This window comes from Cheilinus undulatus, linkage group 17, assembly GCF_018320785.1.
Source record: "Cheilinus undulatus linkage group 17, ASM1832078v1, whole genome shotgun sequence".
Classification (NCBI taxonomy): domain Eukaryota; kingdom Metazoa; phylum Chordata; class Actinopteri; order Labriformes; family Labridae; genus Cheilinus; species Cheilinus undulatus.
The window spans coordinates 9,971,521-10,028,219 of NC_054881.1; the positions used below are offsets into that span (position 1 = coordinate 9,971,521).

General features: G+C 39.0%; 2 protein-coding genes across 6 annotated transcripts in view; one reads left to right on the plus strand and one right to left on the minus strand.

Moving 5' to 3' along the window:
• The first annotated feature begins 7,186 nt into the window (after window positions 1-7,186).
• On the plus strand, window positions 7,187-45,787 carry LOC121525460 (ceramide transfer protein-like). Of its 5 annotated transcripts, XM_041811473.1 has the most exons (20): window positions 7,187-7,597; window positions 7,714-7,848; window positions 12,765-12,899; window positions 26,743-26,859; window positions 26,976-27,041; window positions 34,429-34,536; window positions 34,702-34,840; window positions 37,038-37,121; window positions 38,944-39,101; window positions 39,218-39,310; window positions 39,406-39,492; window positions 39,713-39,805; window positions 39,983-40,054; window positions 40,298-40,393; window positions 41,941-42,073; window positions 42,292-42,362; window positions 42,445-42,573; window positions 42,658-42,787; window positions 43,030-43,166; window positions 43,265-45,787. In XM_041811473.1, the coding sequence occupies exons 2-19, from the start codon at window positions 7,738-7,740 to the stop codon at window positions 43,155-43,157; spliced, it is 1,950 nt and encodes a 649-aa protein (XP_041667407.1). In that variant the 5' UTR covers window positions 7,187-7,597; window positions 7,714-7,737; the 3' UTR covers window positions 43,158-43,166; window positions 43,265-45,787. The 5 variants fall into 5 exon arrangements, with proteins under 5 accessions (XP_041667407.1, XP_041667406.1, XP_041667408.1 ...); XM_041811472.1 differs by having other exon boundaries at window positions 7,187-7,848; XM_041811474.1 differs by lacking the exon at window positions 26,976-27,041 and having other exon boundaries at window positions 7,187-7,848.
• Window positions 45,788-47,390: 1,603 nt separating this feature from the next.
• The window catches only part of LOC121525459 (3-hydroxy-3-methylglutaryl-coenzyme A reductase-like), a 10,212-nt gene continuing 903 nt past the window's right edge, over window positions 47,391-56,699 (minus strand). Inside the window, exons 2-19 of the mRNA XM_041811471.1 lie at window positions 56,660-56,699; window positions 56,436-56,547; window positions 56,243-56,330; window positions 56,061-56,145; window positions 55,729-55,941; window positions 55,499-55,618; window positions 55,230-55,363; window positions 54,847-55,127; window positions 53,678-53,847; window positions 53,402-53,596; window positions 52,906-53,064; window positions 52,661-52,818; window positions 50,233-50,338; window positions 49,977-50,147; window positions 49,728-49,868; window positions 49,369-49,527; window positions 48,806-48,960; window positions 47,391-48,718 (exon numbers count right to left, since the gene is read on the minus strand). The exon at window positions 56,660-56,699 is cut by the window's right edge and continues 151 nt beyond it. Of these exons, the coding sequence (XP_041667405.1) occupies window positions 48,667-48,718; window positions 48,806-48,960; window positions 49,369-49,527; window positions 49,728-49,868; window positions 49,977-50,147; window positions 50,233-50,338; window positions 52,661-52,818; window positions 52,906-53,064; window positions 53,402-53,596; window positions 53,678-53,847; window positions 54,847-55,127; window positions 55,230-55,363; window positions 55,499-55,618; window positions 55,729-55,941; window positions 56,061-56,145; window positions 56,243-56,330; window positions 56,436-56,547; window positions 56,660-56,699 (2,539 nt within the window). The 3' untranslated portion in view covers window positions 47,391-48,666. The remainder of the gene's footprint in view (window positions 48,719-48,805; window positions 48,961-49,368; window positions 49,528-49,727; window positions 49,869-49,976; window positions 50,148-50,232; window positions 50,339-52,660; window positions 52,819-52,905; window positions 53,065-53,401; window positions 53,597-53,677; window positions 53,848-54,846; window positions 55,128-55,229; window positions 55,364-55,498; window positions 55,619-55,728; window positions 55,942-56,060; window positions 56,146-56,242; window positions 56,331-56,435; window positions 56,548-56,659) is intronic.

The window sequence follows — 56,699 nt, forward strand, 5'->3', positions numbered from 1 at the left end:
TATTCTTTTCCATCAGCTGCAGGTCCCACACTTCCCCTGTGAAGTTCTATCAGAGTTTGTTTTCATCACATGGTGGGTGGGGAAGTAGCAGGAAATCACACCCATAATTCCCGCCACCCTTGACATCATGCATTGCTGTTGTTTGGAGAACACCCCTGGCAGCAGAATTGATGTGGGCCTACTGTGCATTTAGGAGCCTGAAACTGTAGCTGAGGCACCATAGGTGTCAGGCGTGGTGATTAACAGCAAGCTGCAGAAACAGCCTCTTCTTTTAACGTATCAGGTCTCCACAACAAAGATCCTGAACGAGAGATTGCCCTATATGTGACTAGTTTATGAAAGAATAAAGAAACAAATATACTTCATACAAATGTATAAGATCAGAGAAATGCTATCCTTCTTGGTTCACAGAGGACATCGGTTTATATGCATGGAACGCCATAACTAAGTGGCAGAAACACCTGCCGAGTATGGACCGGAGGTCCTGAGATCAAGATTGGAGACACCTCTTAAGATGGTTAAATACCCAAGCTTAGGTAATGTGGGTGTTTTGGATCCAACCAACAAACATTGTGGTGGTCGATAAACAGGAGAAGAAGACTCCTTGACCTCTGACAGAGGATTCCAGGTTGTAAGGGACACAAGGCCATCTTAAAAGAGTGAAAAACTCAGGTTTAAACCACCAGAAGTACCCTTTAAAGAAGTAACAGTGTGGGCCCCTATTACAGCCCCGCCCAAATGGCAAAAACTCAAGTTTCTGAAAATAGCCTGTCCATCTGAAAAAAATCTAGCTGTCTGTAGTGCATTCATGTACATTTGATAACCAAAATTTACTGTGTACTGTAAGAGACTGGCCTTGATCACACATGTAAAGTTTTAACTAAATGAGATGCTTCAGATCAGAATTAGGCTAACTTCCTGTCAAACTGGCGAGATTTCAAAATGCTCACCATTGGCAGCAGGGTGACCTTTAATAAGATGTCGATATTGTGGACAACTATTGAGGTTTTTCTATCAAAATCTGAGCTTTAAATATTCAACTCAGTAACAGAATTGAAAAAAATTGTCCAATTGTGTAACTTCCTGTTGCCAGCAGGGGAGTGCCAAAATTATGAAGTCAATCAGATAATTTGTTAAAATGTAATGTATCCATTGGCATTTCCTGTACATTTTATAAGGATGGTCCCAAGAGATTTTTTTGTGTCCAGACCTGATGCACATGTTTCATGCCTGTAGCTCTTACTCAGTCCCCTGTCTCAGGTATGAGGCCGCCATGGGGCCCCTGTGCGATGGATTTGCACAGTTCCACCAAAACACAAAAATTTCCATTAGTGGACAAATTTTTGGGAAAGTTTGGTGAGTTTCTGAGCATGCTAAAGCCCTAAAACTAGCAATTCTTTGGAAAGTAATATAATGACTACAACTTCAATAGGATCCTTTCCGACTGAGGCCAATGCTCGGGCCCTGAAAATAGACCATGCAGGGGTTTTTCAAAGTGTATTTTCAGCCTTTTGAGCTACTCAGCACTCGTGAGTATGACATAAAGAGACACATGAAGCCTTTTAACTCTGTAATACTTCCTCCGCCTGGTTTCCTGGCAACATTTCCAAGTTGTTCAGTAAGTGTTGTCACAGTATCAGGATTAGTGTCGCAGCTGTTGAAGTTGATGAGATAAACCTCAAGCACACCCACATTGTTATTGTGTACAAAGCGGCCACCAGCAGAGGGCACAGCGGGCTTGTCAGGCAGGTCACTCTGCCCCAGCCTCTCCTGGTGTTTCTTATGCAATACTTTTCCTTAGACTAAAGGACCCTTCTCTGACTATACTCCTCAGCGGTCACGTCCACATGCAGCTGGTGTAAAATACTAATAAATATCCCTTAAAAAGGATGCCTTTGACATTAGTATGAAGTTAAATAACCTGGCCTGGTTGGCCCAGCTGCTCCTTTCCCTTTTACCCACTTGTAGCAGCTGACCCGTGAGGAACATGCAGCTGGAAAGAGGATGTCATTTAATCACATTACAGTCTGATCAGGCCGGCCTGAGTCATGGTCGTCCTCTCCTGGCCCCTAAATGAATCACACAAGTCAGGGACAATTTGTATGTCATTGTGATTAAATCAGCTGCTTCAGTCAAACAAAAGGTTATAGAGAGGCCTGTTGAAGCTGCCTATTTCCTTATTGAATTTATTGATTTAGGACTGAGCACATTAATCTTTATATCAGCAGTGTGGTTGGAGTAAAAACGGGAATTAGCAAAATAGTTTCATTCATAATCCTAAGGAAGGTATTTACAAATAACAGAATTTGTAATTACAATACACCTCATACAGTCCAAAATACAGAGCAGAAAAACCTGTAGCACTCTTCTAGTACAAAGCCGTGTGGTTGTGATGGATGTGGTTTAGGGTTTAGCATTGTCTTGCTGAAATATGCACGGCCTACCATGCAAGAGACGAAAAACCTCTATTGACTATTCAGCACTTATAGTGCCTTTCCAGTGCAAGCTACCCATGCCAAAGGCACTAATGCAACCTCATACCATCAGAGATGCAGGCTTTTGAACGGTGCCCTAATATCAAGCTGGATGGTCCCTCTTCTTCCAAAAAGAATTTCACATTTTGACTCATCTGACCACAGAACAGTTTTCCATTTTGCCTCAACCCATTTTAAATAAGCTTTGGCCCAGAGAAGACGTCAGGGTTACTCGTGTTTACACATGGCTTCCTCTTCGCATGAGCCAGCTTTAACTTGCAAGTTTGGATGACATGAAGAACTGTGTCGACAGAAATTTCTGGAAGTGTTGAAGAAGATCACAGGCATCCAGTACTGACCTTCAGCCTTGTCCCTTGTGCACAGAGGTTTCTCCAGATTCTCTGAATCTTGATAGTATTGTGGACTGTAGATGATGGGATATTGAAATTAGTTGCAATTTAACAATGAGGACCATTTTTCTGAACCATTGTCCATCTTTACTTCTGGGAGACTCTGCCTCTCTTCAGTTCTCCTTTTATACCCAGTCATGTTCTTGGCGTGTTGCCAATCAACCTTATTGGTTGCAAAATACTCCAAAATGTCCCCTCTGAGGATCAATGAAGTATTGTCTTGTCTTATCCTATCTCCAGCTGTTCATCTGTCATCCCTTATTTTTCAGCCTTTTGTTGCCCAGTCCCTATGTTTCTTTAGATTGTATTATTGCATCAAATTCAAAATGGATGGAAATGGATAGAAAATTCCTCCAAACATCTTCAGACATTCCCTGAAATTTCCTTGAATTTTTTTTGACTATTTCAAGCAAACTTTTACCCAAGTTCATATGAAATTTCCCAAAAATACCAATACATTTTCTAAATTTCAATGACAATGCCAAAAATGTACCCAAAAATTGAAAACAATTCCCAAAAAACACAAGTACTTTTTTTCCAACTTCCTGTGAAAATTTCTTACAATTACAAGCAAGTTCCCCTTAAATTTTCTTTATCAAATTTGAGAAATGTACAAATACATTGCCCCAAAATTCCATGGTAATGATGGCGAATTTCCTCAAAACATCTGGACAAATTCTTTGAATTTTCCGTAAAATTCTTGGCATACTCCAAGAGATTTTTCTCCCCCCAAAAAATCATATCAAATTCCCAAAAATATAAATACATTTGCCCAAGAGTCCATAAAAATGAGTGACCCTGTCCAAGCAAATTTTTCCAAGAAATTCAATGAAATTCCCAAAATTTATAAGTGCATTTCACAAATTTCTATGAAAATGACTTAAAATTTCCCAGCAAAACTTACTAAAAAAAATGAATTAAATTCTCCCACATTACAACTATATTTCCCAAACTTCTGTTAAAGTTTTAGAAAATATTCAAGTGACCTCCCCTTATAATTTCTTAGCAATTTACAAATACATTTCATTAAAATTCCATTATAATGATGGAAAATTCCCTAAAACATCCCAAAAAATTCCCTGAATTCTCCTTAAAAATTCTTGTCATATTCCAAGTGAATTATCTCCAAAAATTCAAATCCACTTCCTAAATATTAGGAATACATTTTCCAGAATTCCATTGAAAGTGCCTGAAAATTTCCCCCCAAAATTCCCTCAAATATCCAAACAAAATTGACAAATTCTCTCGAAAATGCTGCACAATTTCAAAGCAAATTTACTCCTGAAAACCTCAAATGAAACTTCAAAAAGTGCAAACATATCCCTAGAATTGCCACAAAAATACTTGAAAATTTACAGGCTAATTCCTTAATATCCAAAAAAAATTCCTTTAAGTTTCTGAAACTATTTGTGACAGATTTTCCCAGAACTTCAGGCAAATTACTTGAACTTCAATGGACATGTTGGACCATTATCTCAAACATCCTAGCCGTATAAATTATCTCTGTGTTGTAGGAAAGTCAAAGTGTTATGTCTTCATATGTGCATGTGGAGTCTGGGGAGGTTAAAGGAGGAAATAATTGGTCAAAAAATCAATAATTCATGAAATGACTGATAAAATAGTCTAGCTAATGAGATAGTGGTTCTACTATGTTGTGGTCTCCATTGTTTCAAACTTCGACCACTTCCAGCCTCTCTCACTCGTCCTTTTACTAGAGAAGAGCCGGATTGTTGCGGCTAATAGAAGTCTTGTGGTTTCTCCCTTTCGTTCAGGTCTCATGACTCCGTGAAGCTGCATCCGACTCACTAACCCCATGACATGGCTGAGAGCTCTCATCTCCAGTGCCTCCACTTTAATGCTGCTGTTTGACTTATGGGAGGTGTGTATGTGTTGGTGTTAGAGGTGTGCGCTAAATTGCTAAAGGATTATCACCTGACTCATGGTTAACATAAGCACAGGCTTAAGTCAAGCAGGAGGAGAAGACAGAATGTGTTGAGTCACTGAGTATAATGGTGTTAAATATTTGGAGTGTTTAATTGGAGAATAATGCTCTCTCTAGGTTGTCCTTATATAAACCATCTCATTTGTTTTAGTGTGTGTGTCTTAAGCATTAAGGAGCAGCAGAAACATGAGGCTGATAAAAGCTCAGTTATGAAGCCATCAAGGAAAACATGAAATCATTCTCTGATAATAGCATGTTGGTTTCTCCTGCTGATAGAAGCTTATAATAATCTGACCACAGTATCTCTGACTGTTCCTGTGAACAGGCCTCATATACACTAAATGTCTGCTTGCGGTAGATGCAGGTCACTCTGGGTGATTGTTAAAGTGATGCTGGAGAACACAATTGGTGTTGCCGGGACAATAAAGGCCTTTATCTTCAAGAGGAGGTGTTTAACTTCACCATGGATAAAGTCAAGGACTATAAAAGCACAACAGGTGATGTTTTAAGCAGAAACAGTCAGAGCTGGAATAATCTGGCATTCTGGGCATGTGGGTGATGCAGACTAGGATCAATGTAAATTTAGGCAGCTATCTTAGATTTAATCTTAGTAGTAGGATTAAAAATGGTCAGTAGTTTTATTCTAACTCTATAGTTTTATTCTAGATTTAAACATTTCAAAAAAAATTGGGACAGGCCAAAAATGCTGAAAGAGTAAGTGGTACTAGGGCAAAAAGATGCAGAAACATTGTGCTAATAATCAGGTTAATTGTAAACAGGTCAAAAACATGACTGTGTATAAAAAGAGCATTTTAGAGAGGCAGAGTCTCTCATAAGTAAAGATGGGCAAAGTTTCACCAATATGTGAAAAACTGCACCTAAAAATTGTGGAACAATTTCAGAAAAATGTTTCTCAATGTCAGATTGCAAAGGCCTTAAATATCCCATCATCTATGGTCCATAATATCATCAAAATATTCAGAGAATCAGCAGAAATCTCAGTGTGCAAGGGACAAGGCAGAAGGCCAACATTGGATGGTCATGATTTTCAAGCCCGTAGTGACACTGCATTAAAACAGGCATGATTCTCTACTGGAAATCACTGCATGAGCTCAGGAACACCTCAAGAAATCACTGTCTGTAAACGCAGATGGCAGTGCTATCCTTAAAAGCAAGTTAAAGCTGGATCATGGTCTTCTCTGGGCCAAAGCTCATTTAAAATTGACTGAGGCTAAATGGAAAACTGTTCTGTGGTCACATGAATCCAAATTTTAAATTCTTTCTGGAAACCATGGACGCAGACTAAGGAGGAAAGGGACCATCCAGGTTGTTAACAGCCCACAGTTCAAATGCCTGCAAATCTGATGGTATGGATTGCACTATTGCCTATGGTGTGGGCAGCTTACAAATCTAGGAAGGCACTTACAATGCTAGTATGTGGATACAGAGGTTTCAGAGCAACATATGCCCCCATCTAAATGTTGTGTCTTTTTTGATAATCTGAAAAAGTTCCTTAAAAAGACCCTTGACCCCAACAGCAAGATCCAAACCCTTCAGAAAGCTTCAAAGTCTTCATGTCAAGCAAATTATGAAGGCAGGCCCTTCTTGGCATATCCTATCCAGGCAATGTATTTCAGGGAAAACATTTCATTTATTTTAGCAAGATAATGAACTGGCCTGCCTGCATCCTACATCAAACAAGAATGGGACAACATTTATGGTTTATATGTTGGGTTGAGTTCTCAAATCACTGCATACTGTTTTAATTTACATTTTACATAGCGCCCCAACTTTTTGGGAATTAATATTGTATTTAGATGTGGTGAGTTATGATGCTTTTCTAAGAGGTAATGAGAAAGTGCTGATGGATATTAACACATTCATAAAGCAGGTTTCAGTATACTGTAGTTCTGTGGCTGTTGTACTTGAGATGTTTTTAAATGTTTAAATGTTAAATCAAGAAGGCATCCCATATTGGTCCTTGCCTGAAGAATCTAAATTACCAAACCACCCCCCCCAAAAAAACTATAGTTGTAATATCCATATGTTGATAAATATATTGATAGCTTCATAGTAAGTGAAAAGTAACCTAAGTATAAATAAAGTAATGTTTGTTTTATTGGTGGTATATTACTATGACGATGTCTTATCCTGTTTCAGGGAATTCCCCCCAATGTTTTCAGTCTAAATTTGTCTAAAAGCCTCACCTGCAGCAGCCTAAAGCCTGACTCTTGTGATGTACTCCCCCGTCTATTTTCAGAGCTCTATAAACAGGAGGCGGAGCCTGCTTTCCTGTTTAGGAGTGGATTTGGTGACGTCAGCGGAGCCAGCGCCCCTGCGCACCACACAAGTTTGAGCACGCGCTCACCCAGCGAGAAGGAGAAGAAGCCCGAGACGTCAGTTGAACATGGCGTTAATCTGGAGAGCTGTCACCAGTCTGCAGAGGAAAACAACCGCCGACACGACCACTGCCTTTAACTGAACTCAGTGACGGATTAAGCCTCTGACTGGAGAAGCTTTCTTCGAGCCATTTTGTCTTCCTTTTACCCTTTTTTTCGCCACTTTTGGGACTAACGGCGAGGAAAGGGGGCTTGAAAGCACAGCTGACAGCTCCACAGTACAGGAGGTGCAGCTAACGTTTAATTACCTGGACAGCTTGACCACAAAATGTGTGCCAGCCTTTTAAGCTAACTGACGCTAACTGGAGTTAGCTGGTTATCGATCCTGTCAAAGCCCTCGGCTATTCGGGTTAACTCCTCTCGCACTCAGAGGTATTAGTCAGTCAATAATAACACAACATGACTGAGTGAACTGTTGCTCCTCTATTTATACAGCTCATCTTACAAATACGGTTTCCTTCGTTTTGTTTTAAATCCAACTTGTACAGTGTTAGCTAAACAGCGTTCAGAAAATGTCAGACAACCAGAGCTGGAACTCCTCCGGTTCCGAGGAAGATATTGAGCCCAGAGAGGAGTCTGGACATCTGGTGGGTGTCGGCGACTTAAGCGGAGTCCTCAGCAAGGTAAGCAACACTTTGGCTGACCTGTATATTCCTCCAAGTTTACTTACTTAGCTTGGCAAATGTCACCGCCAGGTGCCGAAGGCATAACTGCCAGGTGGGCGTCTGTCTACATGCCAGTGATGATTTAGTGTTTTAGAGTTTCATGCGGATTCATGTTGTGTTTAGGAGAGGGATCTTCAACGTCTGTCAACATTTCCACGTTGAAGATCAGGAAGTATACACTAGAAATCCCTACAATAGAAAAGGGGAAAATGAGGAAATAGAAAGGTTGTCAGCTTTTTCAAGACATGGATCTTTCTAAAATAGTTTATGGTATCTTATGGTTATATTTGGGAAAGACAAAGACATAATAGGCTATTCATTCCAGGTCAGTAACATCAGGATTAAAGGTAGATATGTTTTGCTGTCGACAAAATAATGACATTCATTATGACACAACATGAAACATTACAACAGTAAGAAATAAAACTATTTAAAACCAACTAAAACGTGATTAGAATATCCCAAACAAGGGATAAACCGGCTCAAAATGCTATCAACCAGTGCATATCAGTAAAAGACAAACAACCATTTAGATAATTAAGGAATCACAAATAAACTTCTGCATAAAGCTAAGGTAAAAATGAGTTTAGGACGTCAGAGGTTTCTCAGCTTTCTCCTCAGTAGCACTTCTATTTCTGGTTTTATAAGAGATCTCAAGCAAGCGCTGCATAAAACAATCTTTAAAATGCATTATGTTACCATAAAAAGGGACTTTTTAGCCTGTAAACTGTATTATCTTCCTACTTTTAGACTTTATTTGACTATGTTAATTTTCCTGTATAGCCTACTGTGACAGACCTCAAATGTTTTAATGTGTTGGGTGGGATCCTCTTATAAACCCTTCGGGGTTTCTTTTTTCCCACCTGTGCATTTCATATGCACATGCATACCTTTGACTTAATTTAATCTTCTTTCTTTTGCACAAATAAAGGAACTAAAGGACTCAGACTAAGTTTAAGATGTAAATAAATGGGTATGAGCAAGCTACAGCTTGTTCAGTACAGTGACAGCAGCAGGAACAAAGCCATTTGTTCTGCACCAACTAGGACCAAAACCCTCCATCCACACAGGGAAGAAGCAAAATCAGAGTGCAAAGGGTGGGAGTCATCAGTGCATTTACATGCAGTTAGAACCTGCCAAATTAAGGCTTTTCCCTTTATATACAAAAACAGATCCATGCATTTTTAACAATGCAGTCATTACTGCCCACATAGCACTCGAAGCATCTGTGATTTTGTGGTGGACATAAAAAAATGATTCATCTAGAGGTTGCTGTGTTTATTTTGTTAACTTTAACTATGACTATGTTCCGCAATCTCTTTTTCACGGGAAAGACTGGCTAAAAATATATCTTTGATGACTAAATCTATGACTTAAAGTTAGTTTAGTTTTCAATAAGGAGACTAAAATGAGACTAAAATGTTATTTAGTTTTTATTGGACATTAATGAATCCTTGATATTTCTCCACTGTGGGTAAATCTGTCAAAAACACAATGGGTCAGTGGCTCTTCTGCCTCTCAGCTGAAAGTAGAGATCCCTGATTTTGCAGGGTGTACACTAGCACGCTAGTATGATTTGGCATGAGATTCAGGTAAAGAGAATACATGATTTACCTAAAAGTAAAAACTAAAATGTAATCACTTTCTATGGACTAAAACAGGACTAAAATGTTTTTGGGCTTTTGTCAACTAGAGTGAAACTATAAAGAGTACAAATGACTAAAATGTGACTAAAGATAAATAACATATTTAATATTAAGACAAAAACCAAGACTGAAATTAAAATAGTCACCAAAATTAACATTGGCTGTCTCACATGGAGCTCCAAAACTCTCACTGCTTTATCCGTCCGTCCATTGCCCAGCTCTTTTCTTGTAGTTCTCCGCCCCTTTACCCAGATGAGCTAACATCATACTAATAAATGTTTGGTGTTTCTAACAACACACACAATATTCTGCACAATATTCAGAGTAAAGTTCCCCAATTTTTCAAGTTAATCATCTTTGTCGTGTTTTGCTGATCCAGCTTGAACTGTTGGCTACTGCTCAGCACTGCACCCAAGATTATTAGGGGTATTGCAATGCTTGGTCCGTATTTGCAAGCTTTGAAAGAGCGGGCAGAAATACGGAAAAGAATGGATTGTACGGACCTAAAGCTCTGTGTGTATGCTTTTCAACGTAGAGCATTATCTGACTAAAACTGGACTTTTAGCATGCATGTAAACATGCAAGTCCCACTGAAATCATGCTAAATCAAATTTCTCAAAGTCGAACTAGAAAGTGCATTTTTACACCTCAGTCAGATAAGACTGGTTAGGATGTTGTGCACATCCTCTAGTTTTCCACACCAGGCATTGACTTAAGATGCATAAACGTATAGCATAGTCAAAGTTTTGTTGTTGTCTGCCCTTAAATATTGCCCTAAGTTAGAGCAACAGCATGCATTATATTTGTCAGTAATTAGGTGTATTTTTGATTAGCACCTTTCACAGACAAGGTCAAAAAGCGCTTCACAATAACTAAATTAAAATGACAACAAATCAACAACAACAGGTTATCAAAAACAGCAACAAGAAGACCAAAAACAAAGCCAAAATGTAGGGAGCTGTAAAATTTGTCCATGCTTTAGCTGTTCAACATACAAGCAGTTTATTTCTTGATAACTGGTTGCAACTTGTTGTTAACTTGTTTGCAAAGTCAGCAGAAGGAGGCCCTTAATAACTACCAGAGTAGAAGTAGACATGCTCCTGTCAATAAATCTGTTCTCCTGCCGTGCATGTATACTGGGGCAGCAGTAAAGCCTAGCAGAGCAATACCCACAGCCTGGCTTGAATATGCATGTACTGTACTGGGAGTTTGCAATAGAGGTAATGATTTGCTGTAACTCTCCTGTAGAGAAAGATGCCTAGCAGAGCTGTTACTGCCAGTCAGACCATAAAACAGTCTCATTAAAGGAATTCCTATCCTTCAAAGATGTGACCAAACCTTGACACCAGAGAAAAGAACAAAATCGAATCAATTAGAGCATGAGAAAACACGGTCATTATGGTTCGTTTAATGTGAGTGCACGAGAGTTTTCCTGATAACACAAATGCTGGTCAGCCTTTTCACACATTGACTTAGTTAGCTTCAAAGTCCAGTTTGAATCCATGATGGTCCCAGTGTATTTATAAGATATCACATACTCCGTGGTCTGACCTTCGGTCAAAGTGGCTTCACTCACAAGTTTTCTTCCTTACACCAATGTTCTAATTGATTGCGAAGCAGGCTGTGGTTACTCAAGAAATCCCCTAAGAAGCAAAAGAAAAAGTTTATGTAATTCACAGGTACTTTTTGTAGGACGTGAATCTGCCTTTAAAGGGTTTTTAATTTGTTATTGAAATGTTTGGTAAAACCAAAGAGTATTATTAATTTCAGGATGCTACTTTTAATTAGCCATATCAGTGGCAATGTGTACGCAATGCTGTAACCAGTACATGCACAAATAATAGAGGAAATTGGCAGCAAATGTAGGGTAAATGTTGGCTTTCCCAGGTTAGAATTCAGATCACCTTCCACCATGACTTTAGGATTTTTCTTAACTGAGTAAAGTTAGTTGTTAGCTGAGTTAGTTTAAAAGAATCTTTGAGAAAAGTTTATTCCCATGATGTACAGCACTGTGAAGAAGTATCTGCCACCTTCTTGGTTTCCTGTTTATTTCACATATGTAACACCTCAATATTTCAGATCATCAGACATATTTGATATTGTACAAATATACGATGATGATTTAATTTTGTAAGGGAAAAAAATTCAGCCAAATCTACCCAACCCTATGTGAAAATGTAATGTTGGTAGACTGGACACTCCTGGGAAGATTTACCACTGTTCAGCGTTTTCTCCATTTGTGGATTATGGCTCTAGCCATGGTTCACTAGAGTCGCAAAGCCTTAGAAATTGCTTTGTAACCTATTCAAGACTGATATAAAAAATAAAAGAAAACAGCAAGGGGGAAATTCTTTTCACAGCACTGGTTATGATATTGTGCTTCAGGCTGCTGTCAGGTATTTATGAATAAACAGTAGACAAAACAGTAACGTGATAAGATATGTTTGCTGATAACCAGAAAACTTAATTAAAACTCTGTTATAGTGGTGGTTTATTATAAGTCATAAAGATATTATGTCACAGTGCTGTTATAGTTTCATATTTCTCTGCTATTTTACTCTAATAGAGATGGTATAGTGGTACACCCAACAACAGTATGTGAGGTGTGGGGACAATATTGCCAGTAAAGTGAGTGCACTATATAAATAACACTACAGGCCATTATTTACATGTTCTATTTTTCCTTTGTAAACAGACAGTTAAGCCTACAGCTATACTAACTCTGGATAACCTATTTGGCCATACACTTCCATGTACTTGGGAAAGACTTTGTTTGGGACAAATTGCCCACAGTTTAAATGAGTTAAGCTGCTGGCGAGCTAATGTGGTATTAATCTCACTGTACACTGGCAGCCTGTAAACAGATTGCACGCTGACCCGCTAACCAAGCATATTGCAAGATTAAGCAGATCTGTAACCAGAAAAGCTCACCTGTTCAATCATACTGAGCCCAATACACGTCATAGGTCTTGTGAGGATTAATGAGTCTACAACTTATGTAAAATCCCGCATGTGTCAGCCAGCTTTCCTAAAGAGCAGGGACATTAGGTTTGGCAGTGTACTTTGTTTATTTTGCTGCAGCTCTTCAGTACAACACAACAGTCCTTGAATAATTATGTTGTAAAGGAGGTTACTGCAAAGGCGTCATGCTCCATTCCATTGTTGACACATTTCCTGATCCTTCAGCATACAAATGTATTAATAACAGGTGCTTTATTTATTTTTCAGTGGACAAACTACATTCATGGATGGCAAGACCGTTGGGTGGTCTTAAAAAACAACACACTGAGCTACTACAAGTCCCAAGACGAGACCGAGTATGGCTGCAGGGGTTCCCTCTGCCTTAGCAAAGCTGTCATTACTGTGAGTACTATTGTTATTCTTCACTTCAAAGCAGGGCTCTTCCTTTCTGTTCACGCTGCCACAATCTTTAAGACTGTAAACATCAGAACTTTTTTGTTGTACGCTCTCCAATGGAAGCCTTTGTCTCTCTAGAATAAACACTTTTGTTTATGTTGGCTCAAATGGAGGAACCGTCACTCAGAAAACACTAAACAGTCAAACTTACTTCAGCACACACCCAAACACTACTCAGGATCTGGGAGGATACTATAGTGTTTGTTTTATTTAAATACTTATTTAAATAACAAATGGAGGTTACAAACTACCACTATGCCTTCAAATCATCTGCTACTTCAGGTGACTTTCTGTAAAGGATCGAGTTCCTTTTCTTATGTTCTCTTCGGACAGCTGCCATTTTAGTTGCTTGACCATGGCATCCAGAGTGAGTATATTTCTGCCACAACAATCAATGCTGCTCTGCTATAAATATAACACAATTGACTGAAAAGTATGAGTTTGTTTGAAAATATTAGACTCCTGACCTTGTCCTCATACTGGTCCTTGATTCACTCTTTGGTGCTGTTTAGTTCCTTGCATTTTAGCATTGACAAAACTTTGGAAACTTTAAAATCATCACTGAAGAAATTTTGGGATTTAGCAATACTTTTAAAAAGAAAAAAATTATATAGCTCCTAAAAATGTTTGAAAATAGCTTAGACATAATTATCCATTGGGTGGATTTGTGGAACAGTTGAAAAATGAACAAGCAATTTTATGATGAGATGGATGATAACAGATTTTTGCCAAAATCCAATATGCCTGTATTTTCAAATTTATTTTGGCCTCTACAACTGTTGATACCGATACATAAATGTAGTTCTGACCTAAAAAATAAAACACACTGCACATTGTGTGTCTTTTTATAATAGTTAGAATTATTATTTTTGATCAGTATATAGAAGAAAAGAGATTGATGTAACTTGTTTATTTTGTTTCTGGTATTGATTCAGTGTAAGGCTGAACGATTTGGGAAAATAATCTAATTGCATTTTTTTTACACAATATTGCAATTGCAGTTTGATACATGATTATTTCTTAAGTTCCTCATTTAATGTATTTTCAACAAAAACAAGCAGTAATTCATTCTAAACTATAACCAACGCAATAGTAGACTAAAACTAGAACTGAACAATTTTGAAAAAATATCTAAGTTTGATGATTTTTGACCAATTTAGTAAATTGGATATGAACTGTTGTAATAAAGGAAATGGTAATTTTTTTTAAGTCTCATATTTAACAAGAAAAAAATACAAACATGAACAAAATAGGACTTTTTTTGTACACTATTCTAAAAATATGCCACTAGAATGATTGCATGATATGCAATGCATAATGCCTCTGCTGCAAAAAAGTTTCAATCTGGTATTTTGACACAAATTTCACGTGAAAGAAATATTGCACTCTCTGTGTTTTGAAAATTGCAGCAGGCCATATTGCGATTTCATCTTATATGCAATTAATTTCCCAGCCATAATTCAGTGTAGATCTGTAGTTCTCAACTGGTCAAGTGTCAGGATCAATTGCAGCCCAAGTTTTGTCTATTTTTCACTCATAAACAAATGTTTTTGATAAAAATGTGGCAGAGATGGACCAAAAGTTTTGATGGGACAAAGAGATGGAGACATCTTTAAAATAAAAGCACATCATCAACTATTTACTACATTTGCTTTTCCAGGCACACATCCCAGACTTGACTAAGACTGGCTTTGCAACCTACTTTTGGGTCCTGAGAACCCAGATAACTGTATTTAATATGTGCTGTTAAAATGGTAAATAAGGGGGGAGTTAAAATAAGTGTAAAATTAATCCTACTCCTTTTTTTAAACCTGCACTATTTGTTTAATGCTGAATCTGTTAGCAGATACTGCTTTTAGGTTTGCTGTATCATTGTTTGTTGCATTTCTCTTTCTTCTATTTATCCTTTGTGTCTGTTTACATGCTTGAAATTAAAAATATCAATTGATTAGTCAAACAAACAGCAAAAGCAGAATAGGCCAAGTGAAGAAGGTAAAATTAAATCAGATAAAATCAAAGCATCCTGAAAAAAGAGGCAAAACACAGTAGACATAAAAAAAATGGTTAAATTACGGAACAGTATTTAAAGAGATGAATCAAATTGCATCGCAGCAATTCAAAAGGCTCATCTGTTACAAATCCTTTAAGTGCCCTCAGTTGTAAATTCACTGAAAATGTGTGTTATTAGTCTGTAATTCTTAACCATCTGCCAAAATAATGCTTAAGCAGTTTTTAAGATGAAGACTGGAAGAATTGTGCACAATCAGCTTTGTTTTGAAAAGAAATTTGTGTGCTTGCATTACTGGTTTCACCTTTTGTCTAATTATCCAGCATTGCATGATTTTTCTCTAATCTCATGAAATCACATCACAAGCAGCAGGACAATCATTAGCTTCTCATAGTAAATGATTTCTAGCAATATGCTGCATCAGTCCATCTATATCCATGTCATGTAGATGTACTTGCTATCAAAGAAAACTCAAGACTTGTGTGATTAGTGCTTTATCACACTATAAAGTTGCCCAGGCACTTACTAAACTCATTGAATACTGGTCTAGTTGTACCTGAACAAAGTTTATCTTTTCTCCATCTTTTCCTAACACTAAACCATGACTTTCTAGTCAGTTGGATATTTCCTGATTTTTCTGTTCCTGCTTACATTCTACCTTCTCACATCCTCCCTCTTTTCCTCCCCAGTAACCTTTCACACAGTTTCGAGAAGTTTCACATATGTTAAATTTGATGTGATTCAGATGTCAGGCATCTATCCACCATATGTTTCTCTTAAATTCGTAAGGAAAGGCTCTGCTCCATCCTGGATCCATTTGTAGGCCTGAGGCTTGTTGACAGTTATAATCAGATGAGGAACTGGAGTTTCTCTAACTTGTTCATCCACTTAAAGATATAACCTTCCTTTTTGTGCGACCTTCTCTAGATTATGTCCTAAGTTTTGCTTGAGGGTAACTGGCCTGTCAGGTGACTGTTGTGTTTCAACACAACAGTGTGTGGCAACACTTGCTGGAAATATCATCATGAGACTTGCAATACTGTGTCACTGTAAATGATATGAGGAAAAAACAAGTAGTGCCAGATAGTACTGAAACAGTTCTATGCCTATCCAACCTGAACTAAAAATCCTCTCTTTGACTCAAAAGAGCTTCAACACTTCGCTGAGCACACATGAAATAAATCTAGATGTGTCAACAGAGTTGAACCCTGCATGTTCCTTCTTTCACCATGTTTTTTTTCGAACCCAGGTTATAGACTGAAGCACCGTCTGCCTGTCTCTCTAAACAGTTACAAGGGAAATGAATAAGTTACTGTTCCCAGGCAGCCTAAAACAGGCTTTTCTATTAGCCCTATTTGTTCAGCTTCATCCATTCCCAGCCTATGTAAATATTAACCTCCATGTGGAGATCTGCTGTAGCCGTTTCTCATTCCAATGGAAATGTGCGTCACAAGTCATGGGCGTAAATAATTTAGAGCTAAAGTTAGTGATGGTCATGCACAGACAGTTATTGCCTTTTTTGATCATTTATTTATTTTTATTGCTCAGTAATTCTGTCTTTGAGTTGTCCATTTTCATGGCTTTAACATGAACTCTCTGACATGGATGTGTCACGTTACAGTACTTTCTCAGACCAGGGTTTCTGCAGATCCTTAAAAAAAAAAGTAAGAATAGTCTTAAATTTGATTGTTAAAAGTTTGTAGGAACCTTTTAAGACACAAGATGTGATGTTTCTTGTTGCACTGATTAATTTGCTAAAAAACAAGCAAGAAAAATACATTATCAACTGTTGTTGGAACTACTGACATAGGGAGAAAAAGATCATGGAGATATTTGCTAAACCCGCGGTGTAAAAAAAAGTCCCAGTTTAAGACTAACTTGCTGTTCTACTTTACGCTTTAGTGCTGCAACTTAAGGTATCAAATATATACTTTAAGTTGAATGTATTAAATGGTAAAAAAATAAAATCTTACATTTATCAGGACATATGCAATGCCCATTTGAAGCAGCACTGTTCCAAGAAGATGCAGCTTGAGAACTGGTGGGTTGCCTTGCTTCCACCATTCCTGGTTGCAGTGTTGGTGAGAAGCTTGCCTGTTGGAGTTGCATTGTCATTTCAAGAAGGGTAGCTATTCCATACTATTTTTACATTTTTCAAGACAGGCAAAGGGCAGCCAAACAGACAAATATGCTTCCTGTGTAGTTGGCTTCAACTCACAAATGTTTGACATTTTTGCTGCATTTTTTAGAAATCAGTTATCTAAATAGTTGCCTATAAATTTTGCCTCAAAAAATCAACCTTCTACTTTGCAAATGGTTGCAGCTTTGTTGTGTGCATATAAAAGTGCAGTTCATAGGAAAGTATGTGGTAAATGTTCACCAAAAGACTTTCACATATTTTAATTAGGACACTGACGGTGTGAAACTTTGGTTAACTTGTAAATTAAAGAGCAAGTTGTCTATTGCAAACAAATCAAGCAATCATAATTACTCCTTGAAAGGTAAAATTTGAACTGTATTATGTTTGTTATTTGTTAAATGCTCAGCTCATCTCATCTTGCAAACCACAAAAACAGCTTACATTTCTCATAACAAAGTCAGATGATCTCACATGATAAAATGTGTCCTCAACTGACTAGAAGCAGCATCTGTTTGACACCTTCTCAGCTAAAAGGGGGTATTCATTGCAGAGCTGCTGGATTGGATTGCATCCCCAATTTATCAACACAATAGAAAAGATCATTGAGAAGCATGCTCTTTATGTTCAGTTCATTAAAAGGGAACATGATGACATGATTGGATTGCACATTTAGTGAAACAAACAACCCATCTTTGAGTTAACACAGGGTAGAGAGCACTTATGCTTACATTTGTAACAAACATCAGGAAATCAACATTATCCTTGACTGGATGAAATGAAACTAAAACCGTCTTGCTTGGAAAAGCAGCTGAAACAGTCAATCTTTCGTTTTCTTTGGTTCTCCAATGCTTTGCCGTTATGTAAAAAGTTTCTACTGCTGATCATATGATTATGTAACAGAGCTTCCTATATAACCGTATTCTTCCTGTGTTTTGGTGTTTTTAAGTACCAGTTGTTGCTATGAAACGGTTCATAGGGTGCTGTTTTATTCAGATTGAGACAACTTTATATATCTCAGAAGGGCAATTCCATTTCTTTTCTCATTTCTCCCTCATTTATGACTCAACCCATGATAGAGCACAACAGAAAATCCAATACAAGTAACAGCCACGTCTGTTTAACAATTGGGTATAAGTAAATAGGCGAGACTATAGATGTAAGATGACTTGTAATGGGTCTATCTTTAATGTTACATGATAATCCACTGGCCGAAATATTTGCCATTGCACCCAGATGCTTGAAGAAAGCTCTCTGTTGTATGCAAAATATATTTGCAATATAAAAGGATGCATGACTCACCAACTTTCTTTGTTCATTGTAAAATGACAAACTGTGAACCCCTCAGTCTTTATTTGGCTGTCATTTTGGTTGTATTCGTGCATGTAGTGTTATTTTTTATAAGTTTTCCTACCCTAACTTCCTACCATTTAATGCCCTGGTTGCCAACCTAGGGACTGGGCGCCAAAGCTCTCAGGGGTTGGGGAATGAGGCATAATCAAGCACTGGCTGGATAGTTTATTCAAGTCTCACCGTAAGAACTAGTGTTAGGGCCTATAGTGTTGGGAATTTATCGATGAAAACACTTTGAACTAATGGTGATTTTTGAAAGCAAGGCATCTCGGGGTGTCCAAGTAGGGGATTCAGCTTTCTTAGATTAATATAGGGAGAGCTTCATGGACAAAAGGTTTGGGAAGCACTGCTCTAAGGCCATGAGAGTTGGGAATTGCTTGTGTTTTTTCTAGTGCTTTATCAACACTTTCTAAAAGATGTCGATGCCTTAGCAGTTCCTGGATCGATCCTTTTAAGAGAAAACATTGACCAAAAGTCAGCAGGTGAGTAAAAGCTGTCTGTAAGTGATTCCAAGAAATATCTTAGAAAGATGCAAAAAGAAAATATACATTCAGGAAACAAGTGAAATGTCTTTATGTAAGAGGCTCAAACTAAATTCATTCAATTGCACTGCATCAGAGTCAAACATTTTAAATGTTTTTTTAAGTCATACCATATGGTTAAATGTCATTAAGAATATCTATTTCCTTTTATTCTATGTCCTCTAGCATACATCAGTAACATTCAAATTCTGTCCTTCTGGTATCTGTCTTTATCATCCAACAAAGTCTGAACTGTCTTGTATCTTTTTAGGATTATGAAACCCAAAGTATTCTGACGTAAATATTCTTGGAGATAAAGTAGAAACAGTGACAGTTGTACTGTAGCAAACAAGTAAACCCATCAGGCTGTGTTCACAGTTGTCTTGGACACTGGATTATCTTCCTGTGCCAATCATAATTTTGTGGAACATTTGATTATAATGTTCTGTGTTAGTTGGCCTCCAAAACACTGCTTGTACGACCGTACCTACAGCCTGCAAACCACTGTGGCCATTTTTAGCTCCATGGTCAGTTAATAAGAGCACACTGGCCTACTTGTGATTGCCTCTCTCAGTGGAATTGTGGAGTAGAGCAGACTGAATGTGTAGTAGTCAGCTGCTGGATTGTTGTGAGTGCTTCATTGCAGAAACAATAGATATGATAATTATGCTTTTTACTTATCATATCTGACACAGAAGAGACCAGGAAATAAAGTCAGATACAAGGTCAAGTGGATATTGAATAGACTGACGTCAGGTTTTGTGGAAATTGCAAAGTGTCTTCAGTGAGGAAATGAGACTCTTCCTCATACCATGTAACTTCCTCTACTCTAGTGGGTCACAGGGAGGGTCAAGAACCACATATTTGTCCATGTGCATTTCTGTGTGTATTTCTAAGACACAAGGTTGTTCCTGCATCCCCTCTGTTTTTTTTAGCTTTCCTTTTTCCTGTAGTTTCACTCTGACCATTTGGTGAGTCAATGTTTCCTCCCCACTGAAGCTGTGGGGATCCCGTTTTGGTGTTGGAGGCTACAGAAAGATATTCCTGGCAGCTTGCCTTAGCTTTTATTTCGGAGGAAAGAGACACTACGTTTGTCTCACACTAGACCTCCTCTGTGTAATTATGTTTAAACTTGCACATGTGAGTAATGGCATTAGAGAGGTGTGATGTAGCTTAGTAGACAATGTCAGTGTTTGCATCGGTTGAGGTCCCTCTGTCTTTTTAGATACTCTAAATGAGTATGTTTTCAAGAGCAGCTGAGGAAATAATGTACACCACATAGACCAGCTCGTAGTGGTTAAAGAGAGATAAGAGAGGTGGATTCTTTTTTGAAGCTCTTCTTTTGTATTTCTTTGAAGAGAATAGAGGATTAGATATGTTCGGAGTCTTGATTCTGGCTTAAAACTGCTCTTTCTATCTATTTTTCTTCCTTACCTGCTCCCTCCTGAGCTGAAAAGCATCCAAAACAAATGAAACACAAAAATATGAGAGTCTTAAATCAAAGGCCTTGACACTGACGAGATGAGTTTGGTATGAGGCAGAGATAGTTGCTGGCAAAGGCGTTTCACTGGAAAAAACTGCTTTGTTGTGTGTCTGCTGTGGTATCCCAGTGGGTGAGACCTACATTTGTATCTCTAGCTTAGGTTGAGTATGTTTTGGTTATTCTGATGCACACATTAGGTTTCAAAAGCCCCATTTCAGCCTTTGTTTCCCACATTTTGGTCAAAGTTTTCTCAAACAGCAAATGGCAGTTTGGTTTAGAGACATACATAATACACTGCCCCGGCAACCAGATTGCCAGTCTGATATACTACCAGCAAAGTATGAACTCACCTCTAGGATTTTATCAAGGTGGATCTATCATGGTGACAGCTTTCTTTGTTCATGTGGGAGGTTGGTGTGCTGGTTGTGTTACCTTGAAACTTCCATGATGGAAAACTGTTTTGCACATGTTCACTCTGACATTGCTGGGTGGGTTTGCTCAATTCTTGTCCTTTTGGTGCAAGATTTCTATGCTTGATCCAACTTGCCCCAGGCTTTAAAACCTCCCTGCCATAAGCTTTAGAGCACCGACCTCCTTGTAGGTTCAAGCTGCTGTGTTAGAGATCCAAATCATGTGAAGAAAAAGAATGGAAGTGAAGACAACTTTTGTCTGTGGCTCTTTTACTCACTGGTAAACAAAAACTGACAACTTGGTCCGCCCATGCTGACAGAGATCTTCATACGTGTTTTTGCAAGGGCTCATGCGTCACAGTACTGTGCCAAATTTAGTTGTTGTTTTAATCTACAACCCCAATTCCAAAAAAGGAAGTGGTACTCATAAAAAACAGCGGGAGGAGCATTTTGCAGCTAATTACATTGATGGCAACAGGTCAGTAACATGACATGAAGCATTTTAGAGAGGGTTCACCAATCTGTGAAAAACTGTCTAAAATTTGTGGAACAATTTCAGCAAATGTTCCTTAACTTAGAATTGCAAAAACTTTGAATATCCCACCATCTACAGTACATCGTATTAAGATTCAGAGAATCTGGAGGAATCTCGACGTAAAGGGCAAGGGTGAAGGTTAATATTGGATGCTTGTGCTCTTTGGGCCCTCAGGCAGCACTGCATAAAAAACAGGCAAGATCATCTACTGGAAATCACTACACTGGCCTAGGAACACTTCCAGAAATCACTGTCTGTCAACACAGTTTACTGTGCCATCCACAAATGTAAGTTAAAGCTTTAGCGTGTGAAGAAGAGGCTATATGTGAACATAAATCCAGAAAAACCACCATCTTCTGTGGGCCAAAGCTCATTTGAAATGCACTGAGGCAAAATGGAAAACTGTTCTGTGGTCAAATGACAAAAAATCTCAAATTGTTTTGGGAGGCCATGAGGGCTATCTGACATGTTGAACTGTGATGTAGATATGGGTTGATGAGATTTGCATTGTATTGCATTTTGTTTTAACCGACATTTTACTCAGCACCCCAGCTTTTATGGAGTTGAGGATGCATCATGCACCATGGTTACTTGATACATGTGGAAATCAAGGTGTTCACAGTAAGGTCACTGCTGTGCGAGGGAGAGAAAGGAGCTGCAGCCTCCACTCTCAGTAGTCAACTTCCCATTTAAATGGCTCTAATGGAGGCAAAAAAACCCCACAAAAAACTAAACCTCTTCTGGTAAAAAATTATAATGACGGACTGAAGTTTCAGAGTTGGTGTGCAAAGATTAACAGAACATAAGATATTTTTTCTTTTTAATGTGCAGCAGTTTCAGAGGAGAAAAACTGGCTAGAGATACACTGATGCATCGGTCTAAAGTCAGTATTGGCTGATATCAGCCCTGTTGAGAGACATCAGCCTATCATCAAATACTGTGACATGAACTGGTGTCAGTAGCCTATGTTTATCTGCTGTGTCCCATCATTTTAAGCTGGCATCCAGTACATACAAGAGATTGTTATTTGACTGAGAAAGTCACCTGATGATGATTATGGTGGTGATCATTTTTCAAACATTGTAGAAAATGTTGTTTTTGTAGGAACCTCAAAAGAAGTACTGACAAAAGTAATTTTATCAGTACCTCCAAACAGCTCAGTTGTTACTTTAAACATCAGTATCAGAAACAGCCCCGACTTCAACAATCACATCTCTAGCAATCTCTTAATCAGGGAAGTATTTGCTAAAGTTGAAGGAAGCTGGGCGTCAGAGTTAAAATCAGAAAATCGTATCTATTATGTAAACTCCTGTTTCAATCAGTAAATGAAAATAGAAAGTTGTGGTTTGTACAGTAATCAGTGAAGCCAAGCTCACATGGATACTTGGATTAACTTTGTGAACTCTGACCTTGGCCCTAGGGTTAGGTTAGGTCATATCATGGTGCCTGTGCAAGATTAAAAGAGTGATGTAAGACATGCGGCATCTCTTCTACACAGTTTTACCAGGTCTACAGATGAGGCTATTTGTCTGTAATTGGGCAGTTTAGATAGTTCACATTGTCAAGAAGCCACACAGAATTGTATAGATAGAAATGTTATGAGATGATGTTTCTGAAAGTGGGGTATCAGAGTAAAAAGAAAATGTTGACAAAAATAACAGGTGCCTCAGTTCATCTTAGCATTGTGGGAAATATTTCAAAGCATGCTTTCTGCCTCTTTGATTTGTTCCTTATGTGATTTTTCCTCCTGTAAACTGAGAAAGATTATCTAAATATTGACAGTAAAGCACTTTACTTCAAAAATAAATACAATTTCAGGCCAGTCCATGGCCAGGATTTATTTTAGCCTTCAGTGAGTAGCTCTTCTGTAGCTCTACACTTTGAATTTTAACCTCTTCAAAGAACTATGTACTTCTATGTGGTCTTTTTTTGGTCTGCTTGCCTTTCACATAGAGTTCACCATCAGCATGTCATGTCATCTGGTAAAGTGCAAGGCTGCTGCTGAGTTGACCTTCCTGTGATGGATTATTGTTTACTGTAGCCTTGGATCCCAGTAGCCTTCTCAGACCCTGCGTGGTTTTTCATTTCTCATCCCTGCTTACTAGTCATGTACCCATGACCCCGCATAGTCCAGAGGTGATCAAGAGGAATCTATTTTTTCCCTTTCCTAGCAACCAGATGACATTGAAATCCCATCAGAACTAGACAGGCTTTCTTTGTAGGAACACTGAAAAGTTCACATAACTGTGGTGTAGAAAAGTCATAGCTTTGTGGGAAAATACACATTTGTTTTTTTCAGATCTTATGGTCAGCTTTCACTGTGTTTTGTATTCTGTTAGCTATTTTGTTGAAGAGTTGCATTGAGCTCTTTAGTTTCAGTTTGTCTCTCAGATATTTTACCGTGAAATTGACTGTTAACCAGTCCAGGGTGCACCTTACTGTGGGGCTTTTATATTTTTAAATTTTTTTTTTTTTTTTTTTTTAAGATTTATTTTTGGGCTTTTTCGTGCCTGTATTAGAGAGGGACAGTGGATAGAGTCGGAAACAGGGAAGAGAGCAGGGAGAGACATGCAGGAAATAGTGCCACAGGCCGGATTCGAACCTGGGTCGCCTCTGTACATGGTGCGTGCCTTAGCCACTCAACTACCGGCGCGCCTGAGGGGCTTTTATTTTGAAAGATGAAAACAGAAGTGGGCTGCTTTTGCGCTGTTGTGGAGCTGAGGACAATACCTGAATAAATTTTTGACCAACTTACTCGTACTCAGCCCTGTTATGTTTTCTTTATGTTTGTACCCTTCAGGTTCAACTTAAAACCCTGGATTACATTTCCATTACTTATTTAATTCAAAACTGGTGTTATTGTGTTTGTTTTATTTACCCTCTTCATGTCGATGACAAATTAACCTGCACTTTGTTTGCCATTCTAGACCTTCTAATCCTTTCCATTTCAGCCATTGATAGTAATGTTACTGGTCAGCTTGATTTGCTAATGCCAGCGGGGCACCCTTCCTGACACTGTCTAATTAAGATTTGTACTGTTTTGTTTTTGATTGCCATATGTTTTAAAGTCTTTCTCTGTCTGTTTACATTGCTGCATTGGAGTGAAAGCATGTAGTCACTTAAGATAGATTACAACAGAAATTCACTTCTGCTAAACTCCTTGCTTGTGTAAGCTTTTAATTCAAATTGAAAGTGAAGCAAAGCTCAGTCACTATGTTTCATTTCTTTAAAACTTACTCCTTAAGCAACACAGCAAAATCCCACTCCTCATTTGAAACCTTTTAAAGACACTACAGTTACTTTGTCAGCCCATAAAGTAACCAAATCATGTAAAGTAGCTGCCTGTACTTTCTCACGATAACAGATTATGCTTTAGCAACTGTCAATGATAATGTGGCTCATTTTGTCATGACTTGTCCCTGTAAGTATAACATTAATTTAAGTTTGAATAGATTAATTAGAGTTGGTAGACTGGAGCAATCAATAGAGTATAATTACAATACTTAAACTCACAAAATTGTGTTGATTCACTGACCAAATAAAGGGGCCAATTACAGAAACAACCACTGATTCTGAAAGAGCTGAAATGGCTCTTGTTATCTTTGCAGCACTGTAGACTCTTAGCACTTAAATGTTAATGACTTATTGTGCATTATAATACAAACTAATTCAGGGAATAACAGATGTGTTCATTGTAATGTGGCTAAAAGAAGAATGTAGAAGTTTCTTATCTGCCTCAGTTTCTGCATTGCTCCAAGTTTTACTGCAGTCTCTGGCATTTTGCTCATTCAGTCTTTTCCACGCTCTGTCCTCAAGTACAAGTGAACGAGCCGGACTCGTATATCAGTTTGCTCTTTCTTTGTGATCAGACCTTGTGAGTGTTTCAGCCTTGAGACTCACTGCAGAGATGCCCGGATGGCATTCAGTAAACACCACAGCAGGTAAATACCATTGCTGTTGTCACCACTCCTTCTACCTCCACCCCCTCGCAGAAACACACATACAGAAACACATATACATCCACCCTCCCCGGTTTCTAGCAATGCCTGCACAGCAGTTTTCAGCGCTGACAATACACTAGAGAGCTATTAGGAATATGCTCAGTCCTGTAAGTTGCCTTAAAAGGCCAGTTATCTGCCACTTCTTGTCCTATGGGACTTTGTCTGAAACCAGAGGCTGCTGTACATCTGCTACCCTCCTCTTAGACCTATATCTCTGAGAGATATGTACAGCAGATAGATAGACCCAGAGTGAAGAGACAAGCTTTATCACTGTGACTGTGGTGGATTGCCATGTTCTCGGGTCTTAATGCCATCTCATGAACAGATTGTCGCCCACCATGTAACAAGAAGGAGAGAGTGGCAGTTTGCTATTTCAGTGTCATTTTAATAGCTGTATTCAAGGATGACAGCTTCACATATGCCACCCCCCACTCCTCCTGAGAAGGAAGATTTTCCTCTCGCTATGAAAAGAAAATGACAGCAAGCTAAGACATTTATGACAGAATATCAAATGATTCGTTCCCAGACAGGCCAAATTTTGTAGAATAATCCAGTATGTGATCCGATTTTAGCTTCTTAACTGAGTAAGTGGCATAATTTCATGAATAAATCTTGCCCGTATCTCTGAAAGAAATCATTTTTAGCCTCCCTGAGGTGAATATAAATCAGCTCACCAAAAACGTTGCTTTTAAACTTGAGTGTTTCTGTAATGTTCGCCACGTAAAAATTAGAAGTTTGACACAGGAAAGATTTTTGTATATCCAACCATATTTTGTGTTGTCCTTGGGAACAATGCGCATCTTTAGTTTGAGTCCAGATGAAATCACCCTGTAACGGAAGAATGATCAGGGTATGAGACATCCCACATTTTCTCTTTCTCCATATTGATTCTAGTTGTTTGTTTTTCATTTTGACTGCACTGTGTATGGGTCTGTTACCAGTGGGGAAAACCATATGCAGATCATTATTGATTTTCAGACCCACATACCTCTTACCCTTAAAAAAAAGTTGTATTCAAGAATAATATTTCACTTTGGGGTTTTTTTTGTTTGTTTGTTTTTGTTTTTTGACACAACTCTTTCTTGTCTCCATCCAAGATTTAGAGTCTGGCTGAAAGTACCACAGAGTCACTTATTTAGGATGTGAAACTGCTTTCATCAGTTTTAGAAAATGCAGATTTATCAGTTGTTTCGAAAGGTACAGAAACCTGCAGATTTGTGTCTCCTGATAAAAAACTGAAACCAGTAGAGCTGAGCCAAAAATAAAAGCTACAAAAAACAGAATATATCTGATGTTATTTAATTAACTAGCATATTTCCTGTTTTCTTGTGTCGTTTTCAGCCTCATGAGTTTGATGAGTGCAGACTTGACATCAGTGTAAATGACAGCGTTTGGTACCTGCGAGCACAAGACCCTGAGCACAGAAACCAGTGGATCGACTCCATCGAGCTTCACCGGGTAAGTTACACAATCAGTTATCACAGCAGTTACTATCAGAAGAACCAAATTCTTGATACTCTACCATCAAACATTTGTGTATGTGTGTTTATTTTATGCGTGTGTGTTTCTATCAGAGTATCAGAGAGGGGAGGAGAGAGAAGGGAGGAATCCAGGGAACAATAATCATCCCTCCACCACTGGTGCGTTTGTTGGCAAGTCTGTAGGACTGTAGGACTCACTGAGTGCTTCACCTGCTTTTAGTCTAGTCGCTGTAGCACCAAGTGTGTATCTGGGTTCAAATGTGCACCTTTGTTTGGTTAGTCATATTCATGCATGCTTGCTGCAAAGAGAGGTGCTTTCTTATGACTGTGTAGTAGGGCCAATCAAAGAAAAAAAAAACAGAGAGAATCTGTAATTTTTTTAGATCATAAATGCATACATTTTGAGAAAACAAAGCCAGAGCTTTTTATTTTGTTATTTGAATATGGACATTTTCAAGTTTAAAAAGTTAGAATTTACAAGAAGAAAAAAACTCACGTTTTTCAAGCTAAAAAGCTGTAAACATATAGGCACTAAAACGAGAACTGGTGAGATGGCTGTGATCCAATCAGCGTTTTGAGTTTAGTTTATTTGTGACTTTATAATGTTGCAAATTTTTGACTTAAAGTTTTTTCGACTTATGAAGTCAAATTTAGACCTAATGATTATTTTGGGGGCTTTTAGCCTTTATTAAATAGGATAACCGAAGAGATAGACAAGGAACAAGGGATAGAGAGTGGGGGAAGACATGAATGAAACAGCACAGAGACCAGGAATTGATCCAGCAACCAGTGTGTGGGGACTATAGCCTCTGTATATGGGTGCTAGCTTGACCCACTGAGCTAGCCTGGCGCCCATAAGTTAAGACTTTAAACCCCCACATTTTTAGATGTTTCTCATAAATGTATGACTTTTTTTTTTTTTTTTTTTTACTAAAGCAGTTTGTTTCCTGGTAAATTTACAACTTATTAAACACAAAAGTTTCCTGTTTTTTCCTTGAAAGTTGAAGGATCCTTTCTGTTTGTTTTTTGAGTAGCCTTAATATGCCGTCTTATTTTCTGGATGTATTTCCATGAATACATGCTGACAGTTTTTTTTAAACTTGTGCTGTGGCCCCAAGTAGCATGAAAACGGCACAGTATAAAATGAATTTACTAACCAGTAAGCCAAGGTTTTCCTTTCATGCATAAATTTTGTTTCATGAGGGAGAAAAGCTGTTAGAAGTGCTGACACCTTCCAGATTGTGTTGGGAGTGTCCCACCTTCCTTGTGAGTAGCTTTCAGTACAGGGCCAGGATGTGTTGTCACTTTTTAAACACCTTATCTCCCTCATTGTGTAAAATTAATCCATGGAATGAAAACAAATACATCTTATGGTGTGCAGTTTTTATTGAAAAGACTCCTTTAGTCTTTTAATTCAGAAAGCAAGAAAACAACAGAGGTGGGCAGTGCTGAGTGGTCTGTCAGGACATCACTCAGGTGTATTCAGTAAGGCAACACAGTTAGAGTAGCAATTGGCTAAGGTTCAGAATAAACCCTTTCCCTGCTCCCTTTAAAGCAGCTGTTTCCTAAATCCACTCTGCTTTTGGACTTTTTGATCAAGGAACTAGACATAAAATATTAGTAATTTAATGGTGGAATAAACAAGTTTTAGTACAAATTTTTTAAAAACTGAATTACATTTTCTATTGCCATTCTGAGCTTCACCTACTTTGTCTATACTTTCTGATAAAATGGTCTGAACTACATAATTAGCTTGCATATGTATAAGTGTAATACAGATTTCTGTTTCCCAAATGAGTTTGCTCAACTTTGATATCATACTTGCATTTTCTGTGCAGATGTATTATGACTTTGATCAAAAGATCAACACTGAAAAGAGTAACATTTACAGTAGGAGAGAATGCTGCTTGTCCTGTTTGTTGATTTTCTGCAGAAAAACATGGAAGATCAGAACAATGTGACTCCACAGAGGGCTACAAAAACCAAGTCCTTAAAGTACTGAGTGAAAGCCTTGTAGTACAGAAAGAGCTAAAGTACCTCCCATTGTATTCAGTCAGTTTCAAGGACAGAGGAAACAGTCTGCAGTCCCTACTGTGGACTGCAGAGCACAAGACAATAGAGGGGAGGAAGATGTTTATACTCATATACATGCACATTTACCAACCATCAGATATTTTAACAATGTCCCACGTTGATTAAAAAAAAGTGTTTATTGCTCAAGTATTCATGTTAGCTGCAGAGTAAAATGATATCCGATAGCCCAACATCAACAAAAAGATTTAAAGTTTTTCATTCTTAATGTAAAGCAGATGTGATCCATAGTGAAGCCATAACTGAGTCAGCCGGACATAGACCAGTAGTTGCCACACCTTCAGTGTGTCTGCAGAAACACATGCATGTTCCCCTTAACTTTGGGAAAACCCCCTTCAACCCCTCCTCTTCTCCTCTACTCACTCATTCCAGCACAAGGGAGGCACCATGACTCATACTCAGGCTAGTACACACACACATACACAGACTACAAAATCCCACCCACACTGAGTCATCGCATAAAACTCTTCATCTTCCTAGAAGCCCCTTCTTCCTCCTCTAACCCACATTACTCACAGCAGCAGCACTCTGCAGCTCAGCGTCTCCAGGGAGACGCACAACACTACAGCTAACACATCACTCAGCTGATAGTTTAGGGCATCTAGATGTGAAAACATCTCTCGTCTCCAGGATACTACTTTTATCAATGTAAACTTTAGCTTGTTGTTTATTTTCAATGCACAGTGGCAGCCATAGGATATGACTTATGCTCATAAAAGAAAAAAATTTTAGGACATATTTTCTTGAAATGTCAGAGTGACTCTGAATAACCATGTTGTAAAAACAGACATGTGGTCCAGCTCAGATAGAACTGCCACTATACTAAAGCTATATCTGAGCTAATTTCTAACTATAGCAGTCTCATACTGAAGCAAGCTGAGAGAAAAGTGAACACATCTTTTCAGTCAGGAAAGGCTTTCAGTGCTGTTCTTTGCTCTTTTTTGATAAAGAAATGTGTCCTGTTCTAATAAAAAGGCCACTATACTGCACTGACTCAGAGGTAATTGCTACACTAGCAGCAGCCATTGCTGCCTTCTACCAGTACAACCACACCCCACCTACAGCTACCACCTCTCTGTCTTCAAATGACACTGATTGGTTAGGTCTGTTTTCAGGACTGGCACAATTGTTTCAGAATAGAGCATTGCAAGATGGATTTGCCTGACGACAGACATGGTTGATAGTAGCTTGTATGATTCTTAAAACCAAAGTAGATGAGTTACTGAATAAAAACTCAACCCCAATACAGTGTGTCCCCATACAAAGCATTAACTAATCTGACCAAAATGGTTTTTAGCTAGGCTGTAAACATGTTTATTTCTGCTGTAAAAACTGACATTTTGGTTTTAGATTTGTATGTAACTTCTCTTACTTCTGCAGCCAGCATCTAGTGGTCACTCAAGAAACTGCAGTTTCCTACACTACATTTCTTTCAAACACTGGATGTTAAATGTGTTTTGTTTCCTCCAGTGTTCATGACAGAAACATGTGAATGAAAAAACAATCAGTTTAATAGTAAAGTGAAAGATAAACACTGAATTTTTTACTGGAATATAGTTAAGAAATGCAGTTCAGCTGTTGACAAAAACAACTATAACAGCAACATAACAACCAGGAAAAAATTAACTGAACAAATTTAAGTTGCTAGATCCCCTTTTCACCTAAATAGATGCAAAAAAATAAAACTCAGCAAAGTGATGAATATTTTTTTTTTCTGTTTTGCTTTATTTGGTTCAGTAAATCAGTCTTTCACAACCAATGTTGCCTCAAGACACTTTACAAAGAGGGTAGGTCTAGACTGTACTCTCCGTTATGCTGTAAAGACTCAACATTAATCCACCATGAGTTTAGCATTAAGCAACACTTCACCAACAATGCTGCTGAACCTTAGTCTGGAATCAGGAAAAAAATGGCAGTTGGCCGTATATCCGTTTCTGTGTTTTGTTTTACCAATCACATACAAGATGAATCAATTAGAATGTGCACTTCGAGCTGTGCCTTCCCCTCTTTCTTTGTCATCCAGTCCCACCTAAAGTCCTGCCCATAACACTGTCTGATTGGCTAGATATCACACGAGTACTAGCCAATCAGCACTGAAACCTTAGTGAGTATATAGAATCACTTCCTCTATTCCTGCTGCTACTGTATTACTTTTTGCTTCTACCCATGTCAACAGAGCTAGGCCTGATAGTTCATTTATAAATTTCTATTTTTGATCTTGCAGGTGTTACAATATTGTTTATTGCAATAAATGTATATTGCAAAAAAATGTCAATTATCGGTCTCAGTAACAGCTCAATAACTGGCATCAACACTGGCCCTGAAAACCCAGATACCTGGCTTTTATTATAAATCACATCAGTTCAGTGTGTTTTTTTTTACACAGTTTTGACTAAATTTTGTCTATTATTATTCTCCATTCATGCATTCAAACTTAAATTACCTGACACATTAACAAACAAAACTATTGTCATCATAAAAGCATCTTAGGACCATGTAAATTTTTCTATTATGCAGAACTTCAGCTGATTTATTTTGCTTTAAATCCTGTTTATTTTGTAGTTCCTGATTTTTATCAAACATTACAGCTCCTTGTTCCCTGCTTTAATTTAATTCCTTTCATCAGACAGCTGAAGCACCCTCATGCAGACAGTGAGACCGTCCTATCTGTGCTGATGAAGTCACTGGGGTAGCAGCCGTATGTTGGCTAAAGGGCAGGCAGCAGCAGTGACTCAAATCCATGTGAACACAGGCCGAGTTACTTCTGGTCGTTGACCGACAGTTACCCCAGGCTCTGCAAATGCCAGTCACGTGCGTGTACACCTCCCGCCCTCTGGTGGCTGAATGAAAAACTTTCTCTTAAAGGGGAAGCACATCTCTGTTGCTTGTCTTTGCCATTGTTGGTCTGCGTTGTTGAACCTTTCCTCTCTACTGTCCCTGACCGTCTATTTTGAGGATTGGGCTGTTATGTAAGATGAAAGTAGAACCAGGCGGGTTTACAAGAAGTCAGTTGATGATTCAGTTGTTTTGCTTTGGCGACTGAATCCATGTCAGATTGTGTGGAGATCACTTTATCCTGTCAGAATATTTAGAGCAACATTAAGAATGTGAAAAGCAAGTTTTGGTTTTATATACAGTAGTTTTGTAAATTATATTCTAATGGAACAATTAAAAAAAGGGTTGTTGCTTTGAGTGATAACTATATTCATCACTATGAAGGGGGGATTTGTCATTTGATTTTTATCAATGTCCAAGATCACATGCTTAATTTTTTTTTCCAAAACACAAACATTTTAGTCTATGGCTATCATCAATGATAAAAAAGAGAAAATATTCCCATTTGAGAAGCTTGGATCAGAGAATTAGGACATTTTTTGTGTAGCTGTCATCCAGTTGTTGCTCCTTTAGATGTGTTACATGCTTAATGTCCAAACTATGGTCCAGGGGCTAAATGTGGCCCTCGGTCTATTCTTAACTGGCGAATTCTTAAAAAAAAGGAAAAAAAAAAAAAGAATTTTATCCCATATAAGAACAGGCTTGTGCTTGACTGTATCATACTTCTTAATTTCAACAAATTTTGACAAGAAGAATCCATCGACATGACTAAACTGACTTACCATAAAACATACTGACAACAAAATAATCATATCTCAATTCATAATGCTCTGATGAATAAAGACAAAAGCACTATGGCAGCAAATAGCAGTGATAAGTCATATTTATGTGTACTTCTATCTGCTCTATGGTAGCCAGGCCAACAGGGTTCCAGTAATGTCTGATTGGCCACCCTAAAATCCCTGACATTGATCAGCTTTTTGTCTTGTCAGCCATTAAAGGTGCAGTGTGTAATACTTAGCATAGTAGCATTTAGCAGAAGAAAACTGGTAAAAATGAAACATGATATATATCAATAGGCCTATATGATTTGATGATATGAAATTTTTATTTTTTATGAGCCTTGTGTTTATACAGGGAGGGTCTTCTCCATGAAGTCCACCATCTTGGATTTTTACATCTTGTATGTCTCTACAGTACCATAAAAGGAGCTAATTTAATTCCACTGGTTGCCACAGTTAGTACCAGAAGTGAGCATTGCAATCAGGAATGGGATTGTTTGATGCTGCTAATATTCCCCAATTTAAATACTGCACCTTTAATAGAAATGCAGTGGAAGCTAGTATTATTTCTCATTAATCATATTCAGTTTCTGCACAAATCTTAACCAATACATAGTAGATCAAAGTAGCCCTGTCATCAGTATATTTTTCATTATGTTGCTCTCAACGAAGAAAGTTTGGACACCACTGCTCTAGATTTACTTTAAAGAAAAGATCAGAAATCTTCAGCTAAAGACTGATATATGTTTTTAAACACTGGAGTCTATGGCATCTAACACTCAGCGGCAGCTGAATAGCGTGTTTAAATGTGTGTCAAATAAACTGGTGTCAATTGTGTAACAGAGCTCTGGAATACCTTGTGAGCACGCCTTTGGAACAGATTAAGGTTGGGCGTTAATTTGGTAATACAGTATCGTGGGATATTTAAAGATAGCGGCGATCCCTTTAATTACAGTCATGAAAAAAATAAAACTGCTGTGTAATGCGTGTATGTCTATAATATAGCCTTAGGGGTTTGTGTCCATTTCCAGCAGCAGCACCACTGCCTGTGTCTAAATAAATGCTGTTAGAACAATGACATAATAGTGTAGGTTTAATTTAGCAACAAAAACACCTGTCACATGATTGCATTACACGACTGTCTTCCTTGAACTGATCACAATATAATCTACAGCTGGTAAAATATTCAAAGAGTTTGAGCCTTCTTTCTGGGGGTAAATGAGTGATGAGATATGATCTTTAGTTTATTGTTTATAAACCGTAGATGTTAGGTTGCACCATTGCACACAGAGGTAGAAGGGAGGTTTATCAGTAAGGTGTGTGAAAAACACTGCAACTATACATCACTTCCAGAGCTCCTTAAACGTCATTATTGTTTTTTTAGGCTTGGCAAAAGATGCATTGCCTAAAAGGATTGAATGAAATTAGGGTACAGGTGCGTGCTTTGCTTGCTGGCAAGTGCTAAGTTAGGACTGCTTCTTGTATAACAGGATCTTTAATGATGTGGCGGTAATACCGTATACCGTGAGAAAGTTTGAGGAAGATTTAATGGTATTAAAAATTGGATACAGCCCAATTCTACATCAGATCAACGGATAGGACAAAGGTTACACAAGTAAGTTTAAGGAGAGGATTATTAGCAGCTGTAGTTTTGACGGTGTCACTGGGTTTGTTTTGTAAGTCACTGCCAAACTGATGCTGCTGTATAAGGCACAGCCTTTTGCTCTTTGGTTTAAATGGTTGATTAAAGTTATTGGTTTATATTCTATTAAGTTATCCTTCTCTGTAACAGCATAAATAAAGTGTAACCTCATTACCGTGTCTCTATTCCCTCACAGGCTGATTCTGGATATGGCTCCGAGTCCAGTCTGCGGAGACATGGCTCCATGTTGTCTCTCACTTCGGCCACGAGCGGCTACTCTGCCACCTCCACATCCTCCTTCAGGGTAAATGTTGACCGAAGCTGGAGAAGGGGATTACCTCCAGTTTTTTTTTTCATATTTGTATATTCATAGACACACAAGTTCTTATTTTTGTTCATATATGCAAGCTGGAAGGACCGCATGATGTTACATGTTAATAAAACAACTCTGCTCCTTTATTGTTTTTAGAAGGGCCACAGCCTGAGAGAGAAGCTTGCAGAAATGGAGACATTCAGAGACATCCTGTGCAGACAGGTGGACACCCTGCAGAAATACTTTGACAGCTGTGCAGATGCCGAGTCCAAGGATGAGCTGCAGAGGGATAAAAGTAAGAACCACGGACACGGACACCCCTTTCAACTAGTTGTGATGTAACGTTAGAGCCCATCAGTATTCATTGTTCATCTGATACCACAGTTCTTAGCTGGTGGGTCAAGACCTAAAAGTGGGTTGCAGAGCCCTTTTTTTAGTGGGTTGCAGATGTGTGTTTGGGAATAAAAAAGTTGATATGGTGCAGATATTTTTAGGGGGTATTAGGGGGGTGGTAGGGTAGCTGATTCCAATTAAGACAAAAATAGATGGTTAAAGTTTGATTTTATGCTAGCAGTTAAGCAAAGAGTGACTAAAATATGTCACAAGACATATTGAATATGGCTTCTCTTTTAAGACAAATGGGAACCGGTGAATTGTAAAGCCTTTTAGAAGACATACAGTGTTTTTTTTTGTACTCTCTCAGGCCAAAATGGCATAATTTGAGTGGTTGAATTTTTTTTTTTTTTTTAAATTGGGTTATGGGGTTTTTTCATGAAGGTGAGGGTGGATCCTGAGGCCAAGCCAGTTGAGAACAACTGATCTAAAAGACATGTGCCTCTGAGAACAGATGGACATTTTTAAAAAGCCTCAAATGACCTCCAGACAAAATTTACTCTTCTAAGCGACAACTTCACTCCTGTTACGTCTCGGTCCATAACTTCCCTCCAGAGCAGCGCTCGTTTATCTGTTTAATCAGCAGTGGAATGCAAGTTACAAAGCTGCTTTGTATTTCAGCAGTCTGAGCCCAAAAGTACACATGAATCATGCCCAAGACCACCTCTTCAAGCATATGGTACATGTGTTTTCACACAGATCAAATTAACCAGACTTTGGGGTCAAGTGTACTCTGATACAAGCCTAAATTTCTAATGTGAATCCACGCCTAGGCTGGCCACACACCAGATGATTTTCAAGTCTTAAACCATTTTAAAAGCATGAGAGACCACAGACAAAGACAATTTCAAACAACGTAGCGTCTTATAATCCTCTGAGTCCACACATTTTACCTCGCCATGCCTGGCGAATCTTGTGTGATCAAACAGAACTTCAGAATAAAAGTAAACATGGATGACTATCAGTATCCCTGGTTTGCTGTCCCTTTACCACAGGCTGTCCTGGTATGCCTTACAGTTGCAGCAAAAATCATAAAACAAGGACAAAAATCAGGATGAAATCCTGGCTTAAATGAAAGTGAAGTTGTGTTTATGGAGTTGTGTTTGGCAGGCAAATCTGGCATAAAATTGGTCTTAAAATAATCTAGTGTGTGTGACCAGCCATTGGACTAGCCACCAGTCAATCACAGGGTTGACATATTGAGACAAATAAGTAGCTACACTTGCACTCACACCCAAGTGCAATTTAGAGCAACCAGTTAGCTAACAGGCATGTCTTTGGTCTGTGAGAGAAAGCCAGAGTACCCAGAGGGAGAACATGAAAACTCAGCACAAAAGGCCCTGTCTGATGAGGATTTAAACGAGGAGCCTTCTTGCTGTAAGGCAACAGTGCTAACCCTGTACCAATATGCAGCCCCCTAAGTCAATACATTGATTAAATGCTACAAAAACATAGACTCATTAAAGATCCCAGTATGTTGAAGACAGGAATGTGCAGAATAAATAAAGTGACAGATTCCTTTTATTGACATCTGGAAACCTTAAATAGGAATGCATTTTAAAAATGCATACTAATGAGTTTCTTTAAAGGTTGTATTTGTGTCAGAAAGATTTGATAATTCAAGTCTAGATTCTGAAAGTCATTGCTGAGAGGAAGAGCCATGGCCAGATTTTTATAAGAAATTGTTTGTGTGTGTTGTGACTCAGAAAGCAGTTATTCTACAAGCCCCCTCACTCTCACCCCATCTTGGCCGGCTGAACATTTGCTCATGGCAGCCCACACTGTGCGCTCCTGTGGATGACCGCAGTGAATGAAGCCCTGCTTTTGTTCTCCTCACCTCCCTCTCTCCCTTTCCTCCTCCTCTCTCCTTTCCTCTCTCACCCTCTGTCTATTCTGAAGATGAAACCAGACCATTGTCATGTTGTCCAGCACAGCAGAGTTCTGTCAGTCGGATGGTCTGCTGTGCCGTTGCTTGAGTTGTGAATGGGCCACAGGGCGCCACCCTACCATGGACCCCTGCAGGACTTTTAGAAGGCTGAAGTGGTGCAGCAACTACCTGTAAATATATTCAGTCTGAAACTTCTTTTCTTTATTTTCAGTTGTAGAGGATGATGAAGATGACTTCCCTAACACTCGCACAGACGGAGAGTTTCTGCACAACAACAATGGCAGCAAAGAAAAATGTAAGTAATGCAGATTAGTTACTTCAGGCCTTGAAACTTGTTTTCATACTACACTTTTACTACTTGAAATAAGCAGACTTAAAAGGATTAAAATAACACCCAAACTTCATATAGTCTTGAATAAGCAACATTCTGGTTTTTCAAAACTAACTATAAATTAAAGACACTTTAATCTTTTACTCTCCTGGTCTACCATTTTTCATTTAATTTCTGCAGATCTTAGAAGCGGTATTGGATTTGTTTCTTCTGATCCAGCTATAATGAGTAGGATTTTCCTGTACAATTCCTCATCTTTTCTATACTAAAATTCCCTTTTGTCTTCTAATGGCCTATTTTTAAAAATGACATCCTATTTGATGGCCAAAATCTGACTTGTTTATTTTGGATTAACTGGACTCTGCAGCTGTAAAATATGCGATGCCTTACTTTTCAAAACAAATTCAAACTCCTGTGTTGAAAAATGAGGGCAGTGCAAAACACAGAAACTGCACTTCTCCAAGTGTTCGCTTGAGGCTGGCTCCTGAAAAATAGACTTGAAAACGCTGGACAAAGCTTGAATGACATCACCCACTTGGTTACTGAAGGCCTCATGTGAAGCCAATCCATGGTGGCTGCCATATTGAAAACACTGCCTCAAACACACCTTTGCTGCTGAGGTGGGCCTTATCTTCGGATAAATGGCTTTTAGTCATATCAGCCATACATAAATTATGTATAACTTGAATCCTTCTAAAACTAAAATGGACAAGTCCTATAAAAACATTCTGTGTGCACAGAGACATGAACTCTTTCAGCCGAAATAGTTTCATGAACAAGGCTGTAAACATGTTTTTACTGTGAAAATGGGAATTTTAACGTGAAGTTTGTATGTGACTTCCAAATGCAGCCATATCAAAGAGCTTCCTCATTGACTTCATTTTTAAGTATGGGAGGTCGCTGCTTTCTCCAAAAGCCGAGGAAACTCCATTAGGTCCCATGTATGCAGCCGTCTTACAGCAGAATTAAAAAGATTAACTTTTTGAGTAACTTACTATTGTTGTTTCCTCCTGTCTAGATCTTTGCTTGAGTTCTACATAGATTACTGTTGCGTTGGACAAAAATGTCTGCTAAAAGGTTTTGTAACATAATAACTCTGTCTCATTTCTTTATTGAAAACCCTGTATAGAGGGGAAAATTTTTCTTTGACTCATTCATTTTGAATTTATGAGGCCTAGGAGTTTTCCAGAGTCTTGCATAATGTACGATGTTCTTTTGGTATTTCTCTGCTTTTCTCATTTCCTTTATTTCTAACTATAACTCTGAAAGCTTCTCGATTTAGCAAACTAGCACTTTTCTATAAACACTTACAGTAGCACATCTGGGACTTGTGAATGATTAGTGTCACAACATAGATGTTACTGTGGGTCAGTGATAGAAAATACTGATATATTTATGTTGTAACAACAAAAAATTGTGTTCCATAAAACACATTTTAAAGTTTAAGGGTGAAATTAAAGAAAAAGCAAATATATGGGATGTAAATATAAGCACAAATGTTCATTTCTACTCCTAGAAATAATTGACTTTTTAAGGCTAATATCTGCAGGTGCAGATATGATGCCAATGATTTTATGCATCTGTGGCGATGGCCATTGTTCACCTTCAGAATGGCGTGTAAGTTGGTCACAAAATTGTGCTCACTTGTGAACCAGTTCTGTTGTACAAGTGATGATATGAAAAAATTCAGGTACCTTAAAGCCTGTTACTTCAGTTTGGTCCAAACTGATTTAGTAATCGTTCTGAATAATGTTTGCCTGACTCCCTGTGCTTCTCTTGCGTGCAGTGTTCCAGTCCTTGAGCCCCAAGGGAATCAACGGCATAGATTTCAAGGGTGAGGCAATCACATTCAAGGCCACCACAGCCGGGATCCTGGCCACTCTGTCCCACTGTATCGACCTCATGGTGAAGAGAGAGGACAGCTGGCAGAGGAGACTCGATAAGGTATGTCACATTTACACCTCATCAGCCATGAAGGTTTTTGAAAATGATACTGTTATCGCTAATATTTTCCAGCATCATCTGCAGTATTTGTTTATTGTTTATTACTTTCTTTGAAGGAGATGGAGAAGAGAAGAAGAATAGAGGAGAGCTATAAATCGGCGCTTAATGAGCTGAAGAAAAAGTCTCACTTTGGTGGGCCAGATTATGAGGTGAAGCACTTGTCAGATTCACCAGTAGAGTGATGATGATAATTTTTTAAACTTCAAGCAGTTTTTAAATAAAATCCTCTCTCCCTCTCTGACAGGAGGGTCCAAACAGCCTCATTAATGAGGATGAATTCTTTGATGCTGTTGAAGCTGCGCTAGACAGACAAGACAAGATAGAAGAGCAGGTATACATAACTCTTAGGTCTATTATGATGCCTTGAATTAATGATATAACTTTGAATTATATAACTTGTGTGGCATATTTGTTTTTTTATGGTGTAATATAACTGATAAGTATTGACTAATGAGATGGAGTACTGAAACTACTCTAAATCCCATCCCTTGTTGTGACCAGGTGGATGAAAAGTTTTCAGTTTTCTCTGGATTTACTTTGTTTTTCTCCAGTGTCAGACAGATAAGGTGAGGATACAGAGATCCAGCCCCGTCCCCCCAGCAGACGTTTACTCCAGCTCCGGCTCGCACAGATTCTCAGACAAGGTTGTTCAACTTTTCCATATCTACAAACTTTTTTCCCCTCTTCCACATCTCCACTTCATTCCTTCCACTTCTGTTTTTCTTTATTTCAAATCATTCCTACGTCATTTCCCATTATTGTAACATTTTTCCTTATCTTCTTTATTTTTCCATCACCTCCATCGTTCTCCCTCCCTGTAGCCTCTTAGTAAGCCCTCCCCTCCTCTGATAGTCAGCGCCCCTCCTCATCATGTCCACAGATTCAGCTCAGAGGTAACAAACTGCAGCTTGACCAGTCCCCTTCCTTCTGTGTGTTTCACCTGTCTGGACTTAACACCATGTTTGTGTGATTACAACATGAAGCTTTACTAACGATGCACTTCAAAATATGGTTTTGTGTCACCTCAGCAGCATGCGTCATGAGCCTCTATTACATGTACTTGATGTACTGCTTTACACTTCATACATACTTGTATCATGTATGGTATTTATGTTGACCATTTCTTCTGTTTACAGGTGGAGGAGATGGTGCAGAATCACATGAACTACTCGCTGCAGGATGTCGGTGGAGACGCCAACTGGCAGCTGGTTGTAGAAGAGGGAGAAATGAAGGTAGGAATACTTCAGTAAATAGCAGAACTCTGTTCTTCCGCTAGCAGGCTGTTAATCAAAACAAGAGAAAAAATGTCATTGATTGTAGCAGGGAACCATGGAGATAAATCTCTGCTGATCCATTCCTCGCACCTCAGTGAAAACAAACTCATACAAGTCTGTTTTTCAGTAAATCACACTAATAATGTTACACTATCGGCACTGAGGTACACGTTGACTTGCATTAGCTGTCAGTCAGTATGTTTACATGCACTTTAATGAAATCTCATTATAGTACAACTGAAATTGTACTAATTAAGATTTCTTAAAGTTGGACTAATACATCAAGATAAGGCAGTTGGAGATCAATTTATTCTTGCATGTATACACCTTACTTAGACTAAAACTGGTTAACACTGAACATACTCATACAGAACCCTCCCCCAGTGCCCACCCCGGTCATCACCATACAGTATATAGGGTCAGTCTTTGTTGTAAGCCTCGACAACACTCCATCTTAAACCATAGACATGTTAAAATATCAAAATAAAAAGGGCAGATTCAGACCATACTCCAATAAAACAATAACAGTAATGTTATAACAGTAGTACTGATCATGATAAAGTAAAGTCTTAAAAAAGAAAGTAACATGCTCCCTTGATATTTGTCTGTCTGTACCCCATTACCCCATTTTCGATGGTACTCTTCTAACCTTCTGAACTGTTTATAGGACATCCCTCAAAATGCTGCCACTCGGGCCATTTCAGCAGTCCATTCTTAGAATGAGGACACACCCTCCTTCCACCCTCTGAGCAGAATATGTCTGCTTATCATGATGCTTGTTTGAATCCAACTTTTAACATGTTTTTACATCGGTTTAAAACTGAGTTGTCACCTAAAACACATAGTCTGGGACAGAAAAGGTTTTAAATCCTTGTAATCTCACTGATAGCAAAACAGGTTAGCTACTTCCTAAATTGTTAGCAAGATCAACAGGAAGAAAGTCCACAGTAACTAGCAGAAAGGGGGTAATTCTATCTTCCATCAAGTGTTTGGGGAGTCACAAAGTAAACTTGAAGTGATAACTATTTGAAAAAAAATAAAGGTGACTGTACAGATGTCTGTTCAAAACAATGCAAAAAGGTGATGACTGGCTAAGAAATACAGGATTTGTTAAAACACAACTCAAAGAAAGAGAGGAGGGAGGTGTTTGCTGGGTTAACTGGTGATAAAACTTGTTTGCTCATGTTTGAGTAAATATTAAAGTTTATACATGTTTGTCTCTTTGTGGAGTTTTAACAAGTGTGGATAGTGTTAGTACAGCTGTAGAATAGGATATAAAAATAAAGGATTTCTCTGACTTTGAAAACTGAAAAAAATGGGGTAATGAATGTCTTCAGCTTCAAAGCATATATAACATAGGTTTAGCCAAAAATTAATCTAGATATTTCAGTGTGAAAATTCTACATATTTTACCTTACCTACAGCTTGTTCCGAGTTTGTTGCATGTAAACACATTGGAAATATGATAACAGGATAATTAGGTATGATTTTCCACATGTCTGCAGGTGTACAGGAGGGAGGTTGAAGAGAATGGGATTGTTCTGGACCCTCTGAAGGCCACTCATTCAGTGAAGGGGGTGACAGGTCACGAGGTGTGCCACTACTTTTGGGATACTGCCTACCGCAATGACTGGGAGAGTAAGTCTTTTTAACCTTAACCAGCAATAAAATAAATAAACTGAGTTAACTTTCAAACAAAGTTATCAACATAAAGCTTTAAATGAGGTTCAAAGTAATAACAGGATTGAATATAATCAATAAGAAAAAAAATATGGAGGGAGCATTACTAATTTTTTTGATTTCTAATGATTAAAGCAGCTTAATTTTAATATTCTCATGCTCTCTGCTTCTTTTAGCAACAATTGAAAACTTCAACGTGGTGGAGAATTTGTCAGACAATGCTGCTGTTATTTATCAAACACACAAGGTAAGCTGGATGGATCTGTTTATGTTTCTGCTGCTCTTTATATGTTAAATTTTCTTATGATAAAAACTTATGTGCATTTCAGCGGGTGTGGCCTGCCTCTCAGAGAGACGTGCTCTACCTGTCAGCCATGAGGAAAATCTTAGCCAACAACGAGAACGACCCCGACACCTGGCTCGTCTGCAACTTCTCTGTCGACCACGATGATGCACAGGTGAGCCGAGACGTCCAATTCAGAACTTTTGAAAGGCTATAGTGGAGTTTGTTGTTTTTAATTCTCCGTCCTGTCATCCTGAAGCCAACCAGCAGGTGTGTCCGTGCCAAAATCAACATCGCCATGATCTGTCAGACCCTGGTCAGTCCACCAGAGGGAGACAAAGAGATCAGCAGAGACAACATTCTGTGTAAAATCACCTACGTCGCCAATGGTGCGTCTGTTTATACTTCTGGTCACATGATCATTTGTGTGTGTTGAAAAACCTTTAAATATCTGAACCTAGTTTCTTAAACAAAAAGGCTTTTGAAAGACAAGTATTTAGTCCTTTTGCTGTAGAGAATAAGGTTCTTCCACTGTACAAATGTGAAGCCAAAATAACCAGCACAATATTTGATATTATTACAGCGGGCTCATAGTGCAAAGACTTTAATTTTTATGTCTTTTTGTGTGCAGTGAATCCTGGAGGCTGGGCTCCGGCCTCTGTGCTCCGAGCCGTGGCTAAGAGGGAGTACCCCAAGTTCCTCAAACGCTTCACCTCCTACGTCCAGGAAAAGACTGCTGGAAAACCCATCTTATTCTGAAACCTGCAGGTAAATCAGAGGATTGCTGATAATGTAGAGTCTTTAAATCCTCATAGATGAAGCTGTAGGTCAAAACATTTTTAACCCTAAGATTTCTTTCTTTGCAGTTTGTAGACATGAGGAGAGATCTGCAGGAGGGGCAGCTCTGCTGATTTGAGGGGAGGAGAAGTTCCTGCAAAACTGAATGATATCTGAGTGATATCGGTGCCCTCTGGTGGTGGGATTTAAAAATAAGACACCTGAGAGTTAACTGAAGACTGGTAGTGACATCAAAACAGATCATCATCATTACAGGATTAACGTCTGCTTGTTTTCCCTTTTTATAAATCAAAAGTTTGACTTTATCGTGGGGATTCTTTTAGTAACAACTGAGATGAAAGAAACCTATGATGAATGCAGACCATGTTTCCTCCCTATAGCAGCTCTGATGCCATATTTCCTGCTCATGTCTCTTTTCTTACAGATATATTAATATATAAATGTAAGTATGTTCGATAAGAGGTTTGTAAAAAAGAAATAGATCTTTGCTAATAGATCGAAATATTTTATTCTGGCCATTTCTAGCTCCTATTTTGTGTAGATTTATCTCTATCGGTTTTCCATAATCAGCCATTGCCCAGCTTTCTTTTCAAGCTGCTAACGTTTTGCTAGTGAAACATCGTCGATTGACTTGAAAATCATTTGACTTGTACCGAGTCCAGAGGGCTGTCATTAAGTCATGACCCTGATGATGAAAGACTCCGCCTTTGTGATGGCGTCCCTCGAATGAAAACGCCGCTCTGCAGCGCTGACGGAGGGACGGGTCCAGAGGATTTTTATGTACATGATTTCATTGCTTTAAATTTGTCATAGCAAATGTTTTGAATGTTGTACATAGTGTCACTAACATTTCTCTGAAGGTCTTTTTGTGACTGAGCCCAAATGCCTTAGTGTGAGAGGAAAATGTAGTCAAAGGCTGCTGGAAGAGCACCGAGAAATCACTAGTGTAAGTGCCTCGTAGCTGTTTCCCCCTTCCTCTCTATTTAAATACATAAAAACCGGATTATAAGTCACATCAGTGTATGGAATGGATTCTATTTTTGAGGGTCCTACATTGAGAAAAAAAGTTTCAACTGTCAACAAAGTCCAGAATGAGTGTTTACGTGGACTTTAGTGTCCCAGTAATGAGCCATTTTCTGGTTCTGATCATATTTGAGATACTGTAGAAAAAGTCTGCATTGGAAATGGTTCTTATACACCAGTTACTACAGTGTTTTTACTAAATTAATGAGACAACTGTCATTTAAAGGGGGATTCTGGTATTTTTAAACTACTTTTTAAACGTTTTTCAGTACTTTGGGTCTTGTAGAGGTGCTATTTTCCACTGACAGGCTCAGGATCGGCTCTAAAAGATCCATCATGGTTCAAGACTTGCAGTTTTTTTTTTTTTTTTTCAAACAAGGAAACAGATGCTACATCACTCTTTAGTGCCACCAAACTCCATCTCAGGACATAGGAATTGCTGATCTACCTCTGCCTTTTGTGTAGGTGTGCAGATAGTTTTGGTTCAAACATGATACATAGAACCCCAAAAATCAGTTTAAAGAACAAAACAGAGTATGGGGTAGCAGTAGAGCAGCAAATCCTCTGTTGTGCAAGGTTAAGTTGGTGTTTCTGTGGAGTCTGGTGGCTTTTAGGCAGCTGTGCATCGGCTATTTCCTGTTTAAGAATGCTAAAAGTACCTTTAAAATCAATCCTCTTAGGTTAGTTTTCTTCAATATTTGACACAAGGAGTAATCTGAGCCTGTCAGTAGAAAAAAACACTTGAAACAGACTCACTTATCTTCAGTCAACACTCTGAAATAAGCATTAGTAAATTAGACCTTAAATATTTAAATTAAGTTGGATGCAGGGTTTTAAAATTTCAGCAATCCTGGGTGGAGCAGCTCTTCCTCCAGGTCAGACTCCACCATCTTTTTGTCTGTTACCATGGTGTCTGCAAGCACAGCCATGACTTTGTGCCATGCTTTAATAACAGGCACAGACGACATGGAGCAGCACCTGTGAAGAAGACTGTTAAACATATTTGTTTTCAAGGGTTTTAAAACCCTACAACTGCCTAATGAGGCTATCCTCATGTTTGAATAGTGTAGTCTGAGCTCAGCTTTACTCTGTTCGTGTGCCTGGTGTTTGCCACATATGCTGGCACCAAAACTGGCTTCAGTGTAATCAAAATATCCCCCCCCCCCTTTTCTGGTCTCCATTTCATTCATAATTCCCCAGACATATCAGAATAAAGCAGCAGAATCTTGTTACTTTATGTCAACCTGTGGACAGCACAAAAATGCATTTTCTTGGGTCATGTGAGTGATGATTTTTAGCCGTTTTCAGTCTCTGCTCTTTGATTTTTAGACTTTTTAGCAGAGTGACGTGGACGAGAGCGAAGCCAGATGATGCTCAGTCTCTGAGTGGAAAGAAGCCGGGCTGATTCTCTGCCACTTTAAGCATTTTTAACACAAGTTTAGCCGTTAACTTGTTGAAAATGAATGTAATTAAGAAAACTGTTTTGTACATAAAGTGTTCATACTAATGCTGTGGGATCAACTTACAAAAATGTACTGTGACGCCCTGTTAAAGAAGTGAAATAAACAAGTTCATCCTACACTCCTGTGTCCAAGGCAGTCTATAAGGGGAATAACGGGGAGAGCTTTCTGGGGCCCATGGAGGTCAGCAAACTCATGGTTCAACGTGAAGTAAAGCTATGATAAACATGCTTAAGTTTTTTACCTAAACAATAACCACTCTTATCAAAGCCACAGTTATGTCCCATAATGTAGCCTTCTTAAAAACAGAATTAAAATGGGTAAAAAAAAGTGTTCAAAGTGACAAAAAATGAGCAGAAAGGTGGTGAAATACGACGTGGTGATATGTTATGATGCCAAAATTTGTTTTAAAAAAAAGAGGCAAAAAACAGACAGTTGCAAAAACTTGGCAAACGGCTAAAACTTGAAGAAAAATTGGTGAGATGGGATTTTAAAAAGTGGAAAAAAATTGTTAACAAGATGCAAAAAAAGGCTTAAAGTGGCAAAAATGGTTGGAATAGGATTAAAAATTGGCAAAATTTAGTAGAAAGGCAAAAATGGGCAGAAAATGTGGTAAAATGAGTTAACAGGGGCCAAAATGTGGATATCATACCTAAATGTGCTAAAAATGTCAGTAATAGGTACTAAAGAGGCATAAATGGGTCAAAAATGGGAGGTAAATTATGGAAGGGGTTGAAAAATGTTTGCCCATGCAAACATGGGCAGAAAATGTTGTCAAATAGGACTTTAAGATGACAGACCTGGGTGGGAAGAAGCAAAAATAGGTTAATGGGCAAAAAAGAGCAAAATTCTGTCAAAATGGGCAGAAAAGGTGGTGAAATTGGATAAAAAAGTGTTGAAAATAGAGTAATATGCCAGAAGGTGAAAAAAAGGGGCAAAAAATTGGAAGAAAGTTGCAAAAATGAGTCAAAATTGTCAGAAACTGGAAAAAGTGGTGAAATAGAATTTTAAAAGTGAAAAAAATTGTTGAAAAGGCAACATTGGGAAGAAATGGTGAAATGAGATTACAAAGTGGGAGTTATCAGTCAGAAATGTGCTTAAAATGGTGGGAATGGGTTAACAGAGGCAAAAATGGGCAGAAAGTTGCAAAAGAATGGGTCAAAATTAGCAAAACCAGACAGAAAAGTTAGTGAAATGACTAGAAGATGGCAGACTTGGGTAGAAAAAATGCAAAAAGAAAAGGTTAACGGTGGAAACAATCAAGGCAAAATGGCTTATAGAGGCAGAAAAGGTGGTGAAATTGGACCTAAAGTGGCAAGAATAGGGTAATATTGCCACAATGCAGTAAAAGTGTCAAAAATGGGTTAACATAGGCAGATAAAAGCAGAAAGCAGCATAAATGGGTTATAAGTGGCAAAAGGCAGGAAAAAGTGGTGAAAAGGGGTTTAGAATGAGGCAAAACGGCTAACATGGAGGAAAATGGCAGAAACCTGGGTTTAAAAAAAGGATTAAATGTGGCAAAAAAGGGTTAACAGAGGCAAAAAAAATGTTCGAGTGCCACCAAGACTAGCACCAATGCCACTGATCCAACACACAAACACTGATACCATCAGTACATCAGAACTGAGGAGCGCCCATTCTCAGGTTTGTCAGAGAAATCTGTGGACAGGCCTGCATGCATCTGTTTAAAAACCTGAGGCATCATTCAGAGGGAACATAATGTTATTTATTCTTTTAAATAAAACAATACAACTTTTTTAAATGAACAGTTATAAATTAAATATTCTAGCTAGAACATGCTATGGCTTCGCTCTGGATGTGCGGTATGTAAGGCCACTTCATCGCTTTTTCAAAGGACAAACCAGCTGAATCTGGAGTCTCAGGGGCTTTAAACTCTGATCAATTATTAAACGTTACAACGTACCAGAAAAAAAGTCTAAAATAAGTTAATATGGCTTTGATTCTCCACTTTTCCTCTTCCTGTTATCTGACTGTAACAAAACTGTCTCCCTCATCCTACAGTATACACAGTATACAGTAGCACCATCATTAAAGATACGGACCTACGACACTGACGTCAAACGTACATTCAGGCAGAAAGTTGGCATTTTAAGACTCACCTGGAGCAGCGACAGCGCTCTCAGGAAAGCTTTTGGCAAGTGCAAAGATCAACACACCATATTCCCACAGCAGCCATGTTCCTGTGACGTCACGCTCAGGGTGAGAAGCTCAGACATTGTCATATCACACCGTTAACTTTCAGGCTGTTTGTAGGGATGAAGGATTTTAATGGCATGGTGTTATTTTTAAATCCTCACAATGTGGCTGAATACTATCATTAGCTTGATCTGATGGCGGCTAATGGGTTACCAAACGTTTAAATAAAAAAGGTCTGATCTCTATCTGGATTTTTCGGTTCTTTTTGTTACTTTTTAATGAAGAAAGCGATAAAACATCAAGATTCTCCACAAACAAACCTGGAAAATAACAAAATTACAAAATCTGAGCCTCCCATCCCAAAAGCGGTAAAACCAGGATGTTAACGCTGTTTCAATCATGCATTTTAGATGAAAACCAAACTAGATTACTGCACTCGTTCACCCTCGTCTTTGAGCGACAGAAGCGTTTTAGCTCAAAGAGGCACAGAGCACTCACTCAGAGCTGTGCAGCGTGTTGGATTTAACCAGCCTAAACCTCATCAGTAATTCACAGTTGTCTCAAACATCAGTGCCAAAACATTATCGAATGTCTTCCAGAACTTTCCTGCAGTCATCAGGTGCAGAAACACGGCACGATTAAGTAACCATGACTTAATGTCATCGCCCAAGAAGTCTTTGTGCAATATGTCAGGAGAGACCCAAGCACACAGGTACTTTCTGTGGTCTTCAGCGTGTGATCCGCCTCGTTATGAGCCTTCAGAACCATTTTATTAGGAATCTGAATCCTCTCAGGTCTCTCCATCTAAACATCCCTCGTTGTAGTCTGTGTCACGCAGCCGACTGTGATGGAGAAGGCGGTTCTGCTAGGTTATTTTTAGATCTAGGAGGAAATAAGATGGAAAAGTCAGAAACCACGGGTGGAATGTTTACAAACCAAAAGGTAATAAAAGCATGATAGACATCAGACCTGTTGTGTTTCATGTGACTTCTAACGAGGTGTCCGGCAGCTAAAGCAGCCATGAGGGAGAGCTCTCCTGCCAGCACCGTCCCACAGACGATGCGAGCCAGCTGACGGGCGTTCTCACCAGGCTGGTCTACACTCATACCTTGAACACCGAGCATCTGGAGACAAACATAAACAGCTGTTTGTGTCAACAGTCTTTTTCAAGTTGTGAGTCCAAAACAGGCTGAAAACGCTCTGTCATCCCTACATCTGTGAACTTTTACAAGGGCTCTGTAGTGGCGTAACACTGGTGTCCCAGGCTTTGATTTTAAACATTGTTACAACAATGCAAGAGCGGCAAACTGTGCACACTCATGTTAGATTAAAGGCAATGTATACACGTTCTGTCTACATGTCAGCACTTTGAGCCTACAGTTAGTCTGAAGAGCGTTAGTTCCATATTAGTCAGGAGAATCTCGTCAGGTGGCATGCAATCCTGAGAAAATCCTCTATGTTTTACTTTAAAATGAAATAATCTTGAAATCAAGGGAAAGTTAAGGGAAGAAACCCTGTAATTTCAGAATTACCTGCAGACAGGCCTGCTGAGGCGACAGGTTGGTGCCTCCTCCCACAGTTCCCAGCTCGATGGAGGGCATGGTGACACTGATGTACAGATCCTCTCCTTCTGGACCACCAGGTTCCATCTGAGTGATGCAATTAGAGCTCCCTACTGTCTGAGCGGGGTCCTGTGATAAAAAAAAAAAAAACAGCTCTGTTTTAGTCATCAAGGTACTCAAAGAAACGTATCTGTCTGCTAAATATACAGGTACAGGAAAACAATGCAGGGCATTCTTCAGTGAAACATCTGATCTACAGTCTGCTTTGGTTAAACATCTACTTTAATTGGACACTTTTAAAAGAATCATGATTATTTTAAAGAAATCACCTGTCCACAGGCGATGTAGATGGCTGCTACAATGTTTGCAGCGTGAGCGTTAAAGCCCCCGATGCTGCCAGCCATGGCCGAGCCCACCAAGTTCTTGTTGATGTTGAGCTCTATCAGAGTGGCTGTACTGCTTTTCAACACCTGACATAAGACCGATAAACGCACCATTATAAACATAGACTTTTGATTAACAAAAACAAATTCACAGTGATTTGATTTCTGACTGACAGACTTGACGTTTTTCCGTACCTCCTTCACCACCTTGGATGGGACAGTGGCTTCACATACTACAGATTTTCCTCGCCCCAGAATCCAGTTGATGGCAGCAGACTTCTTGTCGGTGCAGAAGTTTCCACTGAGGGCCATAATCTCCATGTCTGGAAACTGCTGCTGTAGTGTGAGCAGAGCTTGCTCAGTGCCCTGAGACAAAAAGGTACAAATGTTAGTGTTTACAGGACAGGAAGCAGACTAAAGAAGGAGGAGAATACATACTCATTGTTTTTACCTTTGAAGTCATGTTCATGCCCATGGCATCTCCTGTCTGAGACTGGAAGCGGATGTACAAATTCCTCCCGGCTAAGCCCACCAACAGCTTCTCCAGGCGAGCAAACCTGACGAGAACAAATCTGTTTTTTAACACCTTTACATCCTAAATATGAAAAACATTTTATAAAATATCAGCTCAACAGATGTATTGGTCAGGCTCTGACAAAAGGAACAGATACTGGCCTACTGCAAATAGTGGGTATCAGTAGGAGTGTGAACCTTTTTTCTTGGCAAGCATGTATAAAAGAAAACTTGGTTCAAGTGATTTTAGACCTGCTGTTGCGTAATTTGTCCCTTTAGTACACTCTGACTCTTCTCCCCACTGTGTCCTGCACAGTAGCGAGGCCAGTTAATGTATCAATTTTCCCTTGAAATCTCCTGTTTGGCCAAAGTCTGGTTTATACGTCTGATAAGAATCTAAATCATCCCCACAGTGCACACATCTGTGTTTTCTGTGATTTTTATACCAGTTATACGTCACCACCACCACATTTCCTGCTTGTTTGCGTCTTAAAAACCAGGTCAACTGTAACCCAACTTATAGTGTTGATGTTGGAGCTGATAAACACCGAGCAGCATTCGATTAAACTGCAGCTATTGCAAAGATAACGAGAAGAGACACAGAAGGAGATTCAGCAAATGAGAGATGCAAAGATACAGAAATGCATGTCTGAGATTTTCAAGTGCCGGCAAGTAGATGTAACTAGTCAAATCACCGTCCGCAACTTTTTCTATCACTCTAGAGCAGTGATTCTCAACTGGTGGGTTGGGACCCAAAAGTGGGTGGCGAAGCTGTTTACAGTGGATGTATGACAGGGAAACAATATGCAGAAAAACGTTTGATTTATACAAGCCCTAACTGGACATACAGAACATCTATACTTTTTTTTAGGTTTTCTTGTGATGACACAATGAAATGTGATTTCTCATAAGGAGGTGGTCGTGGGTCCTTATGTCAGGAAAGTTTAGAACCACTGCTCTGGGGAAAAAAAATGTGGCAAAAAGGCTTTAATATGCTTTATTTTGAAGGAAGTGTCTCGATCTCTTTGTTCAGTCACATCTTTTGTTCCTTTTCAAGTCCAAGCTACCACATTTTTCATCAAAAACATTTGAGTATGGCTAAAAAAATCTGAAATTTGGGCCACAATTGGTCAACAAGGAGGTCGTAGTGGGTACTGACTCCAGGCCAGTTGAGAACCACTGCTTTAGAGTGTGCATGATATGCCTGTGGACATTAAAAAGAAGCTGCGTTTCCATTACAGTTTTTTTTGCAAAATAAAAGCGACATTTCTAAAATGTCAACTAAGTACTAGTGCGCTTTGCATGCGTTTCCAATGAAGGGTGTTTTGGGCATGAGCCTCGTAATTCTCATAAAATTTCGTCTCATGAGAATCTGAAGCAAGGAAGGTGGACGCACAAAACCTGTTGCATGTTGGATGATAGTTCAGGGGCAAAGTCCGTATGTATGGCAAAGACCACGTATAAGGGTTTAAGTATGATGTTAAGAAAAGTCTCGGTCTCCTCTTCTGTTCACACGCACCACGCCATGTTGTCCATGAGTGAACTGGTCATGAGAGACCGTACGTCCTGTGACGTGTAAATGCAGAAAAAGTGTTTCCATTGCACTTAACCGATATATTTCTTTATTGAAATGTCTGAAAATCCTCCTTATGAGAGCAGACAAACTTTTCAGCAATATTTGAGAGGTTTTTCCATAATGTAGGTGTTTCCATTACCAGTTTTTTATTGCACTATTTAGATTTTGCGCATTTCTAAGGGTCATGGAAACACAGCTAGAGACTGAAAGTGCACCAGTCACAGGGCCTGCAGTCCGTGTCGCTTTATCCTTAACTACATTTTTTAGGAGGAGAACATCAGTGTTAATTTAATCGACTAAAATTATAACTAAAAATGTCAGTCATGAAGAAGACTAGATTAAGACTAGCTACAATCAGATCTTTGGTGATAAAACTGAAATCAAAGAGACTAAATTTTAGAGCTGGGGGACATATCTCCACTGTGCATAGAAGTTATGTCAACATTTTCATTGCTGTATTTTAAATCAATTAAAGCCCCGATAGTGCATTGATTTAACTGTTTTATATTCAATTTTCCTGATGACTGATTAAATTAGACAAATAAAAATAAATACCCTGCCTAAAAGTAAAGACAAATGTAAAAAAAGTTTTTGTCAACTAAAAATTCACCAGGACTAAATTTAAAATATCTGATAAAATTTACACTGGTGCACATCTGCCATGTGCCTAGGCCTCTTCAAAGAGTTCAGGGCTACATTGACCTGCAAAGCATGCTAAATAAGGCCTAATCCTTCAGGAGCACCTTAAAATATTCTAGTAGTCTTTTGCTGTGACTGCCTTTCTCCTGACCTGCTCGTTTGGTCAAATGCTTCTTTCATCAGACTAAATCCGTCCGAGGTCTCCAGCCACACTTTGACCTCTGCAGCCCGGCACGCTGAGGGCAGCCTCACCACAGGACCCCGGGTCATACTGTCAGCAAGGATCCTGCTGCGACATCCCCCACTCAGCTGGACAAGAAACACAATACAAACATATATAAAATACACATAAAAACACAGAAAATCAACATGAAGAGAAAGATAGCTGTCATTTACAGAAAGAGCTCTGCATCCTCTGTTGGTGCTGGCTACCAGGCAGCCTTCTGTGGTCGCCATGGGAACATGAAACTGCTTCTCATCCAACAGGAGAGGACCGGCAACCCCGACTGGCACCGGCATGTAGCCGATGACGTTTTCACAGCAGGTACCCATAACCTACAAAACGACAACACAAAATGTGACACACTGAGTCAAGGCAGCATCAAGAAATCACATATTTGATTAGGACATACAAGAAGGACAATTCTGGTTATTCAACCTCTTTTAATGGGGTCTATTTGACAAATAGGACAAAAGATTTTAACTGGTCCAATAAATCGCTTATATCTACAGCTGTTGAATTTACAGTTAAAGCTGTAAGATAATCTCTGCAGGACAAGACAGAGGATAGTTCTGTTGCTGTCACTGACATGCTCCAATTGTTCCTGGGTAACAAATTAGGAGTCTCTTTGTTTTGTTCTTCGTCTTTAGTTACAGACCATCTTTTTCGTACCTTTGAGTAGTCGTACTCCTTATAAGGCAGACCAGACAACGCAGAAGAAACAGGCAGTTTGGGTGAGAGCAGTTCCCTCCGGATGGCTACGCCTCTCTCCGGAGTTTCAAGCACAGTTTCCAGTCTGTAGTTCAGGATGTTACGAGAGGCTACGAGGTTCATCACCTCCTGGTTGCTAAGAAAACTAGCACCTTTCTGAAAAGCAACAAGAGCAAACATTTTACTTTATAAACCTTCAGCTATTACTAATGATGTGTTTTAGCCTTGTCAGCTTACCTGAGGATCTGAGAGGATGTTCATACACTCCTCAAGTGAGCGAGGCTCTGAGTTGGAGCTACTTTGTGGTACAGAAGGACCTGAAGCAGGAGACCTCTCCCCACATGAAAGACTGGATTCATTTTCCACTAAGGCTGCAGGAGGCTGAGTCTCCTCTGTGGTTAAGGAATCTGCAAAGGGACAACAACAACAAGACAATCAGGATTTTCCTGCATCGAGATTTGTGGTGTCATTTGCCCTGGCAGCACCTGTGGTCTTCACAAAGTCAATAATGTTCACCATTTTCAGTTCAGCACTAGTACACCCTCGGCCTCACCTGTTTTATGGCTGTCTTTTTTTTGCCACTGGCTAAGAGTGACCCAATCAGAAAAAAGCAGCAGTGATCAATGCAACTTTTTTTCTTACCTACTAATCAAAATCAAAACATGGCAGCATTTCAGATATCAACTTTATCAACAAAGGGGAGGGATAACAGTCCATTTCCTTGCACTGTTTCCTTCCTAAATTCCTAAATTTTTTGGAGTTCTTTAAAATCTTAAGCATGCAGCAACCTTGAATATGAAGCCAGTGCAGACATGCAAAAAGCTTCTGCTCTTAGAGTGTCTACTTAAGGCTGTCTGAAGAAGCACCAAATCCTTTTTGTGAGATCTAGTCAGTATGGAGCCTTCATGGTGAAATTGTTACTACAGGCAGCATGTGTTTGGTCTCGTGGTCTAGCTGAGTCATCTAGTGCAGTGGTTCCTCATCTTTTTTTTCCTTGGGAGCACCTTACTTTTACTTACAGCTAGGACCCCCAAGATCCAACTGAAAAAAACAGGACACAATGCTGCCAAAACCCAGAGAAAATATGTCTACTCAAGGCTGTTTTTGGCAAAAGTTCCCTGCATGAACTATTCACAACATTTTTAATCCTTATTGTCGTCAATATGAACAAATTTAATTTTGGCAACCTGCTGCAGAAAAAGCCTGGCACCACCCCCAAGGGGGTCCTGGATCCCAGCTTAGGAATCACTGATCTCATCTGAGTGTTTAGAGAACCTAACAACCACCATAAATAGAAGCAGAAACTAAAGGTAACAGAAGGTAAAGGCAGAGGAGAAGAAATCATCATTTGTAGACACATACCCTTGAATACTGAGTACACAAGTTAAAAAACCTTTAAGACTTACTTTTGTCTCTGTTCGTCTTGTCAGTGTCAGCGGAAGCTTGAGAGTCTGATGAGGATAAAGCGTTGTTTAAAAACATACTATTGAGCAACTTCTGGGGTTTTAGAGCTGGGATATCCCTCCTGCAGCAGTCTCCTGCTACTCTTTGCTTCTGAGTTGAAGGAGAGCTGATAATGGGACTCTTCAGGGACAATGAGGACTCGGTTTCAGTTTGCTCAAAGAAGACATACTTCACAGCCAGGAGAAGGGCGAGGCCGAGAGTGATCACTTGCTCTAGGTCCATACTGGCCAAAGGAGAAGAGATGGTGTCAGGCATCTGCATCTTACTGAACAAACACGCTAACATATTAATGAAAGAAGAAATGTTTCTTGATAAATGCTTTTACCTGGTGAGCTTCAGTGGCAACATTGGTCTATCAGAGTCCAATCTCTTAACAACAGGTCCCTCCACCGTGCGGTTGTGACCAGGATTCTCAGCTGCCAAACGTGTGTGAGCATGAACCAACGCCAAACCCAGAGACTGGACAACAGGAAAAAAAGAGCTCAGTAAGAATTAGATGTTTCATTAGGATACAGAATTATCAAACAAATGAACACAATAATTTCAAATGGAGTAATGGGATTAGTGGTAAAATCGCTGAAGGCAGCATCTCACCATGATGATTTTAACTCTCTGTGTTACAGGATTGGGCTTGTTGTCCTCTTCTTCAGCCAGCACGCAGGCGAACTGGCTCAACTGCCAGATTGGACGGCCCTCACGACTTTCCCGGGACAACTATAAACATATAAAACACACAAAGGCAAAAATATAGGGTAAATTGTATGAGAGGAGTTAGTTTTTTTTATCAGCTGAGTAATTTTTAATCCCCTGCACATTATCCTTACCTCCAAGACAAGGGAGACGCAGGCGGGGAAGAAAGTCATGAATACAAAGTAATTCGCCAGAACTGACATACAGCCAAAACAGCACATTATCTCCAACTGAGGCACACCTGACATGGTGCCAATCCCAATAACCAGACACTCTACCAGAGCATCCAGGGTGAAGGTGGGCCCCAGGATGGCCATCCCCTGGGAGATGTTCTCCCTGACCTCCTCCTATACATAAGACATAGAGCCAAAGCGTTTGTCAGTGACATTGAGGTCACTACTGAAACAACAAACCTTAATTCAGCTGTGTTTCAGAAACAACAAGAAATAAATTGTGTGACTTTTACCTGAGAGTTTGAGCTGAGGGCAAATTTGGCCAGTGTGCATGCTTTAGACAGGTCAATGAGGAGGAGGAAGAAAGGCAGCGCTTCACTGTGAGGAAGAGACAGAAACAGACTGTAAGATTTCACTGCAGACTGTGTGGGGTGTGCAGTTAAATATTATCATTTTGTCCACATGGAGAACTTACTTCAGCCCTGTCAGTTCTTTTCCAAAGAAATGTATTACCACTGTACTGAAAACAAAGCTGGAAAACACCGTAAATAACCCCGCAATACCTGGAAAAGATCAAAATTTGTCAAAAGTGAATACATCAAATATGTGACATGTTTATCTGTCAAAGAAAGCCGTCTCAGTCTGCTAAACAGGTGAATCATACCAACCTAGTATATATTTAGATCCCAACTGTCGCAGGTTCTTAAACTGGAAATAGATGTAAACAATGGCCATGCAGCGTGTAATTGTTAAGATGATTATGTCGCTGCTGTGGACTTTCTACAAAAAATAGACAAAAAGTACAGATTATAAACAACACTTTCTCCTTACTTTCATTTTAAACAACCAGCCGCCTACAATTAAAATCAGACTACTACTGAGCCAGACTTACCTCCTCGATTTTAGGGCACTCATTCCAACTGCACATCTGG

Coding starts and splice junctions, on each gene's coding strand:
- LOC121525460 (XM_041811472.1), top strand. CDS start 7,738: ATGTCAGACAACCAGAGCTGGAACTCCTCCGGTTCCGAGGAAGATATT. Junction 39,102..39,217: donor GGCAGAGGAGACTCGATAAG/GTATGTCACATT, acceptor CTTTCTTTGAAG/GAGATGGAGAAGAGAAGAAG. Junction 42,574..42,657: donor TCGACCACGATGATGCACAG/GTGAGCCGAGAC, acceptor GTCATCCTGAAG/CCAACCAGCAGGTGTGTCCG.